Here is a 72,089-nt window from a genome sequence, read left to right as displayed (position 1 = left end):
TCCCGTTTAAAACGAATTCCTGAAACAGCTCCAAATATCCACAAGCAGATTCCACAAAACGAGTGGTTCAAAACTTTTCTATCAAAAGAAAGGTTCAACTCTGTGAGTTGAATGCACACATCACAAATAGTTTCTGAGAATTCTTCTGCCTAGTTTTTATGTGAAGATATTTCCTCTTCCACCATAGTCCTCTAAGCGCTCAAAATGAACAATTGCAGATTATACGGAAGGAATATTTCAAATCTGCTCTATCAAAAGACAGGTTCAACTCTGTGAGTCAAATGCACACATCACAAAGAATTTTCCGAGAATACTTCTGTCAACTTTTTTTGGGAGGATAGCCCGTTTCCAATTACTACCTCAAAGAGTTTCATATCTTCACAAGCAGATTCTACAAAAGGAGTGTTTCAGAACTGCTCTATCAAAAGAAAGATTAAACTCTGTGAATTGAACACACACATCACAAAGGTGTTTCTGAGAATGCTTCTGTCTTGTTTGTATGTGAAGATATCCCGTTTACAACGAATTCTTCAAAGAGTTCCAAATATCCACAAGCAGATTCTACATAAGGAGTGTTTCAAAACTGCTCTATCAAAAGAAATGTTCAACTCTGTGAGTTGAATGCACACATCACAAAGGAGTTTCTGAAAATGCTTCTGTCTAGTTTTTACATGAAGATATTTCCTTTTTCACCATCAGCTTCAAAGCGCTCCAAATGAACACTTGCAGATTCTACAAAAATACTGTTGCAAAACTGCTCCATTAAAGGAAGGGTTCAACTCTGCGAGTTGAAAGCAGACATCACAAAGAAGTTCCTGAGAATGCTTCAGTCTAGTTTTTGTGTGAAGATATTTCCTTTTCCACCGCAGACCTCAAATCACTCCAAATATCCAGTTGCAGATCCTAGAAAAAGACTGTTTCAAAACTGCTCTCACAAAAGGAATATTTAACTCTGTGAATTGAACGCAGACATCACAAGGCAGTTTCTGAGGATGCTTCTCTCTAGTTAGAATGTGAAGATATTCCGTTTACTACGAATTCCTCAAAGAGCTCCAAATATGCACAAGCAGATACTGCAACAGCAGTGTTTCAAAACTGCTCTATCAAAAGAAAGGTTCAACTCTGTGAACTGAATGCACACATCACAAAAAGGTTTCAGAGAATGCTTCTGTCTAGTTTGTAAGTGTAGATATACCATTTACAACGAATTCCTCAAAGAGCTCCAAATATCCACAAGCAGATTCTAAAAAAGGAGTGTTTCAAAACTGCTCTTTCAAAAGAAATGTTCAACTCTGTGAGTTGAATGCACACATCACAAAGGAGTTTCTGAGAATGCTTCTGTCTAGTTTTCATGTGAAGGTATTACCTTTCCACCACAGGCCTCAAAGCTCTCAAAATGAACACTTGCAGATTATACAGAAAGAATGTTTCATACCTGCTGTATCAAAAGAAAGTTTCAACTCTGTGAGTAGAATGCACACATCACAAAGCACTTTCTGACAATACTTCTGTGTAGTTTTGTTCTGAAGATAAAACATTTCCAAAGAATTCCTCTAAGAGTTGCATATATCCACAGATTCTACAAAAGGAGGGTTCCAAAACTGCTCTATCAAAGGAAAGATTCAACTCTGTCAATTGAACACACACATCACAAAGTTGTTTCTGAGAATCTTTCTGTCTAATTTTTATGTGAAGATATTTTCGTTTTCTACCATAGGCCTCAAAGCGCTCCAAATGAACACATGCAGATTTTACAAAAAGAGTGTTTCAAAACTGTTCTGTCAAAGGAAAGGTTCAACTCTGTTTAGCTGAATGCACACATCACAAAAAGTTCCTGAGAATGCTTCTGTCTAGTTTTTATGTGAAGATATCCATTTCCAACGAATTCCTCAAAGAGTTCCAAAAATCAACAAGCAGATTCTACAAAAAGAGTGTTTCAATATTGCTCTATCCAAAGACAGATTCAACTCTGTTAGTTAAATGCACACTTCTAAAAGAAGTTCCTGAGAATGCCACTGTCTAATTTTTATGTGAAGATATTTCCTTTTCCACCATAGGCCTCAAAGCTCTCCAAATGAACACTTGCAGATTTTACAAAAAGACTGTTTCAAACTTACTCTGTCAAAAGAAACGTTCAACTCTGTTTAGCTGGATGCACACATCACAAAGTACTTCCTGTGATTGCTTCTGTCTAGTTTTTATGTGAAGATATATCCTTTTCCAACAGAGGCCTCAAATTGATCCTAATATGCACATGCAGATTCTACAAAAACAGTTTTTCAAAACTGCTCTATCAAAAGAAAGGCTCAACTTTGTGAGTTGAATGCACACATCACAAAATAGTTTCTGAGAATGCTTCTGACTAGTTTTTATGTAAACATATTTCCTTTTCCACCATAGGCCTCAAATTGCTCCAAATATCCACTTGCATGTACCACAAAAAGACTGTTTCAAAACTGCTCCCTCAAAAGAAAGGTTCAACTCTGTGAGTTGAATGCACACATCACACAGCAGTTTCTGAGAATGCTTCTGTCTAGTTTGTATGTGAAGATATCCCGTTTACAACGAATTCTACAAAGAGCTGTAAATATCCACAAGCAGTTTCTACAAAAGGAGTGTTTCAAAACTGCTCTATCAAAAGACAGGTTCAACTCTGTGAGTTGAATGCACACATCACAAAAAAGTTTCTGAGAATGCTTCTGTCTAGTTTTTATGTGAAGATATTTCCTTTTCCACCATATGCTTCAAAGCGCTCCAAATGAACACTTGCAGATTCTACAAAAAGACTGTTTCAAAACTGCTCTATCAAAGGAAGGGTTCAACTCTGTGGGTTGAATGCACACAACAGAAAGCAGTTTCTGAGAATGCTTCTGTCTGGATTTTATGTGAAGGTGTTTCCTTTTCCACCATAGGCCTCAATTCGCTCCAAATATCCACTTGCAGATCCGTTCTATCAAAGGAAGGGTTCAACTCTGTGACTTGAATGCACACATCACAAAGCAGTTTCTGTGAATGCTTCTGTCTAAATTTTTTGTGAAGATATTTCCTTTTCCAGCATAGACCTCATGTCCCTCCAAATGTCCACTTGTAGATTCTACAAAAACACTGTTTCAAAACTGCTGTCTCAAAAGGAAGGTTCAACTCAGATGATTCCCCACATCACAAAGCAGTTTCAGAGAATGCTTCTATTTTGTATGTGAAGATATCCCATTTACAACGAATTCCTTAAAGACTTCAAATATCGACAAGAAGATTCTACAAAAGGAGTGCTTCAAAACTGCTTTATCAACAGAAGGGTTCAACTCTGTGAGTTGAATGCACACATCACAAAGAACTTTCTGAGAATACTTCTGTCTAGTTTTTTTCTGAAGATAGCCCGTTTCCAACGAATTCCTCAAAGAGTTTCATGTATCCACAAGTAGATTCTACAAAAGGAGTGTTTCAAAACTGCTCTATCGAAAGAAAGGTTCAACTCTGTATTGAACACACCGATCCCAAAGTTGTTTCTGAGAATGCTTCTGCCTAGTTTTTATGTGAAGATATTTCTTTTTCCACCATACAATTCAAAGCACTCCAAATGAACACTTGCAGATTCTACAAAAAGTGTGTTTCAAAACTGGTTTATCAAAAGAAAATTTCAACTCTGTGAGTTGAATGCGCACATCAAAAAGAACTTTCTGAGAATGCTTCTGTCTAATTTTATGTGAAGATACATGTTTCCAACGAATTCCCCAACTGTTTCAATTATCCACAAGCAGATTCTACAAAAGCAGTGTTTCAATACTGCTCTATCAAAAGACAGCTTCAACTCTGTTAGTTGAAAGCACACATCTCAGAGTAGTTCCTGAGAATGCTTCTGTCTAGTTTTTACATGGAGATATTTCCTTTTCCAACATAGGTTTCAAAGCGCAAAATTGAACAGATACAAATTCTACAAAAAACTGTTTCAAAACTGCTCTATCAAAAGAAGGGTTCCACTCAGTGAGGTGAATGCACACATCACAAAGCAGTTTCTGAGAATGCTTCTGTCTAGTTTTTATGTGAAGATATTTCCTTTTCCACCACAGGCCTCGAATCGTTCCAAATATCTGCTTGCAGATACTGCAAAAAGACTGTTTCAAAACTGCTCTCTCTAAAGGAAGGTTCAACTCTGTGAGTTCAATGCACCATCACAAAGCAGTTTCTGAGAATGCTTCTGTCTAGTTTGTATGTGTAGATATCCCCTTTACAAGGAATTCTGCAAAGAGCTCCAAATATCCACAAGTAGATTCTACAAAAGCAGTGTTTCAAAACTGCTCTATGAAAAGAAAGGTTCAACTCTGTGAATTGCATGCACACATCAAAAAAAAAGTTTCTGAGAATGCTTCTGTCTAGTTTTCATGTGAAGATATTTCCTTTTCCACCATAGGCCTCAAAGCGCTCAAAATGAACACTTGCAGATTATACAAAAAGAATATTTCATATCTGCTGTATCAAAAGAAAGGTTCAACTCTGTGAGTTGAATGCACACATCACAAAGAACTTTCTGACAATACTTCTGTGTCGTTTTTTTCTGAAGATACCCCATTTTCAACGAATTTCTCAAAGAGTTTCATATATCCACAAGTAGATTCTACAAAAGGAGTGTTTCAAATCTTCTCTATCAAAAGAAAGGTTCAACTCTTTGAATTGAACATACACATCGCAAAGGTGTTTCTGAGAATGCTTCTGTCTAGTTTTTATGTGAAGATATTTTCCTTTCCACCATAGGACTCAAAGCGCTCCAAATGAACACTTGCAAATTGTACGAAAAGTGTGTTTGGAAACTGCTCTATCAAAAGAAATGTTCAACTCTGTGGGTTGAATACACACATCAGAAAGAACTTTCTCAGAATGCTTCTTTCTAGTTTTTATGTGAAGATAACCGTTTCCAACGAATTCCTCAAAGAGTTCCAAAAATCCACAAGCAATTTCTACAAAAAGAGTGTTTCAATAATGCTCTATCTGAAGACAGATTCAACTCTGTTAGTTGAATGCACACTTCTAAAAGAAGTTCCTGAGAATGCCTCTGTCTAGTTTTTATGTGAAGATGTTTCCTTTTCCACCATTGGCTTCAAATCGCTCCAAATATCCACCTGCTGGTACCACAAAAAGACTCTTTCTAAACTGCTCTCTCGAAAGGAAGGTTCGATTCTGTGAGTTTATTGCACACATCACAAAGCAGTTTCTGAGAATGCTTCCGTCTCGTTTGTATGTGAAGATATCCCGTTTACAACAAATTCCTCAAAGAGCTCCAAATATCCCCAAGCAGATTCTACAAAAGCAGGGTTTCGGAGTAGGATCCAAGATGGCCGAGTAGGAAGAGCTCCGTTCTACAGCTCCCAGTGTGAGCAACGCAGAAGACAGGTGATTTCTGCATTTCCATTTGTGGTTCCCGGTTCATCTCACTAGGGAGTGCCAGACTGTGGGCGCAGGTCAGTGGGTGTGTGCACCGTGCACGAGCTGAAGCAGGGCGAGGCATTGTCTCACTCGGGAAGTGCAAGGGGTCAGAGAGTTCCCTTTCCTAGGCAAAGAAAGGGGTGACAGACAGCACCTGGAAAATCGGGTCACTCCCACCCGAATACTGCACTTTCCAATCGGCCTAAAAAACGGTGAACCAGGAGATTATATCCGGCACCTGGCTGGGAGGGTCCTACGCTGATGGAGTCTCACTGATTGCTAGCACAGCAGTCTGAAGTCAAACTGCAAGGAGGCACCGAGGCCGGGGGAGGGGCGTCCACCATTGCCCAGGATTGCTTAGGTAAACAAAGCTGCCAGAAAGCTCGAACTGGGTGAAGCCCACCACAGATCAAGGAGGCCTGCCTGCCTCTGTAGACTCCACCTCTGGGGGCAGGGCACAGACAAACAAAAAGACAGCAGTAACCTCTGTGGACTTAAATGTCCGTGTCTGACAGCTTTGAAGAGAGCAGTGGTTCTCCCAGCAGGCAGCTGGAGATCTGAGAACGGGCAGACTGCCTCCTCAAGTGGGTCCCTGACCCCTGATCCCAAAGCAGCCTAACTGGGAGGCACCCACCAGCAGGCACAGACTGACACCTCACACGGCCAGGTATTCCAACAGACCTGCAGCTGAGGGTCCTTTCTGTTAAAAGGAAAAATAACAAACAGAAAGGACACGCACACCAAAAACCCATCTGTACATCACCATCATCAAAGACCAAAAGTAGATAAAACCACAAAGATGGGGAAAAAACAGAGCAGAAGAACTGGAAACTCTAAAAACCAGAGCATCTCTCCTCCTCCAAAGAACGCAGTTCCTCACCAGCAACGGAATGAAGCTGGTCGGAGAATGACTTTGACGAGCTGAGAGAAGAAGGCTTCAGATGATCAAATTACACTGAGCTACGGGAGGACATTCAAACCAAAGGCACATAAGTTGAAAACTTTGAAAAAAATTTAGAAGAATGTAAAACTAGAATAACAAATACAGGGAAGTGCTTAAAGGAGCTGATGAAGCTGAAAACCAAGGCTCGAGAACTACGTGAAGAATGCAGAAGCCTCAGGAGCCAATGCGATCAACTGGAAGAAAGGGTATCAGCAATGGAAGATGAAATGAATGAAATGAAGCGAGAAGGGAAGCTTAGAGAAAAATGAATAAAAAGAAACGAGCAAAGCCTTCAAGAAATATAGGACTGTGTGAAAAGACCAAACCTACGTCTGATTGGTGTACCTGAAAGTGACAGGGAGACTGGAACCAAGTTGGAAAACACTCTGCAGGATATTATCCAGGAAAACTTCCCCAATCTAGCAAGGCAGGCCAACATTCAGATTCAGGAAATACAGAGAATGCCTCAAAGATACTCCTCGAGAAGAGCAACTCCAAGCCTCATAATTGTCAGATTCAACAAAGTTGAAATGAAGGAAACAATGTTAAGGGCAGCCAGAGACAAAGATTGGGTTACCCTCAAAGGGAAGCCCATCAGACTAACAGCAGATCTCTCAGCAGAAACCCTACAAGCCAGAAGAGAGTGGGGGCCAATATTCAACATTCTTAAAGAAAAGAATTTTCAACCCAGAATTTCATATCCAGCCAAACTAAGCTTCATAAGTGAAGGAGAAATAATATCCTTTACAGACAAGCAAATGCTGAGAGATTTTGTCACCACCAGACCTGCCCTAAAAGAGCTCCTGAAGGAAGCACTAAACATGGAAAGGAACAACCGGTACCAGCTGCTGCAAAATCATGCCAAAATGTAAAGACCATCGAGACTAGTAAGAAACTCCATCAACTAACGAGCAAAATCACCAGCTAACATCATAATGACAGGATCAAATTCACACATAACAATATTAACTTTAAACGTAAATAGACTAAATGCTCCAATTAAAAGACACAGACTGGCAAATTGGATAAAGAGTCAAGATCCATCAGTGGGCTGTATTCAGGAAACCTGTCTCACATGAATAGACACACATAGGCTCAAAATAAAAGGATGGAGGAAGATCTACCAAGCAAATGGAAAACAAAAAAAGGCATGGGTTGCAATCCTAGTCTCTGATAAGACAGACTTTAAACCAACAAAGATCAAAAGACACAAAGAAGGCCATTACATAATGGTAAAGGGATCAATTCAATAAGAAGAACTAACTATCCTAAATATATGCACCCAATACAGGAGCACCCAGATACATAAAGCAAGTCCTGAGTGACCTACAAAGATATTTAGACTCCCGCACATTAATAATGGGAGACTTTAACACCACACTGTCAACATTAGACAGATCAACGAGACAGAAAGTCAACAAGGATACCCAGCAATTGAACTCAGCTCTGCACCAAGCAGACCTAATAGACATCTACAGAACTCTCCACCCCAAATGAACAGAATATACATTTTTTTCAGCACCACACCACACCTATTCCAAAATTGACCACATAGATGGAAGTAAAGCTCTCCTCAGCAAATGTAAAAGAACAGAAATTATAACAAACTATCTCTCAGACCACAGTGCAATCAAACTAGAACTCAGGACTAAGACTCTCACTCAAAACAGCTCAACTACATGGAAACTTAACAACCTGCTCCTGAATGACTACTGGGTACATAATGCAATGAAGGCAGAAATAAAGATGTTCTTTGAAACCAACGAGAACAAAGACACCACATACAGAATCTCTGGGACGCATTCAAAGCAGTGTGTAGAGGGAAATTTATAGCACTAAATGCCCACAAGGGAAAGCAGGAAAGATCCAAAATTGACACCCTAACATCACAATTAAAAGAACTAGAAGAGCAAGAGCAAACACATTAAAAAAGCTAGCAGAAGGCAAGAAATAACTAAAATCAGAGCAGAACTGAAGGAAATAGAGGCACAAAAAAACCTTCAAAAAATTAATGAATCCAGGAGCTGGTTTTTTGAAAGGATCAACAAAATTGATTGACCGCTAGCAAGACTAATAAAGAAGAAAAGACGGAAGAATCAACTAGACGCAATTAAAAATGATAAAGGGGATATCACCACCGATCCCACAGAAATACAAACTACCATCAGAGAATACTACAAACACCTCTACGCAAATAAACTAGAAAATCTGGAAGAAATGGATAAATTCCCCGACACATACACTTTTCCAAGACTAAACCAGGAAGAAGTTGAATCTCTGAATAGACCAATAACAGGAGCTGAAATTGTGGCAATAATCAATAGCTTACCAACCAAAAAGAGTCCAGGACCAGATGGATTCACAGCCGAATTCTACCAGAGGTACAAGGAGGAACTGGTACCATTCCTTCTGAAACTATTCCCATCAATAGAAAAAGAGGGAATCCTCCCTAACTCATTTTATGAGGCCAGCATCATCCTGATACCAAAGCCGGGCAGAGACACAAACAAAAAAGAGAATTTTAGACTAATAACCTTGATGAACATTGATGCAAAAATCCTCAATAAAATACTGGCAAATCGAATCCAGCAGCACATCAGAAAGCTTATCCACCATGATCAAGTGGACTTCATCCCTGGGATACAAGGCTACTTCAATATATGCAAATCAATAAATGTAATCCAGCATATAAACAGAACCAAAGACAAAAAACACATGATTATCTCAATAGATGCAGGAAAGGGCTTTGACAAAATTCAACAACCCTTCATGCTAAAAACTCTCAATAAATTAGGTATTGATGGGATGTATTTCAAAATAATAAGAACTATCTATGACAAACCCACAGCCAATATCATACTGAATGGACAAAAACTGGAAGCATTCCCTTTGAAAACTGGCACAAGAGAGGGATGTCTTCTCTCACCACTCCTATTCAACATAGTGTTGGAAGATCTGGCCAGGGCAATTAGGCAGGAGAAGGAAATAAAGGGCATTCAATTAGGAAAAGAGGAAGTCAAATTGTCCCTGTTTGCGGACGACATAATTGTATATCAAGAAAACCCCATTGTCTCAGCCCAAAATCTCCTTAAGCTGATAGGCAACTTCAGCAAAGTCTCAGGATACAAAATCAATGTACAAAAATCACAAGCATTCTTATACACCAACAACACACAAACAGAGAGCCAAATCATGAGTGAATTCCCATTCACAATTGCTTCAAAGAGAATAAAATACCTAGGAATCCAACTCACAAGGGATGTGAAGGACCTCTTCAAGGAGAACTACAAACCACTGCTCAAGGAAATAAAAGAGGATACAAACAAATAGAAGAACATTCCATGCTCATGGGTAGGAAGAATCAATATTGTGAAAATGGCCATCCGGCCCAAGGTAATTTACAGATTCAATGCCATCCCCATCAAGCTACCAATGACTTTCTTCACAGAATTGGAAAAAAAAAAACACGTTAAAATTCATATGGAACCAAAAAAGAGCCTGCATTGCCAAGTCAATCCTAAGCCAAAAGAACAAAGCTGGAGGTATCACACTACCTGACTTCAAACTATACTACAAGGCTACAGTAACCAAAACAGCATGGCACTGGTACCAAAACAGAGATATAGATCAATGGAACAGAACAGAGCCCTCAGAAAAAATGCCACATATCTACAACTATCTGATCTTTGACAAACCTGAGAAAAACAAGCAATGGGGAAAGGATTCCCTATTTAATTAATGGTGCTGGGAAAACTGGCTAGCCATATGTAGAGAGCTGAAACTGGATCCCTACCTTACACCTTATACAAAAATCAATTCAAGATGGATTAAAGACGTGAACGTTAGGCCTAAAACCATAAAAACCCTAGAAGAAAACCTAGGCAACGCCATTCAGGACATAGGCATGGGCAAGGACTTCATATCTAAAACACCAAAAGCAAAGGCAATAAAAGCCAAAAATGACAAATTGGATCTAATTAAACTAAAGAGCTTCTGCACAGCAAAAGAAACTACCATCAGAGTAAACAGGCAACCTACAAAATGGGGGAAAATTTTCACAACATACTCATCTGACAAAGGGCTAATATCCACAATCTAAAATGAACTCCAACAAATTTACAAGAAAAAAACAAACAACCCCATCAAAAAGTGAGCAAAGGACATGAACAGACACTTCTCAAAAGAAGACATTTATGCAGCCAAAAACCACACGAAAAAATTCTCATCATCACTGGCCATCAGAGAAATGCAAATCAAAACCAAAATGAGATACCATCTCACACCAGTTAGAATAGCAATCATTAAAAAGTCAGGAAACAACAGGTGCTGGAGAGGACTTGGAGAAATAGGAACACTTTTACACTGTTGATGGGACTGTAAACTAGTTCAACCATTGTGGAAGTCAGTGTGGTGAATCTTCAGGGATCTAGAACTAGAAATACCATTTGACCCAGCCATCCCATTACTGGATATATACCCAAAGGACTATAGATCATGCTGCTATAAAGACACATGCACACGTATGTTTATTGTGGCACTATTTACAATAGCAAAGACTTGGAACCAACCAAAATGTCCAACAGTCATAGACTACATTAAGAAAATGTGGCACATATACACCATGGAATACTATGCAGCCATAAAAAATGTTGAGTTCATGTCCTTTGTAGGGACATGGATGAAATTGGAAATCATCATTCTCAGTAAGCTATCACAAGAAGAAAACACCAAACACCGCAAATTCTCACTCATAGGTGGGAATTGAACAGCGAGAACAAATGGACACAGGAAGGGGAACATCACACTCTGGGGACTGTTGTTGGGTGGAGCAAGGGGGGAGGGATAGCATTGGGACATACACCTAATGGTTGATGACGAGTCAGTGGATGCAGTGCACAAGCATGGCACATGTATAAATATGTAACTAACCTGCACGTTTTGCACATGCACCTTAAAACAAAGTATAATAATAATACAAAAATAAATAAATAAAGCAGTGTTTCAAAAGTGCTCTATCAAAAGAAAGGTTCAACTCTGTGAATTGAATGCACACATCACAAAAAAGTTTCTGAGAATACTTCTGTCTAGTATTCATGTGAAGATATTTCCTTTTCCATCATAGGTCTCAAAGCCCTAAAAATGAACATTTGCAGATTATACAGAAAGAAAGTTTCAAATCTGCTCTATCAAAAGAAAGGTTCAACTCTGTGAGTTGAATGCACACATCACAAAGAACTTTCTAAGAATACTTCTGTCTAGTTTTTTTGTGAAGATAGCACGTTTCCAACGAATTCCTCAAAGAGTTCCAAATATCCACAAGCAGATTCCACAAAAGGAGTGTTTCAAAACTGCTCTATCAAAAGAAAGGTTCAACTCTGTGAATTGAACACACACATCACAAAGGAGTTTCTGAGAATGCTTCTGTCCAGTTTTTACGCGAAGATATCTCCTTTTCCACCATAGGCCTCAAAGGGCTTTAAATATCAACTTGGAAATTCTAAAAAAAGACTGTTTCAAAACTACTCTATCAAAAGAAGGGTTCCACTCTGTGAGGTGAATGCACACATCACAAAGAAGTTCCTGAGAATGCTTCTGTCTAGTTTCTATGTGAAGATATATCCTTTTCCAAAATAGGCCTCCAATTGCTCCAAATATCCACCTGCAGATTGTACAAAAAGACTGTTTCAAAACTGCTCTATCAAAAGAAAGGCTCAACACTTTGAGTTGAATATACATATCACAAAGCAGTTTCTGAGAATGCTTCTGTCTTGTTTTTATGTGAAGATATTTCCTTTTCCACCACAGGTCTCTAAGCGCTCAAAATCAACATTTGCAGATTATACAAAAAGAATATTTCAAATCAGCTTTACCAAAAGAAAGGTTCAACTCCATGAGTTGAATGCAAACATCACAAAGAACTTTCTGAGAATACTTCTGTCTGCTTTTTTTGTGAAGACAGCCTGTTTCCAAAGAATTCCTCAAAGAGGTACATATATGCACAAGCAGATTCTACAAAACAAGTGTTTCAAAACTGCTCTATCAAAAGAAAGGTTCAACTCTGTGAGTTGAATGCACATATCACAAAGAAGCTTATGAGAATGCTTCTGTCTAGTTTTTATGTGAAGATATTTCCTTTTCCACCATAGGCCTCAAAGCGCTCCAAGTGAACACTTGCAGATTCTACAAAAAGTGTCTCAAAACTGCTCTAACAAAAGAAAGGTTCAACTCTGTGAGTTGAATGCACACATCACAAAGGACTTTCTGAGAATGCTTCCATCTAGTTTTTATGTGAAGATACCCATTTCCAATGAATTCCCCAAGAGTTCCAAATATCCACAAGCAGATTCTACAAAAGGAGTGTTTCAATACTGCTCTATCAAAAGACAGGTTCAACTCTGTTAGTTGAATGCACACATCTCAAAGAAGTTCCTGAGAATGCTTCTGTCTAGCTTTTATGTGAAGATATTTCCTTTTCCACCATAGGCTTCAAAGCACTCCAAATGAACACTTGCACATTCCACAAAAAGACTGTTTCAAAACTGCTCTATCAAAATAAGGGTTCCACTGTGTGAGGTGAATGCACACATCACAAAGAAGTTTCTGAGAATGCTTCTGTCTAGTTTTCATGTGAAGATATTTCCTTTTCCACCATAGGCCTCAAATCGCTCCAAATATCCGCTTGCAGAAACTACAAAAAGACTGTTTCCAAACCGCTCTCTCAAAAGGAAGGTTCAACACGTTGAGATGAATGCACACATCCCAAAGCAGTTTCTCAGAATTCTTCTGTCTAGTTTGTATGTATAGTTATCCAGTTTACAACGACTTTCTCAAAAAGCTCCAAATATCCACAAGCGGATTCTAGAAAAGCAGTGTTTCAAAACTACTCTATCAAAGAAAGGTTCAACTCTGTGAATTGAACACACACATCACAAAGGTGTTTCTGAGAATGCTTCTGTCTAGTTTTTATGTGAAGATATTACCTTTTCCACCATAGGGTTCAAAGCGCTCCAAATGAACACTGGCAGATCCTACAAAAAGACTGATTCAAAACTGCTCTATCAAAGGAAGGGGGCAACACTGTGAGTTGCATGCACACATCACAAAGAAGTTTCTGAGAATGCTTCTGTCGAGTTTTTATGTGAAGATATTTCCTTTTCCACCATAGGCCTCAAATCGCTCCAAATATCCACTTGCAGATACTACAAAAACACTGTTTCAGAACTGCTCTCTCAAAAGGATGGTTCAACTCTGTGAGTTGGATGCACACATCTCAAAGCAGTTTCTGAGAATGCTTCTAGTTTGTATGTGAAGATATCGCGTTAACAACGAATTCCACAAAGAGCTCCAAATATCCACGAGCAGATTCTACAAAAGGATTTTTTCAAAACTGCTCTATCAAAAGAAAGATTCAACTCTGTGAGTTGAATGCACACATCACAAAAAAGTTTCTGAGAATGCTTCTGTCTAGTTTTTATGGGAAGATATTACCTTATCCACCGTAGGCTTCAAAGCGCTCCAAATGAACACTTGCAGATTCTACAAAAAGACTGTTTCAAAACTGCTCTATCAAAGGAAGGGTTCAATTGTGTGAGTTGAATGCGCACATCTCAAAGCAGTTTCTGCAAATGCTTCTGTCGACTTATGTGAAGCATTTTATGTGAAGATATTTCCTTTTCCACCACAGGCCGCACGTCGCTCCAAATATCCACTTGCAGAGACGACAAAAACACTGTTTCAAAACTGCTCTATCAAAAGAAAAGCTCAGCTCTGTGAGTTGAATGCACACGTCACAAAGCAGTTTCTGAGAATGCTTCTATTTCGTATGTGAAGATATTCCGTTTACAACGAATTCCTCAAAGAGCTCCGAATATCCGCAAGTAGATCCTACAAAAGGAGTGTTTCAAAACTGCTCTATCAAAAGAAAGGTTCAACTCTGTGAGGTAAATGTTCACATCACAAAAGAGTTTCTGAGAATGCTTCTGCCTATTTTTTATGTGAAGGTATTTCCTTTTCCACCATAGGCCTCTAAGCGCTATAAATGAACACTTGCAGATTATACAGAAAGAATGTTTCAAAACTGCTCCAACAAAAGAAGGTTCAACTCTGTGATGCACACATAACAAATAACTTTCTGAGAATTCTTCTGTCTACTTTTTTTGTGAAGATAGCCCGTTACCAGTGAATTCCTCTAAGAGGTTCATATATCCACAAGCAGACTCTACAAAAGGAGTGTTTCAACACTGCTCTATCAAAAGAAAGGTCCAACTCTGTGAATTGAACACACACATCACTAAGGTGTTTCTGAGAATGATTCTGTCTAGTTTGTATGTGAAGATATTTCTTTTTCCACCTTTGGCCTCACAGCGCTCCAAATGAACACTTGCAGATTCTACAAAAAGTGTGTTTCAAAACTGCTCTATCAAAAGAAAGATTCATCTCCGTGAGCTGAATACACACATCACAAAGTACTTTCTGAGAATGCGTCAGTCTAGTTTTTATGTGAAGTTACCCATTTCCAACGAATTCCCCATGAGTTCCAAATATCCACAAGCAGATTCTACAAAAGGAGTGTTTCAATATTGCTCTATCAAAAGACAAGTTCTAATCTGTTAGTTGAATGCACACATCTCAAAGAAGTTCCCGAGATTGCTTCTATTTTTTATGTGAAGATATTTCCTTTTCCACCATAAGATTCAAAGTGCTCCAAATGAACACTTGCAGATTCTACAAAAATACTTTTTCAAAAATACTCTATCAAAAGAAGGGTTCCACTCTGTGAGGTGAATGCACACATCACAAAGCAGTTTCTTAGAATGCTTCTGTCTAGTTTTTATGTGAAGATATTTCCTTTTTCACAATAGGCCTTAAATCGCTCCAAATATCCACTTGCAGGTACCACAAAAAGACTTTTTCAAAACTGCTCTCTCAAAAGAAAGGTTCATCTCTGTGAGTTGAATGGACAGATCACAAAAAGGTTTCTGAGAATGCTTCTGTCTAGTTTTTATGTGAAGATATTACCTCTTCCACCATAGGCTCCAAAGCGCTCCAAATGAACAGTTGCAGATACAACAAAAAGACTGTTTCAAAACTGCTCTATCAAAGGAAGGGTTCAACCGTGTGAGTTTAATGCACACATCACAAAGCAGTTTGTGAGAATGCTTCTGTCTATTTTTTATTTGAAGATATTTCCTTTTCCACTTTAAGTCTCAAATCGCTCCAAATATCCACTTGCAGATACTACAAAAACACTGTTTCAAAACTGCTCTCTCAAAAGGAAGTCTCAACTCTGTGAGTTGAATGCAGACATTACAAAGCAGTTTCTGAGAATGCTTCAATTTTGTTGGTGAATATATCCTGTTTACAATGAATTCCTCAAAGAGCTCCATATATCCACAAGCAGATTCTTCAAAAAAAGGAGTGTTTCAAAACTGCTGTATCAAAATAAATGTTCCACTCTTTGAGTTGAATGCACACATCACAAAAAAGTTTCTGAAAATGCTTCTGTCTAGTTTTTATGTGACAATATTTCCTTTTCCACCATAGGCCTCTATGCGCTCAGAATAAACACTTGCAGATTATACAGAAGGAACTTTTCAAATCTGCTCTATCAAAGGAGAAGTTCCACTCTGTGAGTGGAATGCACTCATCACAAAGAAATTAATGAGAGTACTTCTGTCTACTTTTTTTGTGAAGATAGCCCGTTTCCAACGTATTCCTGAATCACCTTCATATATCCACAAGCAGATCCCTCTAAAGGAGTGTTTCAAAACTGCTCTATCAAAAGAAAGGTTCAACTCTGTGAATTGAACACACACATAAGAAAGGTGTTTCTGAGAATGCTTCTGTCTAGTTTTTATGTGAAGATATTACCTTTTCCACCATAGTCCTCACAGCACTCCAAATGATCACTTGCAGATTCTACAAAAAGTGTGTTTCAAAACTGCTCTAACAGAAGAAAGGTTCAACTCTGTGAGTTGAATGCACACATCACAAAGAACTTTCTGAGAATGCGACTGTCTAAGATTTATGTGAAGTTAACTGCTTCCAAAGAATTCCACAGGAGTTCCAAATATCCACAAGCAGATTCTACAAAAGGAGTGTTTCAATACTGCTCTATCAAAAGACAAGTTCAACTCTGTTAGTTGAACGCACACATATCAAAGAAGTTCCCGAGAATGCGTCTGTCTATTTTTTATGTGAAGATATTTCCTTTTCCACCATAGGATTCAAAGCGCTCCAAATGAACACTTGCAGATTATACAACAAGACTGTGTCCAAACTGCTCTATCAAAAGAAGGGTTCCACTCTGTGAGGTGAATGCCCACATCACAAAGACGTTTCTGAGGATGCTTCTGTCTAGTTTATTTTTCTGAAGATAGCCCGTTTCCAAAGAATTGCTCAAAGCATTCCAAATATCCACAAGCAGATTCTAGAAAAGGAGTGTTTCAAAACTGCTCTATCAAAAGAAAAGTTCATCTCTGTGAATTGAACACACAAATCACAAAGGAGTTTCTGAGAATGCTTCTGTCTAGTTTTTATGTGAAGATGTTTCCTTTTCCACCTTAGGCCTCTAAGCGCTCAGAATGAAAACTTGCAGATTATACAGAAGGAATGTTTCAAATCTGCTCTGTCAAATGAAAAGTTCAACTTTGTGACTGGAATGCACACATCCCAAAGAAATCTGTGAGAAACCTTCTGTCTACTTTTTTTGTGACGATAGCCCGTTTCCAACATATTCCTGAGACACTTTCATATATCCACAAACAGATTCCTCAAAATGAGTGTTTCAAAACTTCTCTAACAAAAGAAAGGTTCAACTCTGTGAATTGAACACACATATAAGACAGGTGTTTCTGAGAATGCTTCTGTCTACTATTTAAGTGAAGATATTTTCTTTTTCACCGTAGTCCTAACAGCACTCCAAATGATCACTGGCAGATTCTACAAAAAGTATGTTTCAAAACTCCTCTATCAAAAGAAATGTTAAACTCTGTGAGTTGAATGCAAACATCACAAAGAACTTTCTGAGAATGCGTCTGTTTAGGTTTTATGTGAAGTTAACCGTTTCCAAAGAATTCCCCAGGAGTTCCAAATATCCACAAGCAGATTTTACAAAAGGAGTGTTTCAATTGCTCTATCAAAAGACAAGTTCAACTCTGTAGTTGAATGTACACATTTCAAAGAAGTTCCCGAGAAGGCTTCTGTCTATTTCTTATGTGAAGATATTTCCTTTTCCACCATAGTATTCAAAGCGCTCCAAATGAACACTTGCAGATTACACAAAAATACTGTTTCAAAACTACTCTATCAAAAGAAGTGTTCCACTCTGTGAGTTGAATGCCCACATCACAAAGCCGTTTCTGAGGATGCTTCCGTATAGTTTTATTCTGAAGATAGCCCGTTTCCAACGAATTCCTGAAAGAGTTCCAAATATCCACAAGCAGATTCTAGAAAAGGAGTGTTTCAAAACTGCTCTATCAAAAGAAAGGTTCATCTCTGTGAATTGAACACACAAATCACAAAGGAGTTTCTGAGAATGCTTCTGTCTAGTTTTTATATGAAGATATTTTCTTTTCCACCATAGGCCTCAAAGCTCTCCAAATGAACACTTGCAGATTTTTCAAAAAGAGTTTTTCAAAACTTGTCTGTCAAAAGACAGTTTCAACTCTGTTAGCTGAATGCACACATCACAAGGAAGTTCCCGGGAATGTTTCTGTCTAGTTTCTATGTGAAGATATATCCTTTTCCAACATTGGCCTCAAATCGCTCCAAATATCCACCCACAGATTGTAAAAAAAGACTGTTTCAAAACTGCTCTATCAAAAGAAAGGCTCAACTCTGTGAGTTGAATGTACACATCACAAAGCAGTTTCTGAGAAAGCTTCTGTCTAGTTTTTACGTGAAGATATTTCCTTTTCCACCATAGTCTTCAAATCGCTCCAAATATCCACTTGCAGATACTACAAATACACTATTTGAAAACTGCCCTCTCAATAGGAAGGTTCGTCTCTATGAGTTGAAAGCACACTTCACAAAGTGTTTCTGAGAATGCTTCTATTTTGTATGTGAATATATCCCCTTTAAAACGAATTCCTCAAAGAGCTCCAAATATTCACAAGCACATCCTACAAAAGGAGTGTTTCAAAACTGCTCTATCAAAAGAAAGTTTCAACTCTGTGAGTTGAATGCACACCTCACAAAAAACTTTCTGAGAATGCTTCTGTCTAGTTTTTACGTGAAGATATATCCTTTTCCAACATAGGCCTCAAATCTCCCAAATATCCATCTGCAGATTATACAAAAAGACTGTTTCAAAACTGCTCTATCAAAAGAAAGGCTCAGCTCTGTGAGTTGAATGCACACATCAAAAAGCAGTTTCTTAGAATGCTTTTGCCTAGTTTTCATGTGAAGATATTTCCTTTTAAACCAGAGGCCTCATATCGCTCCAAATACCCACTTGCAGGTACCACAAAAAGACTGTTTCACAACTGCTCTCTCCAAAGGAAGGTTCAACTCTGTGAGTTGAGTGCACACATCACAAAGCAGTTTCTGAGAATGCTTCTGTCTCGTTTGTATGTGAAGATATTTCCTTATCCACCATAGGCCTCTAAGCGCTAAAAATGGACACTTGCAGACTATACAGAAAAAATGTATCAAATCTGCTGTTTCAAAAGAAAGTTTCAACTCTGTCAGATGAATGCACACATCACAAAGAACTTTCTGAGAATACTTCTGTCTACTTTTTTTGGGAAGATAGCCCGTTTCCAACGAATTCCTCAAAGAGTTTCATATATCCACAAGCAGATTCTACAAACGTAGTGTTTCAAAAGTGCTCTATCAAAAGAAAGGTTCAATTCAGTGAATTGAACACACACATACAAAGAGTTTCTGAAAATGCTTCTGTCTAGTTTTTATGTGATGATATTTCCATTTCCAACATAGGCCTCAAAGTGCTCCAAATGAACACTTGCAGTTACTACAAAAAGTGTGTTTCCAAACTGCTCTATCAAAAGAAAGGTTCAACTTTGTGAGTTGAATGCATACATCACAAAGAACTTTCCGAGAATGCTTTTCTCTATTTTATATGTGATGTTATCAATTTCCAAATAATTCCTCAAAGAGTTCCAAATATCCACAAGTAGATTCTACAAAAGGAGTGTTTCAATACTGCTCTATCAAAAGACAGGTTTAACTGTGTTAGTTGAATGCACACATCTCAAAGAAGTTCCTGAGAATGCTTCTGTCTAGTTTTTATGTGAAGATATTTCCTTTTCCACCATAGGCCTGAAAGCGCTCCAATGAACACTTGCAGATTCTACAAAAAGTGTGTTTCAAAACTGCTCTTTCAAAAGAAGTGTTCCACTCTGTGAGGTGAATGCACACATCAAAAAGCAGTCTCTGAGAATGCTTCTGTCTAGTTTTCATGTGAAGATATTTCCTTTTCCATCTTATGCCTCAAATCACTGCAAATATCAACTTGCAGATATTCAAAAAGACTGCTTCAAAACTGCTCTCTCAAAAGAAAGCTTCAACTCTGTGAGTTGAATGCACACATCACAAAGCAGTTTCTGAGAATGCTTCTGTCTAGTTTGTATGTGAAGATATACCGTTTCCAACGAATTCTTCAAATAGCTCCAAATATCCACAAGTAGATTCTACAAAAGCAGTGTTTCAAAACTGCTCTATGAAAAGAAAGTTTCAACCCTGTGAATTGCATGCACACATCACAAACAAGTTTCTGAGAATGCTTCTGTATAGTTTTTATGTGTAGATATTTCCTTTTCCACCATAGGATTCAAAGAGCTCCAAATGAACACTTGCAGATTCTACAAAAATACTATTTCAAAACTGCTATATCAAAGGAAGTGTTCAACTCTGTGAATTGAATGAACACATCACAAAGCAGTTTCTGAGAATGCTTCTGTCTAGTTTGTATGTGAAGATATCCCGTTTCCAACGAATTCCTCAAATAGCTCCAAATATCCACAAGTAGATTCTACAAAAGCAGTGTTTCAAAACTGCTCTATGAAAAGAAAGTTTCAACCCTGTGAATTGCATGCACACATCACAAACAAGTTTCTGAGAATGCTTCTGTATAGTTTTTATGTGTAGATATTTCCTTTTCCACCATAGGATTCAAAGAGCTCCAAATGAACACTTGCAGATTCTACAGAAAGACTGTTTCTTAAGTGCTCTCTCAAAAGAATGGTGCCACTCTGTGCGGTGAATGCACACATCACAAAGGAGTTTCTGAGAATGTTTCTGTCTCCTTTTTATGTGAAGATATTTCCTTTTCCATCATAGGCCTCAAATCGCACCAAATATCCACTTTGCAGATACTACAAAAAGACTGTTTCAAAAATGCTCTCTGAAAAGATAGATTCAACTCTGAGTTGAGTGCACACGTCAAAAAGCAGTTTCTGAGCATTCTTCTGTCTATTTTGTATGTGAAGATACACCATTTACAACGAATTCCTCATAGAGATCCAAATATCCACAAGCAGATTCTAGAAAAGCAGTGTTTCAAAGCTGCTCTATCAAAAGAAATGTTCAACTCTGTGAATTGAATGCACACATCACAAAAAAGTTTCTGAGAATGCTTCCGTCTAATTTTCATGAGAAGATATTTCCTTTTCAACCATTGTCCTCAAAGCGCTCAAACTGAACACTTGCAGATTATACAGAAAGAAAGTTTCAAATCTGCTCTATCAAAAGAAAAGTTCAACACTGTGAGTTGAATGATAACATCACAAAGAACTTTCTGGGAATACTTCTAGTTTTTTTGTGAAGATAGCCCCTTTCCAACGAATTCCTCAAAGAGTTCCAAATATCCACAGGCAGTTTCTACAAAAGGAGTGTTTCAAAACTGCTCTATCAAAAGATAGGTTCAGCTCTGTGAATTGAACTAACACATCACAAGGGAGTTTCTGAGAATGCTTCTGTCTAGTTTTAAGTAGAGATATTTCCTTTTCCACCACAGGCCTCAAAGCTCTCCAAATGAACACTTGCAGATTGTACAAAAAGAGTGTTTAAAAGCTGATCTGTCAAAAGAAAGGTTCAGATATGTTAGCTGAATGCACACATCACAAAGAAGTTCTTGAGAATGCTTCTGTCTAGTTTTAAGTGAAGATATTTCCTTTTCCACCACAGGCCTCAAAGCTCTCCAAATGAACACTTGCAGATTGTACAAAAAGAGTGTTTAAAAGCTGATCTGTCAAAAGAAAGGTTCAGATATGTTAGCTGAATGCACACATCACAAAGAAGTTCTTGAGAATGCTTCTGTCTAGTTTTTATGTGAAGATATATGCTTTTTCAACTTAGGCTTCAAATCGCTCCAAATATTCACCTGCAGATAATACATAAAGACTGTTTCAAATCTGCTCTATCAAAAGAAAGGCTCAGCTCTGTGAGTTAAATGCACACATCACAAAGCAGTTTCTTAGAATGCTTTGCTCTAGTTTTTATGTGAAGATATTTCCTTTTACACCTGAGGCCTCAAATCGCTCCAAATATCCACTTGCAGGTACCACAAAAAGACTGTTTCTAAATTGCTCTCTCAAAAGGAAGGTTGAAATCTGTGAGTGGATGGCACACACCACAAAGCAGTTTCTGAGAATGCTTCTGTCTAGTTTTTATGTGAAGATATTTTCTTTTCCACCATAGGCCTCTAAGCTCTTAAAATGGACACTTGCAGATTATACAGAAAGAATTTTTCAAATCTGCTCTATCAAAAGAAAGTTTCAACTCTGTTAGTTGAATGCACACATCACAAAGAACTTTCTGAGAATATTTCTGTCTATTTTTTTTTGTGAAGATAGCCCGTTTACAACAAATTCCTCAAAGAGTTTCATATAACCACAAGCAGCTTCTACAAAAGTAGTGTTTCAAAACTGCTCTATCAAAAGAAAGGTTTAACTCTGCGCATTGAACACACACATCACAAAGTTGTTTCTCAGAATTTCTCTGTGTAGTTTTTATGTGAAGATATTTCCTTTTCAACCATAGTCCCCAAAGCGATCTAAATGAACACTTGCAGATTCCACAAAAGTGTGTTTCAAAACTACTCTAACAAAGGAAAGGTTCAACTCTATGAGTTGAATGCACACATCAGAAGAACTTTCTGAGAATGCTTCTGTCTATTTTTTACGTGAAGATACCCGTTTCCAAAGATTTCTCCAAGAATTCCAAATATCCGGAAATAGATTCTACTAAAGGAGTGTTTCAATACTGCTCTATCAAAAGACAGATTCAACTCTATTAGTTGAATACACACATCGCAAGGCAGTTTCTGAGAATGCTTCTGTCTCTTTTGTATATGAAGATATCCCGTTTACAACGAATTCTTTAAAGAGATCCAAATATCCAAAAGCAGATTCTACAAAAGGAGTGTTTCAAAAGTGCTCTACCAAAAGAAAGTTTCAACTCTGAGTTGAATGCACACATCACAAAAAAGTTTCTGAAAATGTTTCTGTCTAGATTTTGTGTGAAGATATTTCCTTTTCCGCCATAGAACTGTTAGAGCTCAAAATGAACACTTGCAGAATATACAGAAAGAATGTTTCAAATCTGATCTAACAAAAGAAAGGTTCAACTCTGTGAATTGAATGCACACATCACAAAGGACTTTCTGAGAATACTTCTGGATAGTTTATTTCTGAAGATATCCCGTTTCCAACGAATTCATAAAGAGTTTCATATATCCACAAACAGATCCTACAAAGGGAATGTTTCAAAACTGTTCTGACAAAAGAAAGGTTCAACCCTGTGAATGGAACACACACATCAAAAACGTGTTTGTGAGAATGCTTCTGTCTACTTTTTATGTGAAGATATTACCTCTTCCACCATAGGCTTCAAAGCGCTCCAAAGAAACACTTGCAGATTCTACAAAAAGACTGTTTCAAAACTGCTCTATCAAAAGAAGGGTTCAAATCTGTAAGTTGAATGCACACATCACAAAGCAGTTTCTGAGAATGCTTCTGTCCAGTTTCTACGTGAAGATATTTCCTTTTCCACCATAGGCCTCTAAGAGCTCATAACGAACACCTGCAGATTATACAGAAAAAATGTTTCACATCTGCTCTATCAAAAGAAGGGTTCAACTCTGTGATTTGAATGCACACATGACAAAGAACTTTTTGTGAATACTTCTGTTTATTTTTTTTCTGACGATAGCTCATTTCCAACGAAATCCTCAAAGAGTTTCATATATCCACAAGCAGATTCTACAAAAGAAGTGCTTCAAACTGCTCTGTCAAAATAAAGGTTCAACTCTGTGAATTGAACACACACATCAGAAAGTTGTTTCTGAAAATGCTTCTGTCTTGTTTTTATGTGAAGATATTTCCTTTTCCACCCTAGGCAGCAAATCACTCCAAATATCCACTTGCAGATAGTACAAAAACGTTGTTTCAAAACTGCTCTCTCAAAAGGAAGTTTCATTTCTGTGAGTTGAATGCACACAATAACAAAGCAGTTTCTGAGAATGCTTCTAGTTTGTATGTGAAGATTTCCCGTTTACTACAAGTTCCTCAAAGAGCTCCAAATATCCACAAGCAGATTCTACAAAAGGAGTGTTTCAAAAGTGCTCTATCAAAAGAAATGTTCAACTCTGTGAGTTGAATGCACACATCACAGAAAAGTTTCTGGAAATGCTTCTGTCTAGTTTTTATGTGAAGATTTTTCCTTTTCCACCATAGGTCTCTAAGCGCTCAAAGGAACACTTGCAGATTATACAGAAAGAATGTTTCAAATCTGCTTTATCAAAAGAAAGGTAGAACTCTGTGAATTGAATGCACACATCACAAATAACTTTCTGAAAATACTTCTCTCTAGTTTATTTCTGAAGATAGCCCGTTTCCAATGAATTCCTACAGAGTTTCAGATTTCCACAAACAGATTCTACAAAAGGAGTGTTTCAAAACTGTTATATCAAAAGAAACGTTCAACTCTGTGAAGTGAATACACACATCACGAAGGTGTTTCTGAGAATGCTTCTGTCTAGTTTTTAAGTGAAGATATTTTCTTTTCCAACATAGTCCTCAAAACGCTCCAAATGAACACTTGCAGATACTACGTAAAGTGTGTTTCAAAACTGCTCTATCAAAAGAAAGGTTCAACTCCGTGAGATGAATGCACACATCACAGAGAACTTTCTGAGAATGCTTCTGTCTAGTTCTTATATGAAGATACCTTTTGCAACGAATTTCCCAATAGTTCCAACTTTCCACAAGCAGATTCTTCAACAGGAGTGTTTCAATACTGCTCTATCAAAAGACAGGTTCAACTCCGTTAGTTGAATGCACACATCTCAAAGAAGTTTCTGAGAATTCTTCTTTCTCGTATTATGTGAAGATATTTCCTTTTCCACCATATGTTTCAAAGCGCTCCAAATGAACACTTACAGATTTTACAAAAAGATTGTTTCAAAACTGCTCTCTCAAAAGGAAGGTTCAACTCAATGTGTTGAATGTACACATCACAAAGCAGTTTGTGAGAATGCTTCTGTCTGGTTTTTATGTAAAGATATTTCCTTTTCCATCATAGGCCTCAAATAGCTCCAAATATCCACTTGCAGATACTACAAAAAGACTGTTAGGTACCTGCTCTCTCAAAAGGAAGGTTCAACTCTTTGAGTAGAATGCACACATCACAAAGCAGTTTCTGAGAATGCTTCTCTCTAGATTGTATGTGAAGATATCCCGTTTACAATGAATTCCTCAAAAAGATCCAAATATCCACAAGCAGATACTACAAAACAGTGTTTCAAAACTGCTCTATCAAAAGAAAGGTTCAACTCTGTGAAAGGAATGTACACATCACAAAAAAGTTTCTGAGAATGCTTCTGTCTAGTTTTCATTTGAAGGTGTTTCCTTTTCCACCGTAGGCCTCAAAGCGCTCAAAATGAACACTTGCAGATTATACAGAAAGAAAGTTTCAAACCTGCTCTATCAAAAGAAAGGTTCAACTCTGTGAGTTAAATGCACATATCACAAAGAACTTTCTGACAATACTTCTCTCTGTTTTTTTTTCTGATGATAGCCCGTTTCCAACGAATTCCTCAAGGAGTTTCATATATCCACAAGCAGATTTTACAAAATTAATGTTTCAAAACTGCTCTATCAAAAGAAAGGTTCAACTCCGTGAATTGAACACACACATCACAAAGCTATTTCTGAGAATGCTTCTGTCTAGTATTTATGTGAAGATATTCCCTTTTCCACCATAGGCCTCAAAGAGCTCCAAATGAACATTTGCAGATTCTACAAAAAGAGGATTTAAAACCTGGTCTATGAAAAGAAAAGTTCTACTTGGTAAGTTGAATGCACACATCACAAAGTACTTTCTGAGAATACTTCTGTGCAGTTTTTATGTGAGGATAACCATTTCCAAAGAGTCCTTAAAGAGTTTCAAATATCCTCAAGAAGATTCTGCAAAGGGAGTGTTTCAATACTGCTCTATGAAAAGACAAATTCAACTCTATTCTTTGAATGCACACATCTCAAAGGAGTTCCTGAGAATGCTTCTGTCTAGTTTCGATGTGAAGATATTTCCTTTTCCTCCCTAGGCTTCAAAGCGCTCCAAATGAACACTTGCAGATACTACAAAAAGACTATTTCAAAACTGCTCTATCAAAAGAAGGGTTCCACTCTGTGAGATGAATGAATGCAACACAAAGCAGTTTCTGAGAATGCTTCTGTCTAGTTTTTATGTGAAGATTTCTCTTTTCCATCATAGGCCTCAAATCGCTCCAAATATCCACTTGCAGATACTACAAAAAGACTGTTTGAAAACTGCTCTCTCAAAAGGATGGTTCAATTCTGTGAGTTGAATGCACACATCACAAAGCCGATTCTGAGAATGCTTCTGTCTCGTTTGTATGTGAAGGTATCCCGTTTACAACGAATACTTCAAAGAGCTCCAAAGATCCACAAGCAGATTCAACAAAAGCAGTGTTTCAAAACTGCTCTATCAAAAGAAAAGTTCAAATTTGTGAATTGAATGTACACATCACAAAAAATTTTCTGAGAATGCTTCTGTCTAGTTTTCATGTGAAGATATTTCCTTTTCCACCGTAGGCCTCAAAGCGCTCAAAATGAACACTTGCAGATTATGCAGAAAGAAAGTTTCAAATCTACTCTATCAAAAGAAAGGTTCAACTCTGTTGGTAGAATGCACACATCACAAAGAAATTTCTGAGAATACCTCTGTCTAGTTTTTTGGTGAAGATAGTCCGTTTCCAACAAATTCCTCAAAGAGTTCCAAATGTCAACAAGCAGATTCTACAAAAAGAGTGTTTCAAAACTACTCCATCAAAAGAAAGGATTAACTCTGTGAATTGAACACACACATCACAAAGGAATTTCTGGGAATGCTTCTGTCTAGTTTTTATGTGAAGATATTTCCTTTTCCACCATACGCCTCTAAGCTCTCCAAATGAACACTTGCAGATTTTACAAAAAGAGTGTTTCAAAACTGCTCTGTCAAAAGAAAGGTTCAATTATGTTAGTTGAATGCACACATCACAAAGAAGTTCCTGAGAATGCTTCGTCTAGTTTTTATGTGAGGATATTACCTTTTCCATCATAGGCCTCAAATAGCTCCAAATATCCACTTGCTGAAACTACAAAAAGATGGTTTCAAATCTGCTCTCTCAAAAGGAAGGTTCAACTCTGTGAGTTGAATGCACACGTCACAAAGCAGTTTCTGAGAATGCTTTGTATAGTTTGTATGTGAAGATATCCCATTTACAATGTATTCCTCAAAGAGCTCCAAATATACACAACAGATTCCACAAAAGCAGTGTTTCAAACTGCTCTATCAAAAGAAAGTTTCAACTCTGTGAATTGAATGAGCACATCACAAAAATGTTTCTGAGAATGCTTCTGTCTAGGTTTCATGTGAAGCTATTTCCTTTTCCACCATAGGCCTCAAAGCCCTCCAAATATCCACCTGCAGATATTACAAAAAGACTCTTTCAAAACTGCTCTAGCAAAAGAAAGACTCAACTCTGATTTCAAAGCACAAATCACAAAGCAGTTTCTGAGAATACTTCTGTCTAGTTTTTTATGTGAAGATATCCCGATTCCAACGAATTCCTCAAAGAGGTCCAAATATCCGCAAGCAGTTTCTACAAAAGGAATGTTTCAAAAGTGCTCTATCAAAAAGAAAGTTCAAACCTGTGAGTTGAATGCATACATCACAAAAAGTTTCTGAGAATGCTTCTGCGTAGTTTTTACATGAAGATATTCTCTTTTCCACCAAAGGCTTCAAAGTGCTCCAAATGAACACTTGGAGATTCTACAAAAAGACTGTTTCAAAACCACTCTATCAAAAGAAGGCTTCAACTCTGTGAGTTGAATGCACACATCACAAAGCAGTTTCTGAAAATGCTTCTGCATAGTTTTTACGTGAAGATATTTCCTTTTCCACCAAAGGCTTCAAAGCGCTCCAAATGAACACTTGGAGATTCTACAAAAAGACTGTTTCAAAACCTCTCTATCAAAAGAAGGATTCAACTCTGTGAGTTGAATGCACCCATCACAAAGCAGTTTCTGAGAATGCTTCTGTCTAGTTTTTATGTGAAGCTGTCCCGTTTACAACGAATTCCTAAAAGAGCTCCAAATACCCACAAGCAGATTCCAAAAAAGGACTGTTTGAAAACTGCTCTATCAAAAGAAAGGTTCAACTCTGTGAGTTGAATGCACACATCACAAATAACTTTCTGAGAATGCTTCTGTCTAGTTTTTATGTGCAGATATCCCGTTTCCAACAAATTCCTCAAAGAGTTCAAAATATCCATAAGCAGATTCTGCAAAAGAAACGTTTCAAAACTGCTTTATCAAAAGAAAGGTTGTAGTCTGTTAGTTGAATGCACACATCTCAATGAAGTTCCTGAGAATGCTTCTGTCTAGTTTTTATGTGAAGATATTTCCTTTTCCATCATAGGCCACAAAGCACTCCAAATATCCACTGAAAGATACTGCAAAAAGACTGTTTCAAAACTGCCCTCTCAAAAAGAATGTTCAACTCTGTCAGTTGAATGGACACATCACAAAGAACTTTCTGAGAATGCTTCTGTCTAGTTTTTATGTGAGAGTATTTCCTTTTCTACCATAGGCTTCAAAGCGCTCAAAATGAACACTGGCAGATTCTACAAAAAGAGTGTTTCAAAACTGCTCTATCAGAAGAAAGGTTCAACTCTGTGAGATGAATGCACACATAACAAAGAAGTTTCTGAAAATGCCTCTGTCTAGTTTTCATGTGAAGATATTTCCTTTTCCACCATAGGCCTCAAAGCACTCCAAATGAACACAGGCAAATTCTACAAAAAGAGTGTCGCAAAACTGCTCTATCAAAAGAAATGTTCAAGTCTGCGAGTTGAATGCACACATCACAAAGTGGTTTCTGAGAATGCTTCTATCTAGTTTTCATTTGAAGATATTTCCTTTTCCAACATAGGCCTCAAAGCGCTCCAAATGAACACTTGCAGATTCCACAAAAAGTGTGTTTCAAAACTGCTCTATTAAAACAAGTATTCAAATCTGTGAGTTGAATGCACACATCACAAAGCAGTTTTTGGGAATGCTTCAGTCTAGTTTTTATGTGTAGATATTCCCGTTTCCAACGAAGGCCTCATATATCTGAAATTATCCACTAGCAGATTCTGCAAAAGGAGTGTTTCAAAACTGCTCTATCAAAAGAAAAGTTCAACTGTGTTACTTGAATTCACACATCTCAAAGAAGTTTCTGAGAATGCTTCTGTCTAGCTTTTATGTGAAGATATTTCCTATTCCACCATAGGCCTCAAAGCGCTCCAAATGAACACTTGCAGATTCTACAAAAAGAGCATTTCAAACCTGGTCTATCAAAAGAAAGGTTCAACTCTGTTAGCTGAATTCGCACATCACAAATAAGTTCCTGAGAATGCTTCTGTCTGGTTTTTATGTGAAGATATTTCATTTTCCAACACAGGCCTCAAATCGCTCCAAATATGCACTAGCAGATTCTACAAAGAGACTGATAGAACACTGCTCTCACAAAAGAAGTTTCAACTCTGTGAGTTGAATGCACACATCACACAGAAGTTTCTGAGAATGCTTCTGTCTAGTTTTTATGTGAAGATACCCGTTTCCTACGTATTCCTCAAAGAGTTCAAAATATCCAAAAGCAGATTCTACAAAAGGAGTGTTTCAATACTGCTCTATCAAAAGACAGGTTGAACTCTGTTAGTTGAATGCACACATCTCAAAAAGTTCCTGAGAATGCTTCTGTCTAGTTTGTATGTGAAGATATCCCCGTTTCCAACGAAGGCCTCAAAGAGTTCCAAATATCCACAAGCAGATTCTACCAAAGGAGTGATTGAAAACTGTTCTATCAAAAGAAAGGTTCAACTCTGTGAATTGAACACATACATCACAAAGATATTTCTGAGAATGCTTCTGTCTAGTGTTTATGTGAAGCTATTTCCTTTTCCACCATAGGCCTCAAAGTATGCCAAATGGACCCTTGCATATTCTACAAAAAGAGTGTTTCAAAACTGCTCTATCAAAGGAAAGGTTCAACTCTGTTAGATGAATGCAAACACCAAAAAGAGGTTCCTGAGAATGTTTCTATATAGTTTTTATGTTAAAATATTTCCTTTTCCACCATGGGACTCAAATTGCCCCAAATATCCACGTTCAGATTCTACAAAAAGAGTGTTTCAAAACTGCTCTCATAAAAGGAAGGCTCAACTCTCTGTGTTGAATACTCACATCACAAAGCAGTCTGTGAGAAAGCTTCTGTCTAGCTTTTATGTGAAGATATTTCCTTTTCCACCATAGGCCTCAATTCACTCAAAAAAGCCACTTGCAGATACCTAACAGAGAGTGTTTCAAGTCTGCTCTCACAAAAGGAAGGTTCAACTCTGTGAGTTGAATGCACACATCACAAAGCAGTATCTGATAATGCTTCTGTCTACTTTGTATGTGAAGATATTCCCTTTAAAACGAATTCCTCAAAGAGCTCCAAATAACCACAAGCAGATTCTACAAAAGGAGTGTTTCAAAACTGCTCTATCATGAGTTGAATGCACACATCACAAAAAAATTTCTGAGAATGTTTCTGTCTAATTTTTATGTGAAGACATTTCCTTTTCCACCATAGGCCTCAAAGCGCTCAAAATGAACACTCGCAGGTTATACAGAAAGAAAGTTTCAAATCTGCTCTATCAAAAGAACCGTTCAACACTGTGAGTTGAATGCACACATCACAAAGAACTTTCTGAGAATGCTTCTGTCTAGTTTTTATGTGAAAATACCCGTTTCCAAGGTATTCCTCAAAAAGTTCCAAATATTCACAAGCAGATTCTACAAAAGGAGTCTTTCTAAACTGCTCTATCAAAAGACAGGTTCAACTCTTTTAGTTGAATGCACACATCTCAAAGAAGTTCCTGAGAATGCTTCTGTCTAGTATTTATGTGAACATATTTCCTTTTCCACCATGGGCCCCAAGTTGCGCAAAATGAACACTTGCAGATCCTATAAAAGGAGGGCTACAAAACTGCTCTATCAAAAGAAAGATTCCACTCCGAGAGTTGAGTGCATACATCACAAAGAAGTTTCTGAGAATACTTCTGTCTAGCTTTTATGTGAAGATATTTCCCTTTCCACAATAGGCCTCAAAATGCTCAAAGTGAACACCTGCAGATACGATAAAATGAGTGTTTCAAAACTGCTCTATCAAAAGAAAGGTTAAGCTCTGTGAGTTGAATGCACACATCACAAAGAACTTTCTGAGAATGCTTTTGTCTAGTTTTTTTTGAAGCTCCCCGTTTCCAAAGTATTCCTCAAAGAGTTCAAAATGTCCACAAGCAGATTCTACAAAGGGAGTGATTCAATACTGCTCTATCAAAAGACAGGTTCAACTCTGTTAGTTGAATGCACACATCTCAAAGTAGTTCCTGAGAATGCTTCTGGCTAGTTTTTATGTGAAGATATTTCCTTTTCCACCACAGGACTCAAATCGCTCCAAATATCCACCTGCAGATTCTACAAAAAGACTGTTTCAAAACTGCTCTCTCAAAAGGAAGGTTCAACTCTCTGAGTTGAATGCACACATCACAAAGCAGTTTCTGAGAATGCTTCTGTCTAGTTTGTATGTGACGATATCCTGTATACAACGAATTCCTCAAAGATCTCAAAATATCCACAAGCAGATTCTTCAAAAGGAGTGTTTCAAAACTGCTCTATCAAAAGAAAGGTTCAACTCTGTGAGTTGAATGCACACATCACAGAAAAGTTTCTGAGAATGATTCTGTCTAGTGTTTATGTGAAGATATTTCCTTTTCCACCATAGGCCTTAAAGCACTCCAAGTGAACTCCTGTAGATTATACAGAAAGAATGTTTCAAAACTGCTGTATCAAAAGAAAGGTTCAACTCCGTGAGTTGAATGCACACATCACAAAGAACTTTCTGAGAATACTTTTGTCTAGTTTTTTTTGTGTAGATAGCCCGTTTCCAAAGAATTCCTCCAAGAGTTCCAAGCATCCAGAAGCAGATACTACAAAAGGAGTGTTTCACATCTGCTCTACCAACAGAAAGGTTCAACTCTGTGAGTTGAATGCACACATAAAAAAGAATTTTCTGAAAATACTACTGTGTAGGTTTTTTGTGAAGATAACCCGTTTCCATTGAATTCCTCAAAGAGTTCCAAATATCCACAAGCAGATTTTACAAAAGGAGTGTTTCACAACTGCCTTACCAAAAGAAAGCTTCAACTCTGTAAATGGAACGCACACATCACAAAGGAGTTTCTGAGAATGCTTCTGTCTTGTTTTTATGTGAAGATATTACCTTTTCCACCATTGACCTCAAAGCCCTCCAAATGAACACTTGCAGATTCTACAAAAAGAGTGTTTCAAAACTGCACTATTAAAAGAAAGGTTCCACTCTGTTAGGTGAATGCACACATGACAAAGAAGTTCCTGAGAATGCTTCTGTTTAGTTTTTATGTGAAGATATTTCCTTTCCACCATAGGCCACAAATCGCTCCAAATATCCACCTGCAGATTCTACGAAAAGACTGTTTCAAAACTGCTCTCACAAAAGGAAGTTTCAACTCTGTGAGTTGAATGCACACATCCCAGAGAAGTTTCTGAGAATGCTTCTGTCTAGTTTTTATGTGAAGATATTTCCTTTTTCACCATAGGCCTCAAGGCGCTCTAAATGAACACTTGCAGATTCTACAAAAAGAGTGTTTAAAAACTGCTCTCTCAAAGGAAAGGTTCAACTCTGTGAGTTGAATGCTCACATCACAAAGAAGTTTCTGAGAATGCTTTTGTCCATTATTTATGTGAAGATATTTTATGTTTTCCACCATAGGCCTCAAAGTGATCCAAAGGAACCCTTGGAGATTCTACAGAAGAGTGTTTCAAAACTGCTCTATCCAAAGAAAGGTAGAACTCTGTGAGTTGAATGCACACCCCACAAAGAACTGTCTGAAAATGCTTCTGTCTAGTTTTTATGTGAAGATACATGTTTCCAATGAATTGCTCAAAGAGTTCCAAATACCCATAAGCAGATTCTACAAAATAAGTGTTACAATACTCTCCTATCAAAAGAAAGGTTGAACTATGTGAATTGAACACACACACATGAGAAAGGAGTTTCTGAGAAAGATTTTGTCTAGTTTTTATGTGAAGATAATTCCCTTTCCACCATAGGCCTCAAAGCGATCCAAATGAAAACTTGCAGATTCTACAAGAAGAGTGGTTCAAAACTGCTCTATCAAAAGAAAGGTTGAACTCTGTTAGCTGAATGCACACATCACAAAGCAGTTTCTGAGAATGTTTCTGTCTAGTTTTTATGTGAATATATTTCCTTTTCCACCATAGGCCACAAATCGAACAAAATATACACTTGCAGATAATACAAAAAGATTGTTTCAAAACTGCTCTCTCAAAAGGAAGGTTCAACTCTGTGAGTTGAATGCACACATCAGAAGAAAGTTTCTGAAGATGCTCCTCTCTAATGTTTATGTGAAGATATTTCCTTTTCCACCATAGGCCTCAAAGCGCTCAAAGTAAACACTTGCAGATCCTATAAAAGGAGTGTTTCAAAACTGCTCTATCAAAAGAAAAGTTCGATTCTGTGAGTTGAAATCACACATCACAAAGAAGTTTCTGAGAATGATGTTGTCTAGTTTGTATGTGAAGGTATTTCCTTTTAAACCATAGGCCTCAAAGCTCTCAAAGTGAACACTTGCAGATCCCATAAAGGGAGAGTTTCAAAACTGCTCTATCAAAAGAAAGGTTCAAGTCTGTGAGTTGAATGCACACATCACAAAGTACTTTCTGAGAATACTTCTGCCTAGTTTTTACGTGAAGATATTTCGTTCTCCACCATAGGCTTCAAATCGCTCCAAGTGAACACTTGCAGATTCTACAAAAAGACTATTCAAAACTGCTCTATCCAAAGAAGTGTTCAACACTGTGAGTTGAATGCACACATCACAAAGCAGTTTCTGAGAATGCTTCAGTCTAATTTTTATGTGAAGATATCCCGTTTAGAACGAATTCCTCAAATAGTTCCAAATATCCACAAGCAGATTCTACAAAAGGTGAGTTTCAAAACAGCTCTATCAAAAGAAAGGTTGAACTCGGTGAGTTGAATGCACGCATCACAAAGAACTTTCTGAGAACATTTCTGTCTAGTTTTTTTGTGATGATAGATCCTTACCAACGAATTCCTCAAAGATTTCCAAATATCCACAAGCAGATTCTACAAAAGGAGTGTTTCAAAACTGCTCTATCAAAAGAAAGGTTCAACTCTGTGAATTGAACACACACATCACAAACGAGTTTTTGAGAATGCTTCTGTCTAGTTTTTATGTGAAGATATTTTCTTTTCCACAATAGGCGTCAAATAGCTCCAAATGAACACTTGCAGATTCTAGAAAAAGAGTGTTTCAAAACTGCTCCTTCAAAAGAAATTTCAACTCGGTTAGCTGAATGTACACATCACATAGAAGTTCCTGAGAACGCTTTTGTCTAGTTTTAACGTGAAGATATTTCCTTTTCCAATATATGCCTCAAATCGCTCCAAATATCCACTGGCAGATTCTACAAAAAGACTGTTACAAAACTGCTCTCACAAAAGGAAGTTTCAACTCTGTGAGTTGAATGCACACATCACAAAGAAGTTTCTGAGAATGCTTCTGTCTAGTTTTTATGTGAAGATATTTCCTTTTCCACCTTAGGCCTCTAAGCACTCAAAATGAACACTTTTAGATTCTACAAAAAAAATGTTTCAAAACTGCTCTATGAAAATAAAGCTCAACTCTGTGAGCTGAATGCACACATCATGCAGAAGTTTCTGTGAATGCTTCTGTCTAGTGTTTATGTGAGGATATTTCCTTTTCCACCATAGGCTTCAAAGCCCTCCAAATGAACACTTGCAGATTCTACAAAAAGAGTGTTTCAAAACTGCTCTATCAAAAGTAAGGTTCAACTCTGTGAGTTGAATGCACACATCACAAAGAACTTCCTAAGAATGCTTCTGTCTTTTTTTTATGTGAAGATTCTCGTTTCCAAAGAATTCCTTAAAGGATTCCAAATATCCACAAGCAGATTCTACAAAGATAGTGTTTCAATTCTGCTCTATCAAAAGACAGGTTCATCTATGTTAGTTGAATGCACACATCTCAAAGAGGTTCCTGAGAATGCTTCTTCTAATTTTTATGTGAAGATATTTCCTTTTCCATCACAGGCCTCAAAGTGCTCCAAATGAGCAATTGCAAATACTACAAAAAGAGGGTTTCAAAACTGATTTATCAAAAGAAATGTTCAACTCTGTGAGTTGAAATCACACATCACAAAGCAGTTTCTGAGAATGTTTTTGTCTAGTTTTTATGTGAAGATATCCCGTTTACAACGAATTCCTCAAAGAGATGCAAATGTCCCCATACAGATACTACAAAAGTAGTGTTTGAAAACTGCTCTATCAAAAGAAAGGTTCGACACTGTGAGTTGAATGCACACATCACAAAGAAGTTTCTGAGAATGCTTCTGTCTAGTTTACATGTGAAGATATATCCTTTTCCACCATAGGCCACAAAGTACTCCAAATGAACACTCGCAGATGCTACAAAAGATTGTTTCACAACTGCTCTATCAAAAGAAAGGTTCAATTCTGTGAGTTGAATGCACACATCACAAAGAATTTTCTGAGAATGGTTCTGTCTAATTTTCATGTGAAGATATTACCTTTTAAACCATAGGCCTCAAAGCGCTCCAAATGAACACTTCCGGATTCCACAAAACGAGTGTTTCAAAACTGCTCTATCAAAAGAACTGTTCAAGTCTGTGAGTTGAATGCACACATCACAAAGCAGTTCCTGAGAATGGCTCTGTCTAGTGTTTATGTGAAGACATCCCATTTACAAGGAATTCCTAAAAGAGCTCCAAATATCCACAAGTAGATTCTACAAAAGGAGTGTTTCAAAACTGCTCTATCAAAAGAAAGGTTCAAATCTTTGAGTTGAAAGCACACATCACAAAGTACTTTCTGAGAATGCTTCTGATTCGTTTTTATGTGAAGATATTCCCGTTTCCAACGAAGGCCTCAAATATCTCCAAATATCCACTAGCAGATTCTGCAAATGGAGTGTTTCAAAACTGTTCTATCAAAAGAAAGGTTCAACTCTGTTAGCTGAATGCACACATTCCAAAGGAGCTTCTGAGCATGCTTCCGTCAAGTTTTTATGTGAACATATTTCCTTTTCCAACATAGGCCTCAAATCGATCCAAATATCCACTTGCAGATACTATAAAAAGACTATTTCAAAACTGCTCTCTCAAAAGGAAGGTTCAACTCTGTGAGTTAAATGCACACATCACAAAGCAGTTTCTGAGAATACTTCTGTCTACTTTGTATGTGAAGATACCCCGTTTACAATGCATTCCTCAAAAAGCTCCAAGTATCCACAAGCAGATTCTACAAAAGGAGTGTTTGAAACTGCTCTATCAAAAGAAGTTTCAACTCTGTGAGTTGAATGCACCCATCACAAATAACTTTCTGAGTATGCTTCTGTCTAGTTTTTATGTGAAGATATTCCCGTTTCAAAAGAAGGCCTATAATGTATGCAAATATCCAATAGCAGATTCTACAAAAGGAGTATTTCAAACCTGCTCTATGAAAAGAAATATTCAACTCTTTTATTTGAATGCAGATGTCTCAAAGATGTTTCCGAGAATGCTTCTGCGTAGTTTTTACGTGAAGATATTTCCTTTTCCTCCTTAGGCCTCATAGCGCTCCAAATGAACATTTGCAGATTCTATAAAAAGAGTGTATCAAAACTGCTCTATCAAAAGAAAGGTTCAACACTGTGAGTTGAAAGCACACATCAAAAAGAACTTTCTGAGAATGCTTCTGTCCGGTTTTTAAGTGCTGAGATCCCGTTCCCAGAGAATTCTTCAAGAGTTCCAAATATCCACAAGCAGATTCTACAAAAGGAGTGTTTCAAAACTGCTCTATCAAAAAAGAGATTCAACTCTGTTAGTTGAATGCACACATCTGAAAGAAGTTCCTGATAATGCTTCTGTCTAGTTTTTATGTGAAGATATTTCCTTTTCCACCATAGGCCTCAAATCGCTCCAAATATCCACTTCAAGATACAACAAAAATACTTTTTCAAAACTGCTCTCTCAAAAGGAAGGTTGAACTCTGTGAGTTGAATGCACACATCACAAAGGAGTTACAAATAACGCTTCTGTCTAGTTTTTATGTGAAGATATTTCCTTTTCCATCTTGGGCCTCAAAGAGATCCAAATGAACACTTTCAGATTCTACAAAAAGAGTGTTTAAAAACTGCTCTATGAAAAGAAAGGTCTAACTCTGTGAATTGAACACACACATCACAAAGGAGTTTCTGGTAATTCTTCTGTCTGGTTTTTATGTGAAGATATTTCCTTTTCCACCATAGGCCTCAAAGCGCTCCAAAAGAACACTTGCAGTTTCTACAAAAAGAGTGTTTCAAAACTGCTCTATCAAGAGAAAGTTTCGACTCTTTTAGCTGAATGCACACATTACAAAGACGTTCCTGAGAATGCTTCAGTCTAGTTCTTATGTGAAAATATTTCTTTTGCAACATAGGCCTCAAATTGCTCCAAATATCCACTTTCAGATTCTGCAAAAAGACTGTTTCAAAACTGCTCTCTCAAAAAAAAGGTTCAACTCTGTGAGTTGAATGCACACATCACAAAGGTCTTTCTGAGAATGCTCCTGTCTACTTTTTATGTGAAGATATTTTCTTTTCCACCTTAGGCCTCAAAGCCCTCCAAATGAAGACTTGCAGATTCTACAAAAACAGTGTTTCAAAACTGCCCTATCAAAAGAAAGGTTCAACTCTGTGAGTTGAATGCAAACATCACAAAGATCTTTCTGAGAATGCTTCTGTCTAATTTTTATGTGAAAATACCCGTTTCCAATGAATTCCTCAAAGGGTTCCAAATATCCACAAGCAGATGCTACAAAAGGAGTGTTTTAAAACTTCTCTACCAATAGACAGGTTCAGCTCTGTGAGTTGAATGCACACATCTCAAAGAAGTTCCTGAGAATGCTTCTTTCTAGTTTTTACGTGAAGATATTTACTTTTCCATCATAGGCCTCAAAGCGCTCCAAATGAACACTTGCAGATTCTACAAAAATCGTGTTTCAAAACTGCTCTATCAAAAGAAAGGTTCAACTCTCTTAGCTGAATTCACCCATCACAAAGAGGTTCCTGAGAATGCTTCTGTCTAGTTTTATGTGAAGATATTTCCTTTTCCAACATAGGCCTCAAATCGCTCCAAATATCAACTGGCAGATTATACAAAAAGACTTTCAAAACTGCTCTCTCAAAAGGAATGTTGATCTCTGTGAGTTGAATGCACCCATCACAAAATGGTTTCTGAGAATGCTTCTGTTTAGTTTTTTTTTTTTTGAAGATATTTCCTTTTCCATCTTGGGCCTCAAAGTGCTCAAATAAACACTAGCAACTACTACAAAAAGAGTGTTTCAAAACTGCTTTCTCGAAAGAAAGGTTCAACTCTGTGAGTTGAATGCACACATCACAAAGTAGTTTTTGAGAATGCTTCTGTCTAGTATTTATGGGAATATATCCCGTTTACAACGAATTCCTCATAGAGCTCCAAATATCCACAAGCAGATTCTAGAAATGTTGTGTTTCCCAACTGCCCTACCAAAAGAAAGGTTCAACTCTGTGAGTTGAATGAACATATCACGAAGAAGTTTCTGAGAATGCTTCTGTCTAGTTTTTACATGAAGATATTTCCTTTCCCACCATAGGCCTCAAAGTGTGCAAAAGGAACCTTGCAGATTCTACAAAAAGAGTGCTTCAAAACTGCTGGATCAAAATAAATTTTCGACTCTGTTAGCTGAATGCACACATCACAAAGAGTTCCTGAGAGTGGTTCTGTCTAGTTTTTATGTGAAGGTATTTCCTTTTCCAACATAGGCAACAAATTGCATCAAATATCCACTGACAGATTCTACAAAAAGACTATTACAAACCTGCTCCCACAAAAGGAAGTTTCAAATCTGGGAGCTGAATGCCCATATCACAAAGAAGTTTCTGAGAATGCCTCTGTCTAGTTTTTACGTGAAGATATTTCCTTTTCCACCATACGCCTCAAAGTGCTCCAAAGAACCCCTGCAGATTCTACAAAAAGAGTGTTTCAAAACTGCTCTATCAAAAGAAAGGTTCCACTCGGTTAGCTGAATGCACACATCACAAAGAAGTTCTTGAGAATGCTTCTGTCTACTTTTTATATGAAGGTATTTCCTTTTCCAACATGCGCCTCAAATGGCACCAAATATCCACTGGCAGATTCTACAAAAAGGCTGTTACAAAACTGCTCTCACAAAAGGAAGTTTCAACTCTGTGAGTTGAATTCACACATCACAAAATGTTTCTGAGGATGCTTCTGTCTAGTATTTATGTGAAGATATTTCCTTTTCCATCTTGGGCCTCAAAGCGCTCCAAGTAAACACTTGCAGATCCTACAATAAGAATGATTCAAAACTTCTCCCTCAAAAGAAATGTTCAACTCTGTGAGTTGAATGCACACATCACAAAGCAGTTTCTGAGAATGCTTCTGTCTAGTATTTATGGGAAGCTATCCCATATAAAACGAATTCCTCAAAGAGCTCCGAATATCCAATTGCAGATTCTAGAAATGGAGTGTTTCAAAACTGCTCTACCAAAAGAAAGTTTCAACACTGTGAGTTGAATGAACACATCACAACGAGGTTTCTGAGAATGCTTCTGTCTAGTTTTTATGTGAAGATATTTCCTTTTCCACCATGGGCCTCAAAGTGCTCCAAATGAACCCAGGCAGATACTACAAAGAGAGTGTTTCAAAACTGCTCTATCAAAATAAAGGTTCGACACTGTTAGCTGAATGCACACATCACAAAGAAGTTCCTGAGAATGCTTCTGTCTAGTTTTTATGTGAATGTATTTCCTTTTCCAACATAGGCCTCAAATCGCACAAAATATCCACTGGCAAATTCTACAAAAATACTGGAACAAAAGTGCTCTCAGAAAAGGAAGTTTCAACTCTGGGAGTTGAATACACACATCACAAAAAAGTTTCTTAGAATGCTTCTGTCTAGTTTTTATGTGAAGACATTTCTTTTTCCTACATAGGCCTCAAAGTGCTCAAAATGAACACTTGCAGATTCTACATAGAGAGTGTTTCAAAACTGCTCTATGAAAAGAAAGTTTCAAGTCTGTCGGTTGAATGCACACGTCACAAAGAACTTTCTGAGAATCCTTCTGTCTAGTTTTTATGTGAAGATATTTCCTTTTCCTACATAGGCCTCAAATCGCTCAAAATGAACACCTGCAGATTCTACATAGAGAGTGTTTCAAAACTACTCTATCAAAAGAAAGTTTCAACTATGGAGGTTGAATGCACACATCACAAAGAACTTTCTGAGAACGCTTCTGTCTAGCTTTTATGTGAAGATACCCGTTTCCAACGAATTCCTCAAATTGTTCCAAATATCCACAAGCAGATTCTACAAAAGAAGTGTTTCAAATGGCTCTATCGAAAGAAAGGTTCAACTCTGTGAGTTGAATGCACACATCACAAAGAACTATCTGAGAACACTTCTGTATAGTTTTTTGTGAAGATAGCCCATTTCCAATGAACTAATTAAAGAGTTCCAAATATCCACAAGCAGATTCTACAAAAGGAGTGTTTCAAATCTGCACTATCAAAAGAAAAGTTCAACTCTGCGAATTGAACACACACATCACAAAGGTGTTTCTGAGAATGCTTCTGTCCAGTTTTTATGTGAAGATACTTCGTTTTCCACCATAGGCCTCAAAGCGCTCCAAATGAACATAAGCAGATTCTACAAAAAAGTGTTTCAAAACTGCTCTATCCAAAGAAAGGTTCAACTCTGTGAATTGAATGCACACATACCAAGGAAATTTCTGAGAATGCCTCTGTCTAGTTTTTATGTGAAGATCGCTGTTTCCACCGAATTCCACATAAAGTTACAAATATCCACAAGCAGATTCTACAAAAGGAGTGTTTCAATACTGCTCTATCAAAAGACAGGTTCACCTCTGTTAGCTGAATCTACACATCTCAAAGAAGTTCCTGATAATGCTTCTGTCTGGTTTTTATGTGAAGATATTTCCTTTTCCATCATAAGCCTCAAAGTGCTCAAAATAAATACTTGCAGATTCTACAAAAAGAGTTTTTCAAAACTGCTCTATCAAAATATAGGTTCAACACTGTGAGTTGAATGCACACATCACAAAGTACTTTCTGAGAATGCTTCTGTCTGGTTTTCGTGTGAAGATATTTCCTTTTCCATCTTGGGCCTCATACCGCTCAAAATGAACACTTGCAGATTCTACAAAAAAAGTGTTTCAATGCTGCTCTATCTAAAGAAATATTCAACTCTGTGAGTTCAATGCACAAAACACAAAGCAGTTTCTGAGAATGCTTCTGTCTAGTTTTTATGGGAAGATATCCCTTTTACAACGATTTCCTCAAAGAGCTAAAAATATCCACAAGAAGATTCTACAAAAACAGTGTTTCAAAACTGTTCTATCAAAAGAAAAGTCAACACTGTGAGTTGAATGCACATATCAAAAAGAAGTTTCTGAGAATGTTTCTGTCTAGTTTCTATGTGAAGATATTCCCTTCTCCACCATAGGCCTCAAAATTCACAAAATGAACACTTGCAGATTCTACAAAAAGAGTGTTTCAATACTGCTCTGTCAAAAGACAGGTTCAACTCTGTGAGTTGAATGCACACATCTCAAAGAAGTTCTGATAATGCTTCTGTCTTGTTTTTATGTGAAGATATTTCCTTTTCCATCATAGGCCTCAAAGCGCTCCAACGAACACTTGCAGATTCTACAAATAGAGTGCTTCAAAACTGCTCTATCAAAAGAAAGGTTCAAATCTGTGAGCTGAAAATACACATCACAAAGCAGTTTCTGAGAATGCTTCTGTCTAGTTTTTATGTGAAGATATCCTGTTTACAACGAATTCCTCAAAAGCACCAAATATCCAGAAGCAGATTCTACAAAAGGGGTGTTTGAAAACTGCTGTATCAAAAGAAAGTTCAACTCTGTGAGTTGAATGCATACATCACAAAGAAGTTTCTGAGAATTCTCCTGTCTACTTTTTATGTGAATATATTTCCTTTTCCACCATAGACCTCAAAGCGCTACAAATGAACACTTGAAGATTCTACAAAAAGAGTGTTCAAAACTGCTCTATCAAAAAATTTCAAATCTGTTAGCTGAATGCAAACATCACAAAGAAGTTCATTAGAATGCTTCTGTCTAGTTTTTATGTGAAGATATTTCCTTTTGCAACATAGACCTCAAATCGCTCCAAATATCAACTGGCAGATTCTTCAAAAAGGCTGCTACAACACTGCTCTCACAAAAGAAGTTTCAACTCTGTGAGTTGAATGCACACATTACAAAAAAGTTTCGGAGAATGCTTCTGTCTTGTTTTTATGTGAAGCTATTTTCTTTTCCAACATAGGACTCAAAACGCTCAAAATGAACACTTGCAGATTCTACAAAAAATGTGTTTCAGAACCGCTCTATCAAAAGAAAGGTTGAACTCTATGAGCGGAAGGTGCACATCACAAAGAAGTTTCTGAGAATGCTTCTGTCTTGTTTTTATGTGAAGCTATTTTCTTTTCCACCATAGACCTCAAAGCGCTCAAAATGAACACTTGCAGATTCTACAAAAAGTGTGTTTCAGAACCGCTCTATCAAAAGAAAGGTTGAACTCTGTGAGCGGAAAGTGCACATCACAAAGAAGTTTTTGAGAACGCTTCTGTCTAGTATTTATGTGAAGATATTTCCTTTTCCACCATAGGCCTCAAAGCGCTCCAAGTGAACACTTGCAGATTCTACAAAAAGAGTGTTTCAAAACTTCTCTATCAAAAGAAAGGTTCAATACTGTTAGTTGAATGCACACATCACAAAGAAGTTTCTCAGAATGCTTCTGTCCAGTTTTTATTTGAAGATACACCGTTTACAACGAATTCCTCAAAGAGCTCCAAATATCCACAAGCAGAGTCAACAAAAGTAGTGTTTGAAAACTGCTGTATCAAAAGAAGGGTTCAACTCTGTGAGTTGAATGCACACATCACAAAGAAGTTTCTGAGAATGCTTCTGTATAGTTTTCATGTGACGATATTTCCTTTTCCACCATAGGCCTCAAAGAGCTCTAAATGAACACTTGCAGATTCTACAAAACACTGATTCAAAACAGCTCTATCAAAACAAAGGTTCAATATTATGAGTTCAATGCACACATCACAAAGATGTTTCTGAGAATGTTACTGTTTAGTTTTTATGTGAAGATATTCCCGTTTCCAAAGAAGACCTAAAATATCTCCAAATATCCACTAGCAGATTGTGCAAAAGGAGTGTTTCAAAACTGCTCTATCAAAAGAAATGTTCCAATCAGTTAGTTGAATGCACACATCTCAAAGAAGTTTCTGAGAATGCTTCTGTCTGGTTTTTATGTGAAGATAGTTCCTTTTCCACCTTAGGCCTCAAAGCACTCCAAATGAACACTTGCAGTTTCTACCAAAAGAGTGTTTCAAAACTGCTCTGTCCAAAGAAATGTTCAACTCTCTGAGTTGAATGCACACATCACAAAGAAGTTTCTGAGAATGCTTCTGTCTAGTTTTTATGTGAAGATATTTCCTTTTCCACCATAAGACTCAAAGCACTCCAAATGAACACTTGCAGATTCTACAAAAAGAGTGTTTCAAAACTGCTATATCAAAAGAAAGGTTCAACTCTGTAAGTTGAATGCACACATCACAAAGAAATTTCTGAGACTGCTTCTGTCTAGTTTTTATGTGAAGATATTTCCTTCTCCACTATAGGCCTCAAAGCACTCAAATGAACACTTGCAGATTCCACAAAAGGAGTGTCTCAATACTGCTCTGTTGAAAGGAAGCTTCAAATCTGTGAGTTGAATGCACACATCACAAAGAAGTTTCTGAGAATGCTTCTGTCTAGTTTTTATGTGAAGTTATTTCCTTTTCCATCATAGGCCTCAAAGTGCTCCAAATGAACACATGTAGATTCTACAGAAGAATGTTTCAAAACTGCTCTATCAAAAGAAATGTTCAACTCTGAGAGTTGAATACACACATCACAAAGAAGTTTCTGAGAATTCTTCTATCTAGTTTTTATGTGAAGATATTTTCTTTTCCACCATAGGCCTCAAAGCACTCAAAATGAACAGTTGCAGATTACACAAAAAGAGTGTTTCAGAACTGCTCTATCAAAAGAAAGGTTGAACTATGTGAGTGGAATGTGCACATCACTAGGAAATTTTTGAGAATGCTTCTGTCTAGTATTGATGTGCAGATATTTCCTTTTCCACCATAGGACTCAAAGTGCTCCAAATGAACAATTGCAGATTATACAAAAAGAGTGTTTCAAAACTCATCTATCAAAAGAAAGATTCAACTCTGTGAGTTGAATGCACAGATCACAAATAAGTTTCTGGGAATGCTTCTGTCTAGTTTTTAATTGAAGATACTCCGTTTACAAAGAATTCCTCAAAGAGCTCCAAATATCCACAAGCAGTGTCAACAAAAGTAGTGTTTGAAAACTGCTCTATCAAAAGTAGGGTTCAACTCTGTGAGTTGAATTCAGGCATCACAAAGAAGTTTCTGAGAATGCTTCTGTCTAGTTTTCATGTGAAGATATTTCCTTTTCCACCATAGGCCTCAAAGCGCTCCAAATGAACACTTGTAAATTCTACAAAAACACTGATTCAAAACTGCTCTATCAAAAGAAAGGTTCAAAATTGTGAGTTCAATGCACACATCACAAAGAAGTTTCTGAGAATGCTTCTGTCTAGTTTTTATGTGAAGTTATTCCCGTTTCAAAAGAAGGCTTAAAATATCTCCAAATATCCACTAGTAGATTCTGCAAAAGGAGAGTTTCAAAACTGCTCTATCAAAAGAAATGTTCAACTCAGTGAGTTGAATGTACACATCTCAAAGAAGTTTCTTAGAATGCTTCTGTCTAGTTTTTATGTGAAGATATTTCCTTCTCCACCACAGGCCTCAAATCATTCCAAATGAACACTTGCAGGTTCCACAAAAAGAGTGTTTCAATACTGCTCTGCCAAAAGAAAGCTTCAACGCTGTGAGTTGAATTCACACATCTCAGAGAAGTTTCTGAGAATACTTCTGTCTAGTATTTATGTGAAGGTATTTCCTTTTCCACCATAGGCCTCAAAGTGCTCAAAATGAACTCTTGCAGATTCTACAAAGTGTGTTACAAATCTGGTCTATCAAAAGAAATGTTCAACTCTGTGAGTTGAATGCACACATCACAAAGAACTTTCTGAGAATGCTTCTCTCTAGTATTTATGTGAAGATACCCGTTTCCAATGAATTCCTCAAAGAGTTCCAAATATCCACAAGCAGATTCTACAAAAGGAGTGTTTCAAAACTGCTCTATCTAAAGACAGGTTCAACTCTGTTAGTTGAATTCACACATCTCAAAGATGTTCCTGAGCATGATTCTGACTATTTTTTATGTGAAGTTATTTCCTTTTGCACAATAGGCCTCAAATCACTCCACATATCCAGAGGAAGATTCTACAAAAAGACTGTTTCAAAACTGCTATCTCAAAAGGAATGTTCAACTCAGTGAGTTGAATGCAAACATGACAAAGAAGTTTCTGAGAATGCTTCTGTCTTGTAATTATGTGAAGATATTTCCTTTTCCACCATAGGCCTCCAAGAGCTCAAAATGAACGCTTGTAGATTCTACAAGAAGACTGTTTCAAAACTGCTATATCAAAAGAAAGATTCAACTCTTTGAGTTGAATGCACACATCACAAAGAAGTTTCTGAGAACGCTTCTGTCTTGTTTTTATGTGAAGATATTTCCTTTTCCACCATAGGCCTCAAATCGCTTCAAATATCCACTTAAAAATACTACAGAAAGACTGTTTCCAACCTGCTCTCTCAAAAGAAAGGTTCAACTCTGTGAGTTGAATGCACACGTCTCAAAAAAATTTCTGAGAATGCTTCTGTCTAGGTTTTATGTGAAGATACTTCCTTTTCCAACATACGACTCAAATCGCTCCAAAAATCCAGTGGCGGAATCTACAAAAAGACTTTTACAAAACTGCTCTCACAAAAGGAAGTTTCAACTCTGTGAGTTGAATGAACACATCACAAAGAAGTTTCGGAGAATGCTTTTGTCTAGTTTTCATGTGAAGATATTTCCTTTTGCACCATAGTCCTCAAAGCACTCAAAATGAACACTTTCAAATTCTACACACGTGTGATTCAAAACTGCTCCATGAAAAGAAAGGTTCAACTTTGTGGGTTGAACGCAAATATCACAAAGAAGCTTCTGAGAATGCTTCTGTCTAGTTTTTATGGGAAGATATCCCGTTTACAAAGAATTCCTCAAAGAACTTCAAATATCCAAAGGCAGATTCTAAAAAGGAGTGTTTCAAAACTGCTCTGCCAAAAGTTCAAGTCGGTGAGTGAATGCACACTTCATAAAGAAGTTTCTGAGATTGCTTCCGTCTAGTTTTTATGTGGAGATATTTCCTTTTCCAACACAGGCTTCAAAGTGGTAGAAATGAACAATTGCAGATTCTACAAAAAGACTGTTTCAAAACTGCTCTATCAAAAGAAGTGTTCAACTCTGTGAGTTGAATGCACACATCACAAAGCAGTTTCTGAGAATGCTTCTGTCTAGTTTTTATGTGAAGATATCCTGTTTAGAATGAATTCCTCAAAGAGCTCCAAATATGCCCAAGGAGATTCTACAAAAGGAGAGTTTCAAAACTGCACTATCAAAAGAAAAGTTCAACGCTGTGAGTTGAATACACACATCACAATGGAGTTTCTGAGAATGCTTCTGTCTATTTTTTATGTGAAGATACTTCCTTTTCCACCATAGGCCCCAAAGTGTTCAAAATGCACACTTGCAGATTATACAGAAAAAATATTTCAAAACGGCCCTATCAAAAGTAAGTTTCAACTCTGTGAGTTGAATGCAGACATCACCAAGAACTTTCTGAGTATACTTCTGTCTAGTTTTTTTGTGATGATAGCTCGTTTCCAATGAATTTTCTCAAAGAGTTCCAAATATCCACAAGCAGATTCTCCAATATGAGTGTTTCAAAACTGCTGTATCAAAAGAAAAGTTCAACTCTGTTAATTGAACACACACACACCACAAAGAGTTTCTGAGAATGCTTCTGTCTAGTTTTTTTGTGAAGATATTTCAATTCCACCATAGGCCTTACAGGTCTCCAAATGAACACTTGCAGATTCTACAAAAAGAGTGTTTCAAAACCGCTCTATCAAAAGAAAGGTTCAACTCCGTCAGTTGAATGCACACATCTCAAAGAGTTTTCTGAGAATGCTTCTATGTAAGTTATATGTGAAGATATTTCCTTTTCCAAAAAAGGACTCAACTCAGTCCAAATATCCACTGGCAGATTCTACAAAAAGACTTACAAAAAGCTCTCACAAAACGAAGTTTCAACTCTGTGAGTTGAGCGCACACATAACAAAGAACTTTCTGAGAATGCTTCTGTCTAGTTTTTATGTGAAGATACCTGTTTCCAAAGAATTCTTCAAAGTCTTCCAAAAATACACAGGCAGATTCTACAAAAGTAGTGTTTCAATACTGCTCTATCAAAAGACAGGTTCAACTCTGTTAGTTGAATGAACACATCTAAAAGATGTTCCTGAGATGTTTCTGTCTAGTTTTTATGTGAAGGTATTTCCTTTTCCACAATTGGATTCATATAGCTCCAAATATTCAACTGCAGTTTCTACAAAAAGACTGTTTCAAAACTACTCTCTCAAATGGAAGGTTCAACTCTGTGAGTTGAATGCGCACTTCACAAAGCAGTTTCTGAGAATGCTTCTTTCTAATTTTTATGTGAAGATATTTCATTTTCCACCACAGGCCTCAAATCTTCCCAAATATCCGCTTAAAGATACAACAAAAAGACTGATTCAAAACTGCTCTCTCAAAAGGAAGGTTCAACTCTGTGAGTTGAATGCACACATCACAAAGCAGTTTCTGAGAATACTTCTGTCTAGTTTTTAAGTTAAGATATCCCTTTTACAATGAATTTGTCAAAGAGCTCCAAGCATGCACAAGCAGATTCTACAAAAGGACTTTTTCAAAACTGCTCTATCAAAAGAAGGGTTCAACTCTGTGAGTTGAATGCACACATCACAAAAAAGTTTATGAGAATTCTTCTGTCTACTTTTTATGTGAAGATATTTCCTATTCCACCATAGGCCTCAAAGCACTCCATTGAACACTTGCAGATTCTACAAAAAGAGTTTTTCAAAACAGCTCTATCAAAAGAAAGTTCAGCTCTGTGAGTTGAATGCACACGTCACAAAGTAGTTTCTGAGAATGCTTCTGTCTAGTTTGTATTTGAAGATATGCCGTTTACAAAGAATTCCTCAAAGAGCTCCAAATATCCACAGGGAGATTCTACAAAAGGAGTGTCTCAACACTGCTATATGAAAAGACAGATTCAACTCTGGTACTTGAATGCACACATCTCAAAGAAGTTCCTGAGAATGCTTCTGTCTAGTTTTTATGTGAAAATATTTCTTTTTCCACCATAGAACGCAAATCGCTCCAAATATCCACTGGCAGGTTCTACAGAAAGACTGTTTCAAAACTGCTCTCTCAAAAGAAAGGTTCAACTATATGAGCTGAATGCACACATCACAAAGAAGATTCTTAGAATGCTTCTATCTAGTTTTTATGTGAAGATGTTTCCTTTTCCACCATAGGCCTCAATGCGCTGAAAGTGAACACTTGCAGATATTATAAAAGGAGTGTTTCAAAACTGCTCTATCAAAATAAAGGTTCAAGTCTGTCGGTTGAATGCACACATCACAAAGAACTTTCTGAGAATGCTTCTGTCTAATTTTTATGTGAAGATATTTCCTTTTCCACCATAGGCTTCAAATCGCTCTAAATGAACCCTTACAGACACTAGAAAAAGACTCTTTCAAAACTGCTCTATCAAAAGAAGCGTTCAAGTCTGTGAGTTGAATGCACACATCACAAAGCAGTTTCTGAGAATGCTTCAGTCTAGTTTTCATTTGTAGATATCCCGTTTACAATGAATTCCTCAAAGAGCTCCAAATATCCACAAGCAGATTCTACCAAAGGAGAGTTTCAAAACTGATCTTTCAAAAGAAAGGTTCAACTCTGTGAGTTGAATGCTCAGATCACAAAGAACTTTCTGAGAATACTTCTGTCTAGTATTTATGTGAAGATACCCGTTCCCAACGAATTCCTCAAAGAGTTCCAAATATCCCTAAGCAGTTTGTACAAAAGGAGTGTTTCAATAGTGCTCTATCAAAAGACAGGTTCAACTCTATTGTTGAATGCACACATCTCAAAGAAGTTCCTCAGAATGCTTCTGTCTATTTTTTATGTGAAGGTATTTCCTTTTCCACCATAGGCCTCAAAGCGCTCAAAGTGAACACTTGCAGATTACACATAAAGAATGTTTCAAAGCTTCTCTCTCAAAACAAATGTTCAATACTGTGAGTTGAATGCACACAACACGAAAAAGCTTTCTGAGTATAATTCGGTCTAGTTTTTTTGTGAAGATAGCCCGTTTCCAACGAAATCCTCAAAGAGCTCTAAATATCCACAAGCAGATTCTACAAAAGCAGTGTGTCAAAACTGCTCTATCAAAAGAAGGGTTCAACTCTGTGAATTGAACGCACACATCACAAAGGAGTTCCTGAGAATTCTTCTGTCTAGTTTTTATGTGAAGATATTTCCTTTTCCACCATAGGCCTCAAAGCTCTCAAAATGAACACGTGCAGATTCTACAAAAAGAGTGTTTCAAAACTGCTCTCTCAAAAGAAATGTTGAACTATGTTAGCTGGATGCACACATCACAATGAAGTTCCTGAGAATGATTCTGCTTAGTTTTTATGTGAAGATATTTCCTTTTCCAACACAGACCTCAAATTGCTCCAAATATCCACTGGCAGATTCTACAAAAAGACTGTTACAAAACGACCCACACAAAAGGAAGTTTCAACTCCGGGAGTTGAAAGCACACATTACAGAGAAGTTTCTGGGAATGGTTCTGTCTGGTTTTGATGTGAAGATAATTCCTTTTCCACCATAGGCCTCAAAGCACTCCAAATGAACATTGCAGATTCTACAAAAAGAGTGTTACAAAACTGCTCCCTCAAAAGAAAGGTTCAACTCTGTGAGTTGAATGCACACATAACAAAACAGTTTCTGAGAATGCTTCCGTCTAGTTTTTATGGGAAGATGACCCGTTTACAATGAATTCCTCAAAGAGCTCCAAATATCCACAAGCAGATTCTACAAAAGTATTGTTACAAAACTGCTCTATCAAAAGAAAAGTTCAACTCTGAGTTGAATGCACCCACCACAAAGAATTATGTGAGATTGCTGCTGTCTAGTTTTTATGTGAAGTTATTTCCTTTTCCAACATAGACCTCAAAGCTCTCAATGTAAACACTTGCAGATCCTATAAAAGGAGTGTTTCAAAACTGCTCTATCAAAAGAAATTTTCAAGTTTTTGAGTTGAATGCACACATCACAAAGAAATTTCTGAGAATGCTTCTGTCTATTTTGCATGTGAAGATATTTTTTTTCCATCTTGTTCCTCAAAGCGCTCAAAATGAACACGTGCAGGTTCTACAAAAGAAGAGTTTCACAACTATTCTATCAAAAGAAAAGATCAACTCTGTGAGTTGAATGCACACATCACAAAGAAGTTTCTGAGAATGCTTCTGTCTAGTTTTTATGTGAAGATATTTCATTTTCCACCATAAGCCTCACAGCGCTCAAAATGAACACTTGCAGATTACACAGAAAGAATGTTTCAAAACTGCTCTATCAAAAGAAAGGTTCAACTCTGTGAGTTGAATGCAGACATCACAAAGCAGTTTCTGAGAATGTTTCTGTCTAGTTTTTATGTGAAGATATTTGCTTTTCCAACATAGACCTCAAAGCACTCAAAATGAACACTTGCAGATTATACAGAAAGAATGTTTCAAAACAGCTCTATCAAAAGAAAGGTTCAACTCTGTGAGTTGAATGCACACATCACAAAGAACTTTCTGAGAATACTTCTGTCTAGTTTTTTTGTGAAGACAGACCGTTTCCAACAAATTCCTCAAAAAGTTCCAAATATCCCCAAGTAGATTCTACAAAAGGAGTGTTTCAAAACTGCTCTATCAAAAGAAAGATTCAACTCTGTGAGTTGAATGCACACATCACAAAGGAGTTTCTGAGAATGCTTCTGTCTAGTTTTTATGTGAAGATATTTCCTTTTCCACCATAGTCCTCAAATCGCTCCAAATATCCACTTGCAGATTCTACAAAAAGACTGTTTCGCAACTGCTCTCTCAAAAGAAAGGTTCACCTATGTGAGTTGAATGCACACATCACAAAGAACTGTCTAACAATGTTTCTGTCTTGTTTTTATGTGAAGATATTTGCTTTTCCACCAGAGGCTGCAAAGCGCTCCAAATGAAAACTTGCAGATCCTATACAAAGAGTGTTTCAAAACTGCTCTATCAAAAGAAAGGTTCACCTCTCTTCATTGAATGCACACATCATAAAGAAGTTCCTGAGAATGCTTCTGTCTAGTTTTTATGTGAAGATATTTCCTTTTCCATCATAGGCCTCAAATCGCTCCAAATGAACACTTGCAGATTATACAGAAAGAATGTGTCAAAAGTGCTCCATCAAAAGAAACCTTCAACTCTGTTAGCTGAATGCACACATCACAAAGAAGCTGCTGAGAATACTTCAGTCTAGTTTTTATGTGAAGACATTTCCTTTTCCATCATAGGCCTCAAAGTGCTCCAAATATCCTCTGGCAGATTCTACAAAAAGACTGATTCAAAACTGCTATCTCAAAAGGAAAGTTCAACTATGTGAGTTGAATGCACACATCTCAAAGAAGTTTATGGGAATGCTTCTGTCTAGTTTTTATGTGAAGATATTTTCTTTCCACCATAGGCTTCAAAGCGCTCTAAAAGAACACTTGCAGATTCTACAAAAAGATTGTTTCAAAACTGTTCTATCAAAAGAAAGTTTCAACTCTATGAGTTGAATGCACCCATCAAAAATAACTTTCTGAGAATGCTTCCGTCTAGTTTTTATGTGAAGATATCCTGTTTCCAACGAATTCCTCAAAGAGTTCCAAATATCAACAAGCAGATTCCACAAAAGGAGTGTTTCAAAACTGTTCTATTAAAGACAGGTTCAACTCTGTTAGTTGAATGCACACATCTGAAAGAAGTTCCTGAGAATGCTTCTGTCTAGTTTTTATGTGAAGATATTTCCTTTTCCACCATAAGCCTCAAATCGCTCCAAATATCCAACTGCAGATACTACAAAAAGACTGTTTCAAAACTGCTCTCTCAAAAGGAAGGTTCAACGCTGTAGGTTGAATTCATACATCACAAAGAAGTTTCTGATAATGCTTCTGTGTAGTTTTAATGCGAAGATATTTCCTTTTCCATCATAAGCCTCAAAGCACTCCAAATGAATACTTGCAGATTCTACAAAAAGAGTGTTTCAAAAGTGCTCTATTGAAGGAAAGGTTGAACATCGTGAGTTGAATACACACATCACAAACAGTTTCTGAGAATTCTCCTGTCTAGTTTTTATGTGAAGATATCCCGTTTAAAACGAATTCTTCAAAGAGCTCCAAATATCCACAAGCATATTCTACAAAAGGAGTGTTTCAAAACTGCTCTATCAAAAGATAGGTTCAATTCTGTGAGTTGAATGCACACATCACAAAGAAGTTTCTGAGAATTCTTGTCTAATTTTTATATGAGGATATTTCCTTTTCCACCATAGGTCTCCAAGAGCTCCAAACGAACACTTGCAGATTCTACAAAAAGAATGTTTCAAAACTGCTCTATCAAAAGAAACTTTCTACTCATTGAGTTGAATGCACACATCACAAAGGAATTTCTGAGACTGCTTCTGTCTAGTTTTTATGTGAAGATATTCCCATTTCCAACGAAGGCCTCAACTATCTCCAAATATCCACTAGCAGATTCTACAAAAGGAGTGTTTCAGAACTGTTCTATCAAAAAAAAAGTTCAACTCTGTTACTTGAATGCACACATCTCAAAGTTGTTTCTCGGAATGCTTCTGTCCAGTTTTTATGTGAAGACATTTCCTTTTCGTCCATAGGAATCAAAGTGCTCCCAATGAACACTTGCAGATGCTACAAAAAGAGTGTTTCAAAACTGCTCTATCAAAAGACAGGTTCAACTCTGTGAGTTGAAAACAGCATAAAGATGTTTCTGAGAAGGATTCTGTCTAGTTTTTATACAAAGATATTTCGTTTTCTACCGTAGGCTTCCAAGCACTCTACATATGCACTTGGAAATTCCACAAAAGGAATGTTTCAAAACTGCTCTATCCAAAGGAAGTTTCAAATCTGTGAGTTGAATACACACATCACAAAGAAGTTTCTCAAAATTCTTCTCCCTACTTGTATATGTAGAAACCCGGTTCCAACGAATGCCTTAAAGAGGTCCAAACATCCACGTACAGACTTCATATACAGAGTGTTTCAAAACTGCTCTATCAAAAGAAAGGTTCAACTGTGTGAGTTCAACGTGCCCATCACAAAGTAGTTTCTGAGAGTGCTTCTGTCTAGTTGTTATATGAAGATATTTCCTTTTCTACAAGAGGCCACAGAGCCCTTTAAATATCCACTTGCAAATTTCACAAAAAGACTGTTTCAAACCTGCTCTCTCAAAACAAAGGTTAAACTCTGTGAGATGAACGCACACATCACAAAGTGGTTTCTGAGAATGATTCTGTCTAGTTCTTATATGAAGATATTTCGTTTTCTACCATTGGCTTCAAAGCACTCCAATTATGCACATGGAAATTCTACAAAAAGAGTGTTTCAAAACTGCTCTATCAAAAGGAGGGTTTAACTCTGTGAGTTGAATACACACATCCCAAAGAAGTTTCTCAGAATTTTTCTGTCTAGTTTTATACGAAAAATCCCCTTTCAATGAATGCCTCAAAGAGGTCCAAATATCCACTTGCAGACATTACAAACAGAGTGTTTCAAATCTTCTCTATCAAAAGAAATGTTAAACTCTGTGACTTGAACGCACACATCACAAGGTAGTTTCTGAGAATGAATCTGTCTAGTTTTTATGTGAAGATATTTCCTTTTCTACCTCAGGCCTATAAGCGCTTCCAATATCCACTGGGAAATTCTAAAAAAAGAGGGTTTCCAAACTACTATATTGAAAGGAATATTAAACTCTGTGAGTTGAAGACACACATCACAAAGAAGATTCTGAGAATTCTTCTGTCTAGTTTTCTATGAAGAAATCCCGTTTCCAACGAAGGCCTCAAGGAGGTCCAAATATCCACTTGAAAATTCTACAAAAATATTCTTTCCAAACTGCTCTATCAAAAGGATCATTGAACTCTGTGAGTTGAATGTAAACATCACAATGTAGTTGCTTAGAATCTTACTGTCTACTTTTTATGTTAATGTATTTCCTTTTCAGCAATAGGCCCCAAAGCCCTGTAAATACCCGCTTGCAAATTCTACAAAAAGGGTGTTACAAAACTGCTCTATCAAAAGAAACGTTAAATTCTGTGAGTCAAGCACACATCACAAAGTTGTTTCTGAGAAGGATTCTGTCTAGTTTTTATATGAAGATATTTCGTTTTCTACCATAGGCTTCGAAGCACTCTAAATATGCACTTGGAAATTCTACAAAAAGATTGTTTTGAAACTGCTCTCTCGAAAGGAAGGTTCAACTCTGTGAGTTGAATACATACATCACAAAGAAGTTTCTCAAAATTCTTCGCTCTAGTTGTATTTGTAGAAACCCATTTCCAACGAATGCATCAAAGAGGTCCAAATATCCACCTGCAGAATTTACAAACAGAGTGTTTCAAAACTGCTCTATCAAAAGAAAGGTTCAACTGTGTGAGTTGCATGCGCCCATCACAATGTAGTTTCTGAGAGTGATTCTGACTAGTTGATATATCAAGATATTTCCTTTTCTACTATAGGCCATAAGCCCTTTAAATATCCAGTTGCAAATTTCACAAAAAGACTGTTTCAAACCTGCTCTCCCAAAAGAAAGGTTAAACTCTGTGAGTTGAACGCACACATCACAAAGTGGTATCTGAGAATGATTCTGTCTAGTTGTTATATGAAGATATTTGTTTTTCTACCGTTGGCTTCAAAGCACTCCAAATATGCACTTAGAAATTCAAAAAAAAGAGTGTTTCAAAACTGCTCTATCAAAAGGAGGGTTTAACCCTTTGAGTTGAATGCACACATCCCAAAGAAGTTTCTCAGAATTCTTCTGTCCAGTTTTATATGAGAAATACCCTTTCAAACGAATGCCACAAAGATGTCCAAATATCCACTTGCAGACTTTACAAACAGAATGTTTCAAATCTGCTCTATCAAAAGAAACGTTAAACTCTGTGAGTTGAATGCACACATCACAAAGTGGTTTCTGAGAATGAGTCTGTCTAGTTCTTATATGAAGATATTTGGTTTTCTACCGTCGGCTTCAAAGCATTCTAAATATGCACTTAGAAATACTACAAAAAGAGTGTTTCAAAACTGCTCTATCTAAAGGAGGGTTTAACTCTGTGAGTTGAATGCACACACCAGAAAGAAGGTCCTCAGAATTCTTCTGTCTAGTTTTATATGAAAAATACCCTTTCCAACGTATGCCTCAAGGAGGTCCAAATATTCACTTGCAGACTTTAAAAACATAGTGTTTCAAAACTGCTCTATCAAAAGAAAGGTTAAACTCTTTGAGTTGAATGCACACATCACAAAGTGGTTTCTGAGAATGAGTCTGTCTAGTTCTTACATGAAGATATTTGGTTTTCTACCGTTGACTTCAAAGCACTCTAAATATGCATTTGGAAAGCCTACAAAAAGAGTGTTTCAAAACTGCTCTATAAAAAGGAGTGTTTAACTCTGTGAGTTGAACGCACACATCACAAAGTAGTTTCTGAGAATGAATCTGTCTAGTTTTTACGTGAAGATATTTCCTTTTCTACCACAGGCCTCAAAGCGCTTCCAATATCCACTTGGAAATTCTAAAAAAAGACGGTTTCAAAACTACTCTATTGAAGGGAATATTCAACTCTGTAAGTTGAAGACACACATCACAAAGAAGCTTCTGAGAATTCTTCTGTCTAGTTTTCTATTAAGAAATCCCGTTTCCAACGAAGGCCTCAAGTAGGGCCAAATATCCACTTGAAGATTCTACAAAAATATTCTTTCCAAACTGCTCTATCAAAAGGAATGTTGAACTCTGTAAGTTGAATGCAAACATCACAATGTAGTTTCTGAAAATGCTACAGTCTAGTTTTTATGTGAAGGTATTTCCTTTTCTACAATAGGCCCCAAAGCCCTCTAAATACCCGCTTGCAAATTCTACAAAAAGGGTGTTACAAGAGCGCTCTATCTAAGGAAACGTTAAACTCTGTGAGTTGAACTCACACATCACGAAGATTTTTCTGAGAAGGATTCTGTCTAGTTGGGATATGAAGATATTGCGTTTTCTACCTTAGGCTTCCAAGAACTCTAAATATGCACTTGGAAATTCTACAAAAAGAGTGTTTCAAAACTGCTCCATTGAAAGGAAGCTTCAACTCTGTGAGCTTAATACACACATCACAAAGAAGTTTCTCAAAATTCTTCTCTGTAGTTGTATATGTAGAAATCCCGTTTCCAATGAATGCCTCAAAGACGTTCAAATATCCACCTGCAGACTTTACAAACAGAGTGCTTCAAAACTACTCTATCAAAAGAGAGGTTCAACTGTGTGACTTGAACGCACCCATCACAATATAGTTTCTGAGAGTGCTTCTTTCTAGTTGTTATATGAAGATATTTCCTTTTTTACCAAAGGCACCAAAGCCTTTTAAATATCCACTTGCAAATTTCACAAAAAGACTGTTTCAAACCTGCTCTCTCAAAGGAAAGGTTAAACTCTGTGAGTTGAATACACACATCACAAAGTGGTTTCTGAGAATGAGTCCGTGTAGTTCTTATGTGAAGATATTTGGTTTTCTACCATCGGCTTCAAAGCACTCCAAACATGCACTTGGAAATTCTCAAAAAGAGTGTTTCAAAACTGCTCTATCAAAAGGAGGGTTTAACTCTGTGAGTTGAATGCACACATCCCAAAGAAGTTTCTCACAATTCTTCTACCTAATTTTATATGAAAAATCCCGTTTCCAACGAATGCCTCAAAGAGGAGTAAATATCCCCATGCAGACTTTACAAACAGAGTGTTTCAAATCTGCTCTATCAAAAGAAAGTTTAAACTCGGTGAGTTGAACACACACATCACAAAGTAGTTTCTGAGAATGAATCTGTGTAGTTTTATGTGAAGATATATCCTTTTCTACGAGAGTCCTCAAAGCACTTCCAATATCCACTTGGAAATTCTCAGAAAAGAGGGTTTCAAAACTACTCTACAGAAAGGAATATTCAATTCTGTGAGTTAAAGACACACATCACAAAGAAGCTTCTGAGAATTCTTCTATCTAGTTTTCTATGAAGAAATCCCGTTTCCAACGAAAGCCTCAAGGAGGTACAAATATCCACTTGAAGATTCTACAAAAATATTGTTTCCAAACTGCTCTATCAAAAGGAATGTTGACCTCTTAGTTGAATGCAAACATCACAATGTAGTTTCTGAGCATGCTACTGTCTAGTTTTTATGTCAAGCTATTTCCTTTTCTACAATAGGCCCCAAAGCCCTCTAAATACCCACTCACAAATTCTACAAAAAGGGTGTGACAAAACTGCTCTACCAAAAGAAACGTTAAACTCTGTGAGTTCAATGCACACATCACAAAATTGTTTCTGAGAAGGATTCTGTCTAGTTTTTATATGAAGATATATCGTTTTCTACCATAGTCTTCCAAACACTCTAAATATTAACTTGGAAATTCTACAAAAAGAGTGTTTCAAAACTACTCTAGCAAAAGGAGGGTTTAACTCTGTGAGTTGAATGCACGCATCCCAAGGAAGTGTCTCAGAAATCTTCTGTCTAGTTTTATATGAGAAATCCCATTTCCAACGAATGCCTCAAAGACGTCCAAATATCCACCTGCAGACTTTACAAACAGAGTGATTCAAAACGGGATTTTTCATATAAAACTAGACAGAAGATTTCTGAGACACTTCTTTGGGATGTGTGCATTCAACTCACAGAGTTAAACTCTCCTTTTGATAGAGCAGTTTTGAAACACTCTTTTTGTAGAATTTCCAAGTGCATACTTGAAGTGCTTTGAAGCTGACGGTAGAAAACGAAATATCTTCTTATAAGAACTAGACAGACTCATTCTCAGAAACAACTTTGTGATCTATGCGTTCAATTCATAGAGTTTAACCTTTCTTTTGAGAGAGCAGGTTTGAAACAGTCTGTGAAATTTGCAAATGGATATTTCAAGGGCTTGGGGCCTACGGTAGAAAAGGAAACATTTTCATGTAACAACTAGACAGAAGCACTCTCAGAAACTACATTTTGATGGGCGCATTCAACTCACACAGTTGAACCTTTCTTTTGATAGAGCAGTTTTGAAACACTCTGCTTGTAAAGTCTGCAGGTGTATATTTGGACCTCTTTGATGCATTCGTTGGAAACGGGATTTCTACATATACAACTAGAGAGAAGAATTTTGAGAAACTTCTTTGTGATGTGTGTATTCAACTCACAGAGATGAACCTTCCTTTTCATAGAGCAGTTTCGAAACACTCTTTTTGCAGAATTTCCAAGTGCATATTTGGAGAGCTTTGAAGCCGACGGTAGAAAACAAAATATCTTCATATAAGATCTAGACAGACTCATTCTCAGAAACCACTTTGTGATGTGTGCGTTCAACTCAAAGAGTTTAACCTTTCTTTTGAGAGAGCAGGTTTGAAACAGTCTTCTTGTGAAATTTGCAAGTGGATACTTAAAGGGCTTTTGGGCCTACGGTAGAAAAGGAAATATCTTCATATAACAACTAGACAGAAGCACTCTCAGAAACTACTTTGTGATGGGCACGTTCAACTCACAGAGTTGAACCTTTCTTTTGATAGAGCAGATTTGAAACACTCTGTCAAGTCTGCAAGTGGATATTTGGACCTCTTTGAGGAATTCGTTGGAAACGGGATTTTTCATAGAAAACTAGACAGAAGAATTCTGAGACACTTCTTTGGGAAGTGTGCATTCAACTCACAGAGTTAAAACCTCCTTTTGATAGAGCAATTTTGAAACACTCTTTTTGTAGAATTTCCAAGTGCATATTAGGAGTGCCTTGAAGCCAACGTTAGAAAACGAAATATCTTAATATAAGAACTACACAGACTCATTGTCAGAAACAACTTTGTGATGTGTGCCTTCAACTCATGGTGTTTAACCTTTCTTTTGAGAGAGCAGGTTTGAAACGTTCTTTTTGTGAAATTTGGAAGTGGATATTTAAAGGGCTTTTGGGCCTACGGTAAAAAAGGAAATATCTTCATATAACAACTAGACAGAAGCACTCTCAGAAACTAATTTGTGATGGGCGCGTTCAACTCACACAGTTGAACCTTTCTTTTGATAGAGCAGTTTTGAAACACTCTGTTTGTAAAGTCTGCTGGTGGATATTTGGACCTCTTTGAGGCATTCGTTGGAAACGGGATTTCTACATATACAACTAGAGAGAAGAATTTTGAGAAACTTCTTTGTGATGTGTGTATTCAACTCACAGAGTAGAACCTCCCTTTCGATAGAGCAGTTTTGAAACACTCTTTTTGTAGAATTTCCATGTGCATAATTGGAGTGCTTTGAAGCTGACAGTAGAAAACGAAATATTTTCATGTAAGAACTAGACAGACTCATTCTCAGAAACCACTTTGAGATGTGTGCTTTCAACTCACAGAGTTAAACATTTCTTTTCAGAGAGCAGGTTTGAAACAGTCTTTTTGTGAAATTTGCAAGTGGATATTTAAAGGGCTTATGGGCCTATGGTAGTAAAGGAAATGTCTTCATATAACAACTAGACAGAAGCACTCTCAGAAACTACTTTGTGATAGGCGCGTTCATCTCACAGAGTTTAAACTTTGTTTTCATAGAGCAGGTTTGAAACACTCTGTTTGTAAAGTCTGCAAGTGGATATTTGGACCTCTTTGAGGCATTCGTTGGAAATGGGACTTCTACATATACAAATAGAGAGAAGAATTTTGGGAAACTTCTTTGTGATGTGTGTATTCAACTCACAGAGTTGAAACTTCCTTTGAAGGACCAGTTTTGAAACACTCTTTTTGTAGAATTTCCAAGTGCATATTTAGAGTGCTTGCATGCCTATGGTAGAAAATGAAATATCCTCATATAATAATTAGACAGAATCCTTCTGAGAAACAACTTTGTGATGTGTGCATTCAACTCACAGAGTTGAACCTTCCTTTCGATAGAGCAGTTTTGAAACTTTTTTTGTAGAAATTCCCAGTGCATATTTAGAGTGCATCGACGCCTATGGTAGAAAACGAAATTTCTTCATGTAAAAACTAGACAGAATCCTTCTCAGAAACAGCTTTGTGATGTGTGCGTTCAAATCACAGAGTTTAACGTTTCTTTTGATAGAGCAGTTTTGTAACACCCTTTTTGTAGAATTTGCAAGCGGGTATTTAGAGGGCTTTGGGGCCTATTGTAGAAAAGGAAATACCTTCACACAAAAACTAGACAGTAGCATTCTCAGAAACCACGTTGTGATCTTTGCGTTCAACTCACAGAGTTCAACATTCCTTTTGATAGAGCAGTTTGGAAACAATATATTTGTAGAATCTTCAAGTGGATAATTGGGCCTCCTTGAGGCCTTCGTTGGAAACGGGATTTCTTCATAGAAAACTAGACAGAAGAATTCTCAGAAGCTTCTATGTGATGTGTGTCTTCAACTTGAATATTCCTTTCAATAGAGTAGTTTTGAAAACGTCTTTTTTTAGAATTTCCAAGTGGATATTGGAAGCGCTTTGAGGCCTGAGGTAGAAAAAGGAAATATCTTCCCATGAAAACTAGACCGATTCATTCTCAGAAACTACTTTGTGATGTGTGCGTTCAACTCACAGCGTTTAACCTTTCTTTTGATACAGCAGATTTAAAACACTCCGTTTGTAAAGTCTGCAAGGGATATTTGGACCTCTTTGAGGCATTCGCTGGAAACGGGATTTCTCATATAAAACTAGACAGAATGCTAGATGACGAGTTAGTGGGTGCAGTGCAACAGCATGGCACATGTATACATATGTAACTAACCTGCAGAATGTGCACATGTACCATAAAACTTAAAGTATAATAAAAAAAAGTCAAAAAGAAAAAAAAAAGAAAAATTCACATAGAAGGAAAACGTATCACAGGAAAATGTGATTCCCCACAATTTTGCAATTAACTCAGCTAACCTGGCCCATAGCCAAATATTGTTTCATACTAACTGCTTCTTAATTGTTAGATGCACCAATTATTTTAGTATATTAAATATAAATGCATTAAAAATTAAAAAAAAAACTAGACAGAAGAATTCTGAGAAACTTCTTTGTGCTGCGTGTATGCAACACACAGACATGAACCTTCCTTTACACAGAGCAGATTTGATACACTCTTTTTGTGGAATTTGCAGGTGGAGATTTCAAGCGCTTTGAAGCCAATGTTAGAAAACGAAATATCTTCATATAACAACAAGACAGAATCTTTCTCAGAAACTAATTTGTGATGTGTGGGTTCAACTCACAGAGGTCAACAATTCTTTTCATAGACCAGTTTGGAAACGCTCTGTTTGTAAAGTCTGCAAGTGAATATTTGGACCTCTTTGAGGCCTTCGTTGGAAACGGGATTTCTTCATAAAATGCTAGACAGAAGAATTCTCAGTAACTTCTTTGTGTTGCGTGCAGGCAATTCACAGAGGTGAACCTTCCTTTAGACAGAGCATACTTGAAACACTCTTTTTCGAGAATTTGCAGGTGGAGATTTCAAGCACTTTGTGGCCAAGTGTAGAAAAGGAAATATCTTCGCATAAAATCTAGAAAGAATCATTCTGAGAAACTACTATGTGATGTGTGCATTCAACTCACACAGTTTAACCCTGCTTTTCATAGAGCAGGTTGGAAACAATCTGTTTGTAAAGTCTGCAAGTGGATATTTGCAACTCTTTGAGACCTTCGTTGGAAATGGGATTTCTTCGTATAATGCTAGACAGAAGAATTCTCAGTAACTTCTTTGTGTTGCCGGTATTCAACTCACAGAGATGAACCTTCCTTTAGACACAGCAGATTTGAAACACTCTTTTGCTGGAAGTTGCAATTGGAGATTTCAAGGGCAATGAGGCCAATGGTAGAAAAGGAAATATCTTCGTATAAAAACTAGACAGAATCATTCTCAGAAAGTACTTTGTGTTGTGTGCGTTCAACTCACAGAGTTTAACCTTTCTTTTCATAGAGCAGTTTGGAAACACTCTGTTTGTAAGGTCTGCAAGTGGATATTTTGACCTCTTGGAGGACTTCGTTGGAAACGGGATTTCTTCATATAATGCTAGACAGAAGTATTCTCAGTAACTTCTTTGTGTTGTGTGTATTCAACTCACAGAGTTGAACATTCCTTTAGACAGAGCAGATTTGATACACTCTTTTTGTGGAATTTGCAGGTGGAGATTTCAAGCACTTTGAGGCCAAGGATAGAAAAGGAAAAATCTTTGTATAAAACTAGACAGAACCATTACCAGAAACTACTTTGTGATGTGTGCATTCAACTCACAGAGTTTAGTCTTTCTTTTCATAGAACAGTTTAGAAACACTCTGTTTGTAAAGTCTGCAAGTGGATATTTGGAACTTTTGAGGCCTTCGTTGGAAAAGGGATTTCTTCATATAATGCTAGACAGAAGAATTCTCAGTAACTTCTTTCTGTTCTGTGTATTCAACTCACAGAGTTGCACCTTAGTTTAGACAGAGCAGATTTGAAAAACCCTTTTTGTGGAATTTGCAGCTGGAGATTTCAAGTGCTTTGAGGCCAATGGTAGAAAAGGAAATATCTACGTAGGAAAACTGTACAGCATACTTCTCAGAAACTACTTTGTGATGTGTACATTCAATTCACAGAGTTTAACCTTTCCTTTGATTGAGCAGTTTAGAAACACACTGTTTGTAAATTCTGCAAGAGTATATTTGGAACTCTTAGAGGCCTTCGTTGGAAACGAGATTTCTTTATATAATGGTAGACAGAAGAATCATCAGTAACATCTTTGTGTTGTGCATATTCCGCTCAAAGAGTTGAACCTTCCTTTAGACAGAGCAGATTTGATACTCTGTTTTTGTGGAACTTGCAAGTGGAGATTTCAAAAGCTTTGAGGCCAAGGGTAGAAAAGGAAATATCTTCATATAAAAACTAGACAGAATCATTCTCAGAAAATACGTTGTGATGTGTGCGTTCAACTCACAGAGTTTAACTTTTCTTTTCACAGAGTAGTTTGGAAACACTCTGTATGTAAAGTCTGCAAGGGGATATTTGGACCTCTCAGAGGCCGTAGTAAGAAACGGGATTTCTTCATATAATGTTGGACAGAAGAATTCTCAGTAACTTCTTTGTGTTGCGTGTATTCAACTTACAGAGTTGAACCTTCCTTTAGACAGAGCAGATTTGAAACACACTTTCTGTGGAATTTGCAGGTGGAGATTTAAAGCGCTTTGAGGCCAATGGTAGAAAAGGAAATATCTTCGTATAAAAACTAGACAGAATCATTCTCAGAAACTGCTTTGTGATGTGTGCGTTCAACTCACAGAGTTTAACCTTTGTTTTCATAGAGCAGTTTGGAAACACTATGTTTGTAAAGTCTTCAAGTGGATATTTGGACCTCTTTGAGGCCTTCGTTGGAAACGGGATTTCTTCATGTAAGGCTACACAGAGGAATCCTCAGTAACTTCTTTGTGTTGTGTGTATTCCACTCACAGAGTTGAACCTTCCTTTAGACAGAGCAGATTGGATACACTCTTTTTGTTGAATTTTCAGGTGGAGATATCAAGCGCTTTGAGGCCATTGGTAGAAAAGGAAATATCTTCGTTTGAAAACTAGACAGAATCATTCTCAGAAACGACTTTGAGATGTGTGCGTTCAACTCACAGAGTTTAAACTTTCTTTTCATAGTGCAGTTTGGAAACACAGTGTAAAGTCTGCAAGTGGATATTTGGAATTCTTTGAGGCCTTCGTTGGAAACGGGATTTCTTCATATAATGCTAGACAGAAGAATTCTCAGTAACTTCTTTGTGTTGTGTGTATTCAACTCACAGAGTTGAACCTTCCTTTAGACAGAGGAGATTTGATACACTCTCTTTGTAGAATTTGCAGTGGGAGATGTCAAGCGATTTGAGTGCACGGGTAGAAAAGGAAGTATCTTCATTTAAAAACTAGACAGAATCATTCTCAGAAACGACTTTGTGATGTGTGCGTTCAGCTCACAGAGTTTAACCTTTCTTTTCATAGAGCAGTTTGGCAACACTCTGTTTGTAAAGTCTGCAAGTGGATATTTGGACCTCTTTGAGGCCTTCGTTCGAAACGGGATTTCTTCATATAATGCTAGACAGAAGAATTCTCAGTAACTTCTTCGTGTTGTGTGTATTCCACTCACGGATTTGAAACTTCCTTTAGACAGAGGAGATTTGATACAATCATTTTGTGGAATTTGTAGGTGGAGATTTCAAGCGCTTTTAGGCCAATGGTAGAAAAGGAAATATCTTCGTAGAAAATCAAGACAGAATCCTTCTCAGAAACTACTTGGTGATGTGTGCGTTCAACTCACAGAGTTTAACCTTTCTTTTCATTGAGCAGTTTGGAAACACTCTATTTGTAAGTCTGCAAGTGGATATTGGGAACTCTTTGAGGCCTTCCTTGGAAACGGGATTTCTTCATATAATGTTAGACAGAAGAATTCTCAGGAACTTCTTTGTGTTGTGTGTATTCATCTCACAGAGTTGAACCTTCCTTTAGAAGTAGCAGATTTTTTACACTCCTTTTGTGGAATTTGCAGGTGGAGATTTGAAGTGATTGGATGCCAATGTTTGAAAAGGAAATATCTTCGTATTAAAACTAGACAGAATCATGCTTAGAAACTAATTTGTGATGTGTGCATTCAACTAGCAGAGTTTAATCTTTCTTTTCATAGAGCAGTTTGGAAACTCTCTTTGTAGTGTCTGCAAGTGGATATTTGGACCTCTTGGAGGTCTTCGTTGGAAATAGGATTTCTTCATATAATGCTAGACAGAAGTACTCTCAGTAACTTCTTTGTGTTGTGTGTATTCAACTCACAGAGTTGAACCTTCCTTTTGACAGAATATTTCGAAACTCTCTTTTTGTGAAATTCGCAGGTCGAGATTTCAAGCGCTTTGAGGCCAAATGTAGAAAGGGAAATATCTTCGTATAAAAACTAGACAGAATCATTCTCAGAAACTACTTTGTGATGTGTGCGTTCAACTCACAGAGTTTAACCTTTCTTTTCATAGAGCAGTTTGGAAACACTCTGTTTGTAAAGTCTGCAAGAGGATATTTGGACCTCTTAGAGGCATTCGTTGGAAACGGGATTTCTTCATATAATGCTAGAGAGAAGAATTCTCAGAAACTTCTTTGTGTTGTGTGTATTCCACTCACAGAGTTGAACCTTCCTTTAGACAGAGCAGATTTGATACACACTTTTTGTGGAATTTGCAGGTGGAGATTTCAAGCGCTTTGAGGCCAATGGTAGAAAAGGAAATATCTTCTTATAACAACTAGACTGAATCATTCTCAGAAACTACATTGTGATGATTGTGATGTGCGTGCTAAACTCACAGAGTTTAACCTTTCTTTTCATGGAGTAGTTGGAGAAACTCTGTTTGTGAAGTCTTCAAGTGGATATTTTGACCTCTTGGAGGCCTCCGGTGGAAACGGGATATCTTCATAAAATGCTAGTCAGAAGAATTCTCAGTAACTTCTTTGTGTTGTGTGTATTCAACTCAGAGAGTTCAACCTTCCTTTAGACAGAGCAGATTTGATACACTCTTCTGGTGAAATTTGCAGTTGGAGATTTCAAGCGTTTTGAGGCCAAGGGTAGAAAAGGAAATATCTTCGTATAAAAACTAGACAGAATCATTCTCAGAAATTACTTTCTGATGTGTGCGTTGAACTCACAGAGTGTAACCTTTCTTTTCATTGAGCAGTTTGGAAACACTCTGTAAAGTCTGCAAATGGATATTTCAACCTCTTTCAGGCCTTCTTTGGAAATGGGATTTCTTCATATAATGCTAGACAGAAGAATTCTCAGTAACTTCTTTGTGTGGTGTCGACTCAACTCACTGAGTTGAACCTTTCTTTAGACGGAGCACATTTGAGACACTCTTATTGTGGAATTTCAGGTGGAGGTTTCAAGCGCTTTGAGGCCAATGGTAGAAAAGGAAATTTCTTCGTATAAAAACTAGAGAGAATCATTATCCGAAACTCCTTTGTGATCTCTGCGTTCAACTCACAGAGTTTAACCTTTCTTTTCATAGAGCAGTTTGGAAAGCCTCTGTAAAGTCTGCAAGTGGATATTTGGACCTCTTTGAGGCCTTCGTTGGAAACGGGATTTCTTCATATAATGCTAGACAGAAGAATTCTCAGTAAGTTCTTCGTGTTGTGTGTATTATACTCACAGATTTGAACCTTCCTTTAGACAGAGGAGATTTGATACACTCATTTTGTGGAATTTGCACGTGGAGATTTCAAGCATTTGAGGCCAAGTGTACAAAAGGAAATATCTTCCAATGAAACCTAGACAGATTCATTCTCAGAAACCACTTTGTGATTTGTGCATTCAACTCACAGAGTTTAACCTTTTTTTTCATAGAGCAGTTTGGAAACCCTCTCTTTGTAAAGTCTGGAAGTGGATATTTGGAACCCTTTGAGGCCTTCGTTGGAAATGGGATTTCTTCATATAATGTTAGACAGAAGAATTCTCAGGAACTTATTTCTGTTGTGTGTATTCAACTCACAGGGTTGAACCTTCTTTAGACCGAGCAGATTTGAAACACTCTTTTTCTGGAATTTGCAGGTGGAGATTTCAAGTGCTTTGAGGCCAAGGGTAGAAAAGGACATATCCTCGTATAAAATCCAAATAGAATCATTCTCCGAAACTACTTTGTAATGTGTCCTTTCAACACACAGAGTTTAACCTTCTTTTTCGTAGAGCAGTTTGGAAACACTCTCTTTGTGAAGTCTGCAAATGGATATTTGGACCTCCTTAAGGCCTTGGTTGGAAACGGGATTTCTTCATATAATGTTAGACAAAAGAATTCTCAGGAACTTCTTTGTGTTGTGGGTATTCAACTCACAGAGTTCAACCTTCCCTTAGACAGAGGAGATTTGATACACTCTCTTTGTGGAATTTGCAGTTGGAGATGTCAAGTGATTTGTGTCCAATGGTAGAAAAGGAAATATCTTCTCATGAAAACTAGACAGAATCATTCTCAGAAACTACCATGTGATGTGTGCGTTCAACTCACAGAGTTTAACCTTTCTTTTCATGGAGCAATTTGGAAACACTCTGTTTGTAAAGTCTTTAAGTGGATATTTTTACCTCTTGGAGGCCTTCGTTGGAAACGGGATTTCTTCATATAATGCTAGACAGAAGAATTCTCAGTAACTTCTTTGTGTTGTGTGTATTCCACTCACAGAGTTGAACCTTCCTTTAGACAGAGTAGATTTGAAACACACTTTTTGTGGAATATGCAGGTGGAGATTTCAAGCGCATTGAGGCCAAGGGTAGAAAAGGAATTATCTTCGTAAAAAATCTAGACAGAATCATTCTCAGAAACTACTTTGTGATGGGTGCGTTCAGCTCAGAGAGTTTCACCTTTCTTTTCATAGAGCAGTTTGGAAACACTATGTTTGTAAAATCTGCAAGTGGATATTTGGACTTCTTTGAGGCTTTCATTGGAAACGGGATTTCTTCATATAATGTTAGACAGAAGAATTCTCAGGAACTTCTTTGTGTTGTGTGTATTCATCTCACAGAGGTGAACTTTCCTTTAGACTTAGCAGATATTTTACACTCCTGTTGTGGAATTTACAGGTGGAGATTTGAAGTGATTGGATGCCAAGGTTTGAAAAGGAAATATCTTCGTATAAAAACTAGACAGAATCATTCTCAGAAACTACTTTGTGATGGGTGCGTTCAACTCACAGAGTTTAACCTTTCTTTTCATAGAGCAGTTTGGAAACACTCTGTTTGTAAAGCCTGCAAGTGGATATTTGGACCTCTTGGAGGCCTTCGTTGGAAACGGGATTTCTTCATATAATGCTAGACAGAAGAATTCTCAGTAACTACTTTGTGTTGTGCGTATTCATCTCACAGAGTTGAACCTTCCTTTAGACAGAGCAGATTTGATACACTCTTTTTGTGGAACTTGCAGGTGGAGATTTCAAGGGCTTTGAGGCCATGGAAAAGGAAATATCTTCGTATAAAAACTAGACAGAATCATTCTCAGAAACTACTTTGAGATGTGTTCGTTCAACTGACAGAGTTCAACATTTCTTTTCATAGAGCAACTTGGAAACACTCTGTAAAGTCTGCAAGTGGATATTTGGACCTCTTTGAGGCCTTCGTTGGAAACGGGATTTCTTCATATAATTCTAGACAGCAGAATTTTCAGTAACTTCTTTGTGTTGTGTGTATTCAACTCACAGAGTTGAAACTTCCTTTAGACAGAGCAGATTTCAAACACTCTTTTTGTGGAATGTAAAGGTGGAGAATTCAAACGCTTTGAGGCCAATGGTTGAAAAGGATATATCTTCGTCGAAAAGGTAGACAGAATCATTTTCAGAAACTACTTTGTGATGTGTGAGTTCAACTCACAGAGTTTAACCTTTCTTTTCATAGAGCAGTTTGGAAACACTCTGTTTGTAAAGCCTGCAAGTGGATATTTGGACCACTTTCAGGCCTTCATTGGAAACGGGATTTCTTCATATAATGCCAGACAGAAGAATTCTCAGTAACTTCTTTGTGTTGTGTGTATTCAACTCAGTGAGTTGAACCTTCCTTTAGACAGAGCAGATTTGAAACACTCTTTTTGTGAAATTTGCAGGTGGAGATTTCAAGCACTTTGAGGCCAAGAGTAGAAAAGGAAATATCTTCGTATAAAAACTAGGCAGAATCATTCTCAGAAACTACTTTGTGATGGGTGCGTTGAACTCACAGAGTTTAACCTTTCTTTTCATAGAGCAGTTTGGAAACACTCTGTTTGTAATGTCTGCATGTGGATATTTGGACCTCTTGGAGGCCTTCGTTGGAAACGGGATTTCTTCATATAATGCAAGACAGAAGAATTCTCAGTAACTACTTAGTGTTGAGTGTATTCATCTCACAGAGTTGAACCTTCCTTTAGTCAAAGCAGATTTGATACACTCTTTTTGTGGAATTTGCAGGTGGAGATTTCATGCCCTTTGAGGCCCATGGTACAAAAGGAAATGTAGTCGTATAAAAACAAGACTGAATCATTCTGAGAAATTACTTTGTGATGTGTACGTTCACCTCACAGGGTATAACCTTTCTTTTCATAGAGCAGTTTGGAAACACTCGGTTTGTAAAGTCTGCAAGTGGATATTTTGACCGCTCTGAGGCCTTTGTTGGAAATGGGATTTCTTCATATAAAGCTAGACAGAAGAATTCTCAGCAACTTTTTGTGTTGCATGTACTCAACTCACAGAGATGAACATTAGTTTAGAAAGAGCTGATATGAAGCACACTTTTTGTGGAATTTGTAGGTGGAGATTTCAGGCGCTTTGAGGCCTTTGGTAGAAAAGGAAATATCTTCGTATAAGAACTAGACAGAATCATTCTCAGAAACTACATTGTGATGAGTGTGTTCCACTCACAGAGTTTAAGGTTTCTTTTCATAGAGCAGTTTGGAAACACTCTGTTGGTAAAGTCTGCAAGTGCTTATTTAGACCTCTTGGAGGCCCTCTTTGGAAAAGGGATTTCTTCATGTAATGTTGGACAGAAGAATTCTCAGTAACTTCTTTGTGTTGTGTGTATTCAACTCACAGAGTTGAACCTTCCTTTAGACAGAGCAGATTTGATACACTCTTTTTGTGGAATTTGCAGGTTTAGATTTCATGCGCTTTGAGGAAAAGGGAAGAAAAGGAAATATCTTCGTATAAAAACTAGCCAGAATCATTCTCAGAAACTACTTTGTGATGTGTGCGTTCAACTCAGAGAGTTTCACCTTTCTTTTCATAGAGCAGTTTGGAAACACTATGCTTGTAAAATCCGCAAGTGGCTATTTGGACTTCTTTGAGGCTTTCATTGGAAACGGGATTTCTTCATATAATGCAAGACGGAAGAATTCTGAGTAACTTCTTTGTGTTGCATATATTCAACTTACAGAAGTGAACCTTCCTTTAGACAGAGCGGATTTGAAACACTCTTTTTGTGGAATTTGCAGTTGGAGATTTCAAGCTCTTTGAGGCCAATGTTACAATCCTTTTGTAGAATTTGCAATTGGAGTTTTCAAGCGCTTTGAGGCCAAGGGTAGAAAAGGAAATACCTTCGTATAAAAACTAGACAGAATCATTCTCAGAAACTACATTGTGATGTGTGCGTTCAACTCACAGAGTTTAACCTTTCTTTTCATAGAGCAGTTTGGAAACACTCTGATTGTAATGTCTGCAAGAGGATATTCAGACCTCTTGGGGGCCTTCGTTGGAAATGGGATTTCTTCATATAATGCAAGACAGAAGAATTCTCAGGAACTACTTTGTGTTGAGTGTATTCATCTCACAGAGTTGAACCTTCCTTTAGACAAAGCAGATTTGATACACTCTTTTTGTGGAATTTGCAGGTGGAGATTTCATGCGCTTTGAGGCCCATGGTACAAAAGGAAATATCATCGTACAAAAACAAGACAGAATCATTCTGAGAAATTACGTTGTGATGTGTACGTTCACCTCACAGGGTATAACCTTTCTTTTCATAGAGCAGTTTGGAAACACTCGGTTTGTAATGTCTGCAAGTGGATATTTTGACCCCTCTGAGGCCTTCGTTGGAAATGGGATTTCTTCATATAAAGCTAGACAGAAGAATTCTCAGTAACTTTTTGTGTTGCGTGTACTCAACTCACAGAGATGAACCTTAGTTTAGAAAGAGCTGAATTGAAACACACTTTTTGTGGAATTTGTAGGTGGAGATTTCAGGCGCTTTGAGGCCTTTGGTAGAAAAGGAAATATCTTCGTATAAAAACAAGACAGAATCATTCTCAGAAACTACTTTGAGATGTGTTCGTTCAACTCACAGAGTTCAACATTTCTTTTCATAGAGCAATTTCGAAACACTCTGTAAAGTCTGCAAGTGGATATTTGGACCTCTTTGAGGCCTTCGTTGGAAACGAGATTTCTTCATACAAAGCTAGACAGAAGAATTCTCAATAACTTCTTTGTGTTGTGCGTATTCAACTCACAGACTTGAAAGTTCCTTTAGACAGAGCGGATTTGAAACACTCATTTTGTGGAATGTGAAGATGGAGAATTCAAGCGCTTTGAAGCCAATGGTAGAACAGGATATATCTTCGTCGAAAAGGTAGAGAGAATCATTCTCAGAAACTACTTTGTGATGTGTGCGTTCAACTCAGACAGTTTCAACTTTCTTTTCATAGAGCAGTTTGGAAACACTATGCTTGTAAAATCTGAAAGTGGCTATTTGGACTTCTTTGAAGCTTTCATTGGAAACGGGATTTCTTCATATAATGCAAGATGGAAGAATTCTGAGTAACTTCTTTGTGTTGCGTGTATTCAACTCACAGAGGTGAACCTTCCTTTAGACAGAGCGGATTTGAAACACTCTTTTTGTGGAATTTGCAGGTGGAGATTTCAAGCTCTTTGAGGCCAATGTTACAATCGTTTTGTAGAATTTGCAATTGGAGTTTTCAAGCGCTTTGAGGCCCAGGGTAGAAAAGGAAGTATCTTCGTATAAAAACTAGATAGAATCATTCTCGGAAACTACTTTGTGGTGTGTGCGTTCAACTCACAGAGTTTAACCTTTCTTTTCATAGAGCAGTTTGGAAACATTCTGTTTCTAAAGCCTGTAAGTGGATAT

The sequence above is a fragment of the Homo sapiens genome, chromosome 12, assembly GCF_000001405.40.
Source record: "Homo sapiens chromosome 12, GRCh38.p14 Primary Assembly".
In the NCBI taxonomy this organism is placed as follows: Eukaryota; Metazoa; Chordata; class Mammalia; order Primates; family Hominidae; genus Homo; species Homo sapiens.
Note: the sequence above shows the minus strand (reverse complement) of the source record.